We start from the raw sequence: 71,611 nt of genomic DNA, 5'->3' as shown, positions 1-71,611 counted from the left end.
CAGAAACCCCGGGAACAAAGCAAGAAAGGAAAGCAAGGAAAAGGAAGGAAGGGGAACAGGAGAAAAAGAGAGAAAAGGAATGGGACCCTCTGCAGTTTCTACCCCCTCCTTTTCAAAGCACGCCTGCATTGCCAGAGTCAGGACCCAGCGGGAGGTCTCCCTCGGCCCCAATGCCAGAGCTCGCCCCCGCCCCAGCGTACACCGCGGGTCCCGGCTTGTCGTGTGATCTCGCCCCGGCCCCCATCCCGGGCGCGGGTCCGCTTGGGGCGGCAGCCCCGATGGTACCGGGACCCCTCCCCCCCCCGGCCCCGGTAGCCGCTCCCTGTCTGCCTGGGGCAGCAGGAGCGGGCTTTCTGACCCCTTCCTCCATAGCCGTAAGTCCGCACGCCTTTTCACCTGCCACAGTGGCGGCGGCGGGAAATCTCTCCTCCCTTTCTCCACCGGTGGCGGCGGCGGGTTCGCCGGCCACGGTGGCGGCGGCGGGGAAGGTTTTCCCTTCCCTTTCTCCGCCAGTAATTGCGGCGGACCCTCTCCCGCTCGGGGCGGCCGCCCGTTTCTTGCCCCTTTCCCCCGCAACCCCAGGTCCCCAAGCTTTTCCGCCAGCCGCGGGAATAGTATCGCCAGAAACGGCGGCAGCGGCGGCCCGACCCTTGCACGCCTCTCCTGTGGCTATGAAATCACCAGTCCTCCCATCTGCCGCAGTGATGGCGCCGCAAGCAGCTGCGGCTCCTAGCCCTCCTGGGACGGCGAGTCCCTCGCTGCCAGTGTGTGGCGGGTCTCCGTCGGTCCTGTCCCCGATGATCTTGGCGGCAACCCCAGCCCCAGCGATGCCGGGCGCTGCTGCCGCGGCCCCGTTTGTCCCGGAGACGGCAGGCCCGGCCGCCATGGGCCGCGTGGGCAGCCCAACCACATGGAGTAGACAGGAAATGACTTCCCCTTCGGAAATTCCGGTGGCAGACCCCGCCCATGCCCCTCCTCTGGAGGACTCAAACTCTATAGTTACTTGGGAGGACCAAAACTCTATGATTAGTCCTCCAAGATCCTCGCTTCCGGTTATGAGAACTGTTTCTGTGAAAACCGCTGCCGCTACGGTTAAAAAGAATCCTTTGTCTCTGCCAGATGCCCCTTATAAAAATACTAGAAATGCAGTTAAGAAGCAACTTTCTCCTGATTATTACTCACCACATGAAAACAAAATAAAAGAAAAGGAATGGGAAAAAGAAATCGGGCTATTTCCCCTAAGAGAAGTACCCATGGGAGGGGGAGGAACAGAGTTCGTAAATGCTCCCCTGACCTCCTCTGAGGTCAGGAATTTTAAAAAAGAAATAAAAGGGATCCTGGAAGACCCCATAGGCACAGCTGAACAACTTGACCAATTCCTAGGACCAAATATATATACCTGGGAAGAAATGCAATCCATAATTAAGATATTATTTTCTCAGGAGGAAAGGGAGATGATTCGAACAGCAGGGGTAAAAATCTGGAATAGAGAACATCCCCAGGGACCCTCTGGGGAAGACATAATGCCAACAGAACCCCCAGAGTGGAGTCAGAATAGTGAGGAAGGGAGGAGACTTATGAATGATTATCGCAGTGCATTAATTAAGGGAATAAAAGAGGCGGCCCCTCGAGGAGTAAATGCTAAAAGGGCTTTTGAAATACAACAGGGAAAAGAAGAGACACCAACTGAATGGTTAGAAAGACTAAGAAGAAATATAAAACAATATTCTAGAATAGATCCTGAAACTGAAGTGAGGAAAGCTTTATTGAGAATAAATTTTGTTACAAATGCTTGGCCAGATATTAGGAAAAAATTAGAGAAAATGGAGGATTGGCATAAGAAGCCATTAGATGATTTATTGAAGGAAGCTCAGAAAGTCTATGTTCGAAGAGATGAAGAACAAACTAAACTACAGGCAAAAATTATGGCAGTTACTATGAGAGAATCCAATTTCCAAAGAAATCAGAGACATACAGGCACTGCTCCTAAATATGATGGTCATAGAGACAAGAGAATGGAAAAAAATCAAAACCCAACACAAACAAAGCCACAAAAGCATTCCAAAAATGTCTGTTTTTTCTGTCAAGGTGAAGGGCATTATAGAAAAGACTGCCCTAAACGAGCAAAAGATCTGAAAATCTTCAAAGAGATGAATACAGAAAGTGACTAGGGAAGTCTCAGGCTCTATTTTTTAGGGGACAAATACCATCTAGAGCCTGTGATAACCCTAAAAGTAGGTCCCCAAGGAGAGGAAGTGAAATTTGTAGCAGACACCGGCGCAGAAAAAACTTGTCTCATAGATATTCCCAAAAGTTATAAAGTAAGTAAAGAGACTGTAAAGGTAGTAGGTGCAAAAGGAGAAAGTTTTTCTGCTCCAGTCATCAAAAATGTATTAATAGAGAGAAAAACTAGATTTTGGGTAAGAGATGTTTTGCTGGTCCCAGGGGCAGGCAGTAATTTATTGGGACGAGATTTCCAAATAAAATTAAGAATAAGAGTTATACCAGAAAATGGGAAGATGACAGCTAAAATACTGAAACTAGAACAGGAGGATGAAAAGAAAATTAAAAAGGAGGTATGGGCTGCTGAAGGAAATAGAGGAGGGTTGAATATTGACCCCATAAAAGTTACAATTGAGAGAGAAGATTGTCCCATACGGGTGCGTCAGTATCCTATCTCATTAGAAGGACGGGAAGGGTTGAAGCCAGTAATAGAAGGACTGATAAGGGATGAGACATTAAAACCTTGTATGTCTCCTCATAATACCCCCATTCTTCCAGTAAAGAAACCTGATGGAAGTTACAGACTAGTACAAGACTTAAGGGAGGTAAACAAGAGAACTCGGACCAGATATCCAGTAGTTCCCAACCCCTATACTCTCCTAAGTAAGGTCCCTCCCCAGCATCAGTGGTTTAGTGTAGTAGATCTTAAAGACGCCTTCTGGGCTTGCCCATTAGCCGAAGAGAGCCGAGATATCTTTGCCTTTGAATGGGAGGACCCACAAACCGGGAGAAAGCAGCAATTAAGATGGACAAAATTGCCGCAGGGTTTTACTGAATCTCCAAACTTATTTAGACAAGCTTTAGAAACCATATTACAAACTTTCCCCACTCCTCCTGGGATACAAGTCATCCAATATGTAGATGATCTCTTACTATCAGGAGAAGTTGAAGCTGAAGTCAGAGAGGCTACTATAAAGCTTTTAAATTTTCTTGGAGAAAAAAGATTGAGGGTATCAAAAAGGAAACTGCAATTTGTAGAACCAGAGGTAAAATACCTTAGACACTTAATAAGTAAGAGAAATCGGAAGCTAAGCCCAAAAAGAATTGCAGGAATATTATCCCTTCCCTCTCCCTCTTCTAAAAAAGAGATCAGAAAACTACTTAGGCTATTAGGATATTGTAGATTATAGATTAAAAGATACACACAGGCAGTGAAATTTTTATATAAAAAATTGACAGAGGGAGATAATATAAGATGGAACAAAGAAAATGAAGATAAATTAGAGAAACTAAAATCAAAACTGGCCTCAATACCAGCTTTAAGCTTACCCTCACTAGCGAAACCCTTCCATCTATATGTAAATACAGAAAAAGGGGTAGCTCATGGAGTTTTAGCTCAGGAGTGGGGAGGAGTAAAGAAACCAGTGGCTTATCTATCGAAAATGTTAGATCCAGTGAGCCACGGCTGGCCCGTATGTATTCAATCTATAGCAGCTACAGCAATCCTAGTTGAAGAAAGCCGTAAACTGACTTTTGGAGAAAAACTAATAGTGTGCACACCTCATGCAGTTCGAAATGTGTTAAACCAAAAAGCTGAAAAATGGTTGACAGACTCTAAGATGTTAAAATATGAAGCAATCTTGATAGACAGTGATGATTTGACACTAGAAGTAAATAAAAGTTTAAACCCTGCTCAATTCCTATATGGGGAACCAACAGATAACTTAATACATGATTGTCTAGAAATTATCCAATACCAGACAAAGGTCCGAGAAGACCTTGAGGAACAAGCCCTTTCAGAAGGAGAAATAATTTATGTGGATAGTTCTTCCAGATGCCTACAAAGAAAAAGAATGTCAGGATATGCAATAGTTGATAAGAAGAACATGCAAACTATTGAAAAAGGGAAATTACCCTCAAACTGGTCAGCTCAAACCTGTGAATTATATGCTCTAAAAAGGGCATTGGAATATTTAGCACATAAAAAAGGTACAATCTATACTGACTCAATGTACTGTTTTGGAGTAGTACATACTTTTAGAAAAATTTGGGAAGAAAGAGGGTTGCTTAATTCAAGAGGAAAAAGATTAGTACATAAGGGACTCATTTTGGAAGTCTTAGAAGCATTAAGATTACCTGAAGAGATAGCTGTTGTACATATTAGGGGTCATCAAAAAGGAGTAACTCCAGAAATAAAGGAAAATAATTTGGCAGATCAAGAAGCAAGGGATGCAGCAGAGAATGAAGTAGAAAGAGTAATGTTGATATTAACTACAAATGAAGAGAAATTAGAAATTCCAAAATTTAGTGAAACAGAGGAAAAGGAATTGAAGGAAATAGGAGGTGAACTAGATGAATCCAGGAAATGAAAACTTCCTGATGGAAGGCAATTACTCAATAAAACACTTACTAGAAGAATATTAGAAGACATGCATCAGAAAACTCATTAGGGTACTCAGGCTTTATGTAATCATTTTTTGAGAAACTATGGGTGCATCGGAATTTATGGGGTAGCAAAGAAGGTAACGGAAAGATGTATAACTTGTCAAAGGGTAAACAGAAAGGTTATGAAGAAAACCACACGAAGAGGTCGGGAATTGGCTCTTAAGCCATTTCAAAGTATCCAAGTAGATTTTACTGAACTTCCTCAAGTTCAGAGATGGAAATATCTATTAGTGATAACAGATCATTTAACTCATTGGGTAAAAGCAATTCCCACTACCAAGGCTACAGCTAACGTAGTAAGTAAAACCCTTTTAGAACAAATTATTCCGAGATATGGAATGATTAATAAGATAGATTCAGACAGAAGAACACACTTTACCTCAAAGGTGTTACAACAATTAATTCAAGCTTTAGGAATAAAATAGGAACTACACACCCCATGGCACCCACAAAGTTCGGGCCGAGTAGAGAGGATGAACCAGACTTTAAAAAGAACTTTAACTAAGCTAATAGTTGAAACCCGAATGTCATGGGTACAATGCTTGCCTTTAGCATTACTGAAGATTCAAACACAACCCAGATCAGACCTGGGAGTGTCACCGTATGAAATGATGTTTGGGTTACCTTTTCTGACCACCCAACATGAAAATGCTACCTATGAGGTAGGGGAAAGGAGTGTTAAGGGATATATTAACACAATTGCAAAAACTCTTGAGAATTTGAGACTAAAAGGAATAATTCCTCAGACCACCCCTTTAAATTTTAAAATTCATAACATCCATCCAGGGGAGTGGGTGTTAGTTAAAATATAGAAAGAACAATCTTTAACTCCACAATAGGAAAGTCCTTTTCAGGTATTGCTGACGACTGAGGCTGCGATCCAGACCAGAAAACGAAGGTAGATCCACGCCAGCAGAATCAAAGGACCTGTAGAAAAGCCTAAGGAGTGGACAATATCCTCGGAACCGGGTGATACGAAATTAACTCTTAAACAGCAATGAGTGGTAATGAACTGGGGAGATCCAAATGACCTAAGAAACATACACAGAGTTGAACCGGACTGGGAAGTTAGACCGAGTTTGCATCAGTGGTTTCAAATACCACCTGGACAAACGTTGAGACACCTCCGGTACCCTCCCTGGGGAGGAGTACTGCCACCGCAGACAGGAAGATCGGGACTGTTTCAGACAAGAAACCCCTGTATTTTGGCCTTAGCCTGTGACTTATATAAAGAGGAGGGTGAATTGCAACTTCATTCATTACCACTCCAAATACCTTGTTTGATTCACCCAAATACTGGACATGCTAGTTGGTTTAAATGTAAGTGTTTGAGCTGTAGAAAAAATTAGTACTGTAGTTCACACAAACGACGCTCTCGTTGTATGAAGTGTAGAGTGTCACCTGAGCCCCCTATCCAAACAGAACTTGAAGAAACTGAAATAATAACTTGGTTGTGTAGTTGAGAGTTATTAGTGCCTGTTGAATGGGAGATAGCTGAGAAAAAGTGGGAGACCACCATTAAAAAGTGTCAGAAACGATTTGCCTAGAAATTAGCCAAGAGAAAGTGACAATAGAGGAGAGGGCAAGACCAGATTGGCCTCTATAATCGCCACCGAGAAGATCACATACACCTGCTGTGGGCTGCAACCCCATAGGCATGGGAGGTGGGAGTATAAGCCATACTAGACCTCTCCTAGTTCTGTCACTCATTTTCTGTCTCCTCCCTTTTGAGATATCGACCAGGCCATGCTACAGGTGTTACAAAAAACTGTATATAGAACGACACCGAGGCTCCTTCTTTATTTCTCATACTCATGTCAACAGTCACTGTTATAACCCTTCCAAATTGGGAAATTATATACACAATGGGAAAAAGTATTAGATTGCTGAAAATTTAAGGAGAAGTGAATGCGCAAAAGGGGATAAATAGATGTGTTTCACCCACATTACTGGGAGTAAAGCAAAAGATTTGGTAAAAGAGCAATTGATAAGCAAACAAGCTAAGCCAACACCACCACCTAAACCTGTACCAATCTCACTAGATAGTTTGTATAAGAAATTAAAACAACAACTAGAGAAAGAAATAAATATTTCACAGATGGGTAAAAATCTGTTTGTAGAATTGGGAGAAAGAATAAGTAAAGAACTTAACATAACCAATTGTTAGGTCTGTAGAAGAGCCTTGATGTCAGAAGAATGGCCATAGAAAAGCAGCAGCTTAGGCCCAATCGAGCTCCTTAAGTAGAACCAAACAAACATAAGGGGAGAAAATCGACCAGGGGGATGAATTTTGAGTTCAGTAGTTATAGAGGAAGAATGTCTTTAGCGTAAAAGAAAAAAGCTCCTCCATAAAGTAAGAAAAACTCCCTGTAAAAGATACAAAGTTAGTAATAGAACCTCTGTATGGTGAGTCCCAGAAGAACCTACCATGTACTAGACCCAGAAAGAAGAAAAAAAAAGAAATTGTAAATATAATTATAAAATCAGGCTTTTTCAGTGTAATGATACAAGAAAAAATCCCTATGTTAGCATCCCAGAGATTTCAAAATTTTGGGAGAATATAGATGAACAAAAACTAGATTATTAGAAAGCACCAGACAGTCTGTTCTAGATATGTAAAAAAAAGGCATACCCAAAACTTCCCCCCCAGTGGAAAGGGAGCTGTACTTTGAGTGTCATACAACCAAGATTTTTTCTTTTGCCTAGACCTGAAGGGGACCACTTAGAGATACCAGTTTATGAAGATCTAAAAAGAAACAAGAGAGACCTAATTAGAAAATTCCAAAAATGGGGAGATGATGAGTGGCCCCCTAAACAAATACTAGAAACGTATGGGCCAGCCACCTAGGCACAAGACGGGAGTTAGAGATATCGAACTCCCATTTATATGTTAAATCGTATCATAAAGCTTCAGGCAGTCGTAGAAATAATAACAAACAAAACTGGTCTAGCCATAGAATTAATATCCAGGCAACAAACTCAAATCAGAGCCGCAGTGTACCAAAACAGATTAGCACTAAATTACCTATTAGCTGAAGAAGGGGGCGTTTGTAGAAAATTCAATACATCAGATTGTTGTTTAAAAATAGATGATAATAGAGATGCTATCCTAGATATCGTCAATGATATCAGAAAAATCGCCCATGTACCAGTTCAAAGGCGGGAATCCATGCTCAGTTCCAGCTAGTGGGATAATGTGCTGGGAGTAGAGTAGTGAAAGAAACTAAGTTTTTTCCTCTTGTGTGCTACTGCTAGTTTAATATTCCTCCCTTGTCTAATTCCTTGTTTCATTCGTCTTATCACTAGTGTAGTTCAAAGTATGCAATTAGTGACGATAGACCAAAAGATAGATACGACAAAAACAGTGCAGAAGATTATAGTACTAAAGAAACAAAATAGAGTAGAAAGCTCCCTTCAAGAAGCTAGGCTGATTTATGAAGAAAATGAACGTAAACTAGAAGCAAGAACTCAGTAAATACTGCTCAAGCCACAGTTATTATAAAAAAAGAAAAAGAGAGAAATTGTGAAAAAGGCATATTGTATGTGTGGCTCTACGCAGATATTTACTATATGTAATCTGATAGAAAAGTTATACTATATTAACATTAGAATAATGTAAGTGAATGTAGTTTTGTAATTAACAATGTCATAGTACTATAGAAGCTGTGTATGTGTGTTATATTTTTTTTGCTCAAGAAGAGAAATTCCTCAGCACAGAGATAACATTCACAGAGGCCCCTAAATCTTACAGAGGCCCCTAAACCTTCTAGTGAAGAAGAATTTATGGCCTCTTATCCACAGAACCTAACTTTCTCAAGGACGTATGCTCTCATGCGTTCTTTTAATTAACAGAAAACTTTTGTGACAAGAAACAGCTGAGAATTACTCGTTTTACGTAAGATATGAATAGTCATAAACTGAAGGCTTAAAAAAAGAATACTTCTCTTTGTTCGGGGCCCTTCTCCTTCGGAGCCTTTGTCTGAGAGGGAGGGGAGACGGTAGACCCGGGCTACCTTCTTTGCTCTTGTTGTCTCATTATTTGTCCTGTCTCTGAAAACTTTTTTTTAAACTTTTATTATTGTATTAATATTTTTTGTAACCAATTTTTATTCTTTATTAAATATTCATAAATTTCAAAAACAACGAGTGATTGGCGTTTATCACAGAAGGGACCCACAGGGATCACTGAATCCAACTCTTAGGCCTGCACAGGACACCCCAAGAACCCCACCATGTGCCTGACATCATTGTCCATACACTCCTTGAACTCAGACAGACCTGGTGCTGTGACCACTGCCCTGGAGAGCCTGTTCCGGTGCTCAGCCACCCTCTGGGTGAAAAAGTTTTTCTTGATATCCAAGCTAGGAGTAGATGAGGGCAGTGGCATAAAACTGGATTGCATTGGGTCCCTAGATGTGATTTTTAGCTCTGTGGTTTCCTTAACCAACCATGTCATGCACTTTGTGCTTAGAAGTCACTGTTTTCCTGGTCTGCTACATTCACCCCCAATGCTTTTATACTTGCCCTATTCCAAAACTCAGTCCTCTTTCACTTAAAAATAATATATTTAAAACAAGTTGTCTCACAGTGGGTTAAGGACTAAGCTGCTTCTGATGCCCAGCATGCTTAATAAATGCATGGTCATGAGGTGTCTGCTAGATGACTTAGACTGTTTGGCACTTCCTTACCTTGATTTCCTATCTAGGTTTCTAAAGAAGTGTGCCTTCCCGTGCTAGCCAAGCCCTTCCAGACTAGCATTGTCTGTTCATTAGGAGCAGCAGAGAGGCAGAATCAAACCTTCTGCAGCAAGACAAAATGAGCTATACTGGATATCAGCTTGTTCAAACGAGTTTTTGGAGGGTAACTGCACAAAGTTAGATACTTTGCTACTACTGCAAGTGGAAGCCTGACCAAGGTAGCTAAATCTGCTGCGTGCCACATCCTTTTCTTGCATTGATTTGCAGTTTCATCTCCCTACCCCTTTTGCCACAGAGTGGCACCAAACTGGCTGATGCAATTTGATCTTGTGACTTCCAGCATGGCCGCAGAGCTTGTGAGGTGAGCAGGATTTCAACTGAGGTAGAGGACTGCTCACTGTGGCCATTTGTCACTGTTAAATAATATTGCCTCCTGCTTGCTTCCCAGGCAGTGACATCCTGGAAGCAATTAGAAGTTCAGTACTCCTGTCCCTCTCTTCCGTTTTCCTAATATTGTCTACATTCAGTGGGCTGGGATTTCCAGTGATTTTAGCTATGCTAACTCCATAGCATCCATCTGTGCTCCCTGTGCTTTGGACATGTTGCGGTTATTAGACCAAACCTGTCCCAGGCTGGAACAAAAAAGCTTTAAGTCCCTTCAAGAAGTCTCTTGGTCAAATGTTTCATTACGGGAAGAGTCAGACGTGATCTGCTGCCTCTGTTTTCCCCTACAAAGGCTGTAACAGAGGTGGACACAGCTCACAGAAGGGATACAATTGTCAGAGTTACTGTAGTCATGAAAAGGATGAGAGGGGCCACTGACACTCAGGGCACTTTCAGACAAATAATCCATATTCTTACTACCCTGAATACTGCCAGGACCACGATTGGTGAAAACTTGTGCCAGTCCAGGCAATGGCTTCTGGGCACCCAGGGTATGGAAAATTCAGAGTTTGATGCAGCACTCTCTCACAATCTTTCAGCCTGAATCTGCAGAGACTATCTGCACAGCCTGTCAGTCAACAGTGTGACTCAGCAGCATAGGGAAATTCAGTTTTGGATGGTGAAGGCAGAGCCTGGTGAAGCCCCAGGCTCTGAGTCACAGAAAGCAAATGCATTTGACATGTGCTGGACATGAATGAAAGTTCCCAAATTTGGATATTCCTCAGGACTCAAGAACAAGCACCCTCAAGACCTATACTGGCTTTCAGATTGTTTAAAGCGTTTGCTCACTGAGGTGGAATTAGTGTCCCTTCCAGATATTTCTGCCTTTTGCTGGTATTGTGCAATTGTAGCATTACTCTTCTGGATACATTTAGATTTAATGTCATTGTAGTTGTCCAAACAGGTTTTCATTCTGATTCCACAATGTTTGCAATGAAGTGATGGAAAATCCTTGGTGACTGAATGATGGGAGAGGGTGTGTGTATGGGAGGGTCTGTCCACTTGCTGTGGCCAGGCAGCTTGTAACTACTCTGATGCTACCACGTGTTGAACAAACCTGTTTTCAACCTGAAGAGTGTGCCTGGAAAAACAGCTGATTGCAGTAAGGCCAAATCTCTTCTACCTAACATCCTGAGTATCCTTTTTTCAGCCTACCTCTGCCTGCAGAGGAGCTCTGGAGAAAACTGGTGAGGAGTGAGTCTCAGCATCCTCACCAAAGGCTTTAATTGTAGCCACCTTCCATCCTGGCTGCCAAGCTGCAGAAGTCATTCTCTGTGAGTCTGCCTCTGTCACTATCTAAGAAGGAGACAGGGATGATGTAGTGAGGTTGATTTTAATATGCTGCCTCCTTGGCTTTCTTTGAAACAAATCTCCATCCCACCATTTATTTAGGAGGAAAATAAGAAGTGAATATCCTTCCCCCAGCTTTGCACAAAGTTGACCCTCTGTGCCTTCTGTGTTAGCAGTATTAATAATCATATCCATATCTATTAACGTAGTTCTTGGCAGCCAGTATGGCTTCATAGCATAGATCAGGTTGTAGAATTAGGCCAATGGTTTTTTTCTGTTAAAAAGCTAGTGACAGAGTGAACAATTACTTCCTTTCATGTTGGAGGTATTTTTAATATATGCCTTGGAGGTATATTTAATAATAATAATTGGTTTGCACAGGACTTCGTCTTTATACTGATTCCCAAAGATGAGCTAATTGGTCTGCACAACTTACCAGTGGGTGAGCCCTTACAATTTATCTTTGGGAATATTAAATAGAGGAAAGCCTCAACCCCTCATTCAGCAAAGCATTTGATATTGTGCTTAATTCTGAGTGTGTCTGGGAGTGAATTACCTGTTTAAGTGTGCTTAAGATCCCAGCTGCCTGGCTGGGGCAAAGTCTTCCTATTCATTCTGGACCAGGGTAGACTCATGCTGGAAGATAATAAATGTGTGATCATTGCTATGATTAGATGCCTCAGGTAATAACATCATTAGTAGTAATAATGAAGCCAAAGCACCCATGGTTCTAAGGCAGTTTGTATCAGCTTGTCACTGACCATAGATAACTATTTGAGTAACTTAGAGTGGTGAAATCACATCTTCATGGTTCCTGTTCCTTCTGCCAACTGCTGTAAATTGCACTTTACAGTTGCATCATAGATGTAAGGCCTGAGTCCCTCTGTATTTTTTTCTAAAAAGTTTCCTGTCTGTCTGTTCTTGAGCCTTATGAACTGGAGACCTGCAATTTTTAAATGCACTGAACAGAGCCATGGTGCTCTGAGAAAGACTTTCCATATTCTAGTAGTTTTATTTTAGTGAGTGTCTCAGGCTTATCTCCATTGAGAGATATCTCAGCATAATTTAAACTGTCAGTGTTGCTGGTGTTGCATAAATGGAGATAAATGGACAATAGAAATAAAATTATTTGCTACTCTCTCCCTTCCTACCTTGTTCCTGTCTAGACTTACAGAATCATAGGAACAGAGAATATGCTGAGTTGGAAGGGACGCTGAAGGATCAATGAATCTAACTCCTGGTCCTGCGCAGGACCATCCTGTAGAGTCCCACCATGTGTCTGAGAGCATTGTTCAAACGATTCTTGAACTCAGACAGCCTTGGTGCTATGATCATTCCCTTGGAGAGTGTGTTCCAGTGCTCAACCACCCTCTGTGTGAAAAGCTGTTTTTTGATATCCAACTTACACCTCCCCTGACTCAGAGTCATGTCATTTCCTTATGTCATGTGACTGGTCATGAGAGTGAAGAGATCAGTACCTGTCCCTCCACTTCTCCTCGGGAAGATAGTGAAAACCACAATGAGGTCTCCCCTCAATCTCCTCCAGGCTGAATAAACCAAGTAGCCTCAGTCAGCCTTCATAAGGCTTCCCCTCCAGACACTTCCCATCCTGTGGTCCTCCTTTGGATCCTCTCTAATAAATTAATGTATTTTTTATATTGTGATGCCCCAAACTGCACACAGTGTTCAGTATGGGGCCGTGCCAGTGCGGAGCAGAGCAGGACAATCTCTCCCATGCCCAGCTGGTGATGCTGTACCTGATGCCCCCCAGGACACTGTTGGCCTTCTTGGCTGCCAGGGCACTGCTGGATCAGATTCCACTTTCCGTTGTCCAGGATCCCCAGGTCCCTTTCTCATGGCATGGCTATCCAGCCTTTTGTTCCTCAGGCTGTACATACAGCCAAGGTTGCCCTATCCTGGTACAGAATCTGGCCCTTGTTAAACTTCATACAGTTGGTGATTGCTCACTTCTCTAATTTTACCAGGACTCTCTGCAGGGCCTCCCTGCCTTGGAGGGAGTCAACAGCTACTCAGAATTTAGTATTATTGGCAAGGTTACTTAGTATTGATTCAAGTCCAGCGTCCAACCTGTTAATGTTGAAGAGAGCTGGGCCAAGGAGGGAGTGCTGGGGAACCCCACCAGTGACAGGTCACCAGTCTGATGCTACCAAATTCACTCTAACTCCTTGTGCTCAACCTGTGAGCCAGCTGCTCACCCCTCTCATAACACAGTTACTCAGCTGTATGCTGGACATTTTATCCAGAAGGATATTGTGAGAGACAGCATCAAAAGCTTTGCTGAAGTCAGAAATATTACATCAGTTGTCTTTCCTAGATTAACTAAGTGGCCTACTCTGTCATAGAAGGAAACATGTTTTACAGTCTAAACTTCCCCCTCATGAACCCATGGTGGCTGTGACTGATGCCTGCATTGTCCTCCAGGTGTTTTTCAATACCTCCTAGAATAATATTTTCATTATTTTAATGGGCACTGAAGTGACGCCGATCAGCCTGCAGTTTCCAGGGTCATCCTTCTTGCCTCTCTTGCAAATCAGGACAATGTTTACCAGCTTCCAGTCAGCTGGGACCTCTCTGAATTCCCAAGACACTCAAAAATCATCGAGAGGGGCTTTGCAATGACATCAGCAGTTCTTTGAACATTCTTGATTGAATCCCATCAGGCCCCTTAGATTTGTGGAGATCCATCTGGAGCAGCAGATCCTGCACAGTTTCAGGGTCACCTGGGAGTTGATCATTCTTGCAATCATGGTCCCCCAACTCAGGGCACTGAGACCCCTGATATGTGCTACTTTTAGACATTTTCATTTATAAAAAACTTCTTCAATATTTGCGGTCTTTCTCATCTCAGACTTCCTTCCACACTGCTATAAATGAGACATCCTCCATAAGCTCCTGCAATGCTGATATCTGCTCTAGAATTAGCCCCTTTCCAGGTACTCCTTTAATGTTCCTCCAACTTGGAGCTACTTGTGTGCACTCTGCTAACCCAGTGCAATAGCAATGATCTACAAGTATATCACGGAGTCACAGAATATTCTGAGTTGGAGGGGACCCACAAGGATCATTATGTCCAACTCTTAAGTGAATGGCCCATTGGGAATCAAACACACAACCTTGATGTTGCTAGTACCACGCTCTGACAAACCGAGCTAATGCCAGGTTCCATATAGTCATGGAAACATGAACCACCCTGGAGCCAATTAGTCTGTTTTACTTCACTGGAATCCCTTGTCTTCTGGATCCCACCTTATATCTTCCTCCTTCTTACCTTTGTGTTAACAGGTTGGAAAGGACACAATGTCTAGCTTTCATATTGTGCATCACTGGTACAAGCAGGACCCGAACCCGAGCACCTTCACCCCTGAAACTGAAACTGAAAACTGATGTTTGCCACAGATTGTGGTATGGTCTCTGGGTAAAGTCACTTGCACCCTTGCTCTGACCCAAGCCCTGAAAATGTGGCTTTCTCCTCCTTGGAGTCCATCAACCCATGATTTATATTTTCAGATGTGCCTGTGCAGCAGGAAAATTCAAAGAAAACTTTGCCAGGGAGCTCTTTTCAGTGACTCATCTGTGCTAGGAGGGGAGGGTTTCTTTTTCATGTCTCAGCTGGGAGCGGTCCATCCTCCAGTTCCTCAGCAAGCCAGTTTCTGACGTGTTTCTGAGCCTCTGCACTAACGGAGTATGTGCGGGGCCAGAGAGGGAGGACTGTGCTCTCCGTCAGTGATTTGAGGGAATCATCCTTTTCAAAAATATGCCTTTCTGTCTCCCTCCCCCACTTTCCTTTTTCTCTTTCAGTGTTGCCACCTTGTAGTATTTTAATCAGAGGAAGCAGATACATCAAGGAAGTCAATGGCAGGGGCGAGGTGGGTGGGGGGGCAGAGAGGAAGAAGAGGAAAATCACATCACAGCCCGGTCTGCCAGTGTAAACACTTGATGATTTCCTGTTATTGTAGCCTAAAATGTACCATGACATCATTTGCAGGCCTCCCAGAATCACCCAGAAGGAGGAAAAGCCAGCATTCCCAGCCCGCCCCCAGCGTGAATCCAGGGGATTTAGACCCTATAAGGCAGTGAAGCTCTGCAAGCAGCAAAGATAGTGTTTCGAAAGCTTTCTTGTTCTTGGCAATGTGGAAATTTCACAAACAGGAAAAACTGCTTTTACTTTTCCTGAAGGGGAACCGTTTATGCCTCATGAAATATTAATGCCTTGAACAATAGTTACTTTAGAGGCAGAGCTGAAATACATGAAATGTTCTTAGCTGAGGACAAACACAGGGATCGCCCTCACCAAAATCACATCCGTTCATCATTACCAGGCATCTACTTTTTTATAATACCCACTTTCATTCCAGATCACTCTATGCACAAGGTATTTAAATCAAAAGCTGTGGATTATGTAAAAAAAAATAAATTAATCTGATAATTTTGAAAGGTGAAGCTAGCTCTCAACATAGCAGATATTGCCATTGAAATGTTCTTCCTCCATTTCTGAGCATTAAATCTCTGGAAAGTGAAGAGCCAAGGTCTGTGGAGCCTACATACACAAACTATCCTAGAGTTTGACTCAACAAGTCAGATTTCTATCTCAGTTACAGTAAATCAATTAGTCTTCCCCACTGTAACGAAGAACAGAATGAAGTTCAGAGAGATGGGCACTCGTAACATTTTTGAGAAGGATAAAGAACTAGGCTGATTTCACAGCACACCCTTCAGCTACAATCTCTTTGGGCAGATTTTCACATGACCACAGTAGGATATCTGCAAAACCTGGGTTTTTTTCCTAAACAAGGTAAAAAGCTTCATAAATACAGTACTGTATATGTAATCATTTGGACTCATACCCTCCTTTGCACACCTGCCAACTGCCTGGCAAACGTTAGTAACTACAATCTAACTTTTTGTTATTGAAACATGAAAAATCAGTGTTTTCATGTTATATGTAAGGAAAATGAGACACTGAGATTAAATGAACCTTTGTTCTACAGAATAAAATGAATTGTCTTAATCTGGGTTTAAGCCAATCCTATGCCTCCGGATAATATCAGAATATTAGATTTGTTTTACCATGAAGTAGACTTGAAGTTCTGAAGAGAGTCAGCCTTGAGAAGAATACAAGCAAGTATAATAAATAAAGCACACCTGAGACTGATATTAAAAGGAAACAGAATGGTCTTGCAGTTTATTGGACAAAAAGTAAAATCATGTATAAATTTTGCTGCATAAATTTTACTGTCACTTGGACTTAGCGGAATACAAAAGTGGGCTGTTCCCCATGTGCTATTTTTGGATAAGACAACCAAGCCATTCAATCTTCACCATGCTGAGCTCTTTTCAAAGCTATATACACGAGATGATTATCACTCATTAAGTAGTTTGCTCTTCATTCCCGATGCTGCAGGGTGCAGCATTAGGAATGAATTTATGCACAGCTGTGTCAGGACTGCATCCAAGGAAGTCAAGTTCTGGGTCCTAATGACAACATCAGGACTTTACACACTTACGCCCAGCTGTGCTGCAAGAAAGGCACCAGGACAACAAATTGCTCAGGCGCCACTGTGAGAGCTGTGGGGTGTCGAGGCCTTGAATTAACTTCTGTTATTCTGCGTCATTAAGCGGCTGAGGTAATCAAGTCGGCTTGGCAAGGCAGGAGAGGAGATTCTTCTTCTGAACACTGAACTTGCCAGGTTCTTTGTGCAGTTATCCTGTCTCTGGGATTTTTGCTGAGTCATGTGAAAGCTCGTGCCCTGCACACTGAGAGGGGAGATGGCAGCAGGGCTGTGTTCCTGGCAGAGGATGGGTGGCCACAGCTTTGGAGTTAAGGGACAGGTACCTGTGGATCTTTGTGAGGTGTGAATGTTTATCTAAGATACTGGTTTGTGTGTTTCTAGGATATTGATCCATGTTTGTGCAGGAGAAAATCTGGGTCATGTGCTGTGTCTGATTTCATTCCCACAGCACAGGGATGGCTTTTACATAAGACTGCTTTCACTAGATGCTTACACACTGCAGGCTCCTTCAGTGCTCTGCATAGCAGGTTTTTTTTTGAGGTGATTTTTGATACCAGGTAGTCTTTGCTTCTAAATGTTTGCCATTTTGGTTTTATGGCATGATGTGATGCCGTGTTTCCTGGGTCTGGGCGAGATAAAAATGACACAGTGCTGTGATGTAGTATGATTGGGATTTATGAGAATTCTTAATACCTTATGACAAATATGAAATGACGTAGAGAGAAGATCAGAAAACATGACAAAGTAGAACTGATGGAAGTTTAGGTTATGATATATTTGGGAAAGGAGCAAAGTGTGCTTGATTCCCACTGGTTTGTAGAGGATTATCTCTGCTTATAGCCAGGGTAAATCACTCAGGAAAGTTTGACTCCATTTATTGGGAAAAAACTAGGCGAAATCAAAATGAAAGAGAAAGTGGAAGAGCAATCATTCACCAGGTTAGTAAAACCAGATTTAGGATTCTGAATATCAGATGAGAAACAAAACACCAGTCTGGCGATACAAAGATCCAGACCACAGGTGACTCTTCCTTCCCAAATTATTAAAAAACATTACTGCGTTTGTTTGTTCCAGGAAGACAGATCAAATATCACCTGTCCACATACCTATAGACTTATGCCGGATCAAATCTCATCTCTGCTGAAGTGTTCTAGCATTAAAGATGAAGTCAGCAAAACTCAAAATGCCCTAGCTAATCAGACAGAAATGTCCTGTGTCAGACTAAAAGTTTACTGTCAGCGATACAGAACAGCATGAGTGTTCACAGAAACACAGCTTATGTGAAAAAAAATCTTCTAAAAGAAAATAAATATTATTTGTATTTCATTTGGTCTACTTCCTCTAAATTCTTTAAAATGGAAATTGCCAGAAAATTCAACTGAAGGGAAACTCACACAGTTCACACCTATGGTTTGGCATAGATTCAGGTAGTTTCGAACATACATTCTGTCCTCACACTTGGCCTTTTATGTTCCCTGAAGTCAATAGACAAGAATCACATGGCAAGTGGACAGAGATAAAATTAATGCCAGGCCCAAGAAATGGTCCATGGAAGTAACTTCCAAGGAACTTAGGGAATATGTGGACTTTTAAAGCTTTGTAGTTCATTGGTGTATTTTTGTTTTGGCCTGCTGTGAACATGCAGAGGCCTGGGGCAGGGACTGAACGAGTATGGCAGGGAGTGGCTGTGGCACTCGTGCAGTAGGTTAGTCTTAGTCCATGTAGGTTCTGAGGCAGGGGAAGGGGATTGTTAATGCTAATAAGCAGGGTATGTGATGTATCATGTAGTACAGGAATTCCTCCAAACTACATAATTTCAAAATCATCTGCATCTTCATGGGAAGGAGGAAAAAGCCTGAGGAAAACAGAGTTTTCTGTGCTTGTTTGTGGTAGATGAAACAGCTTCCTGATTTTATTCTGTTTGAAGTAGGTGTGAGCAGTCTGCACATGTCTTCCAGTCACTGGTTTTGTCTGCATCCACAGGAGAAGTAGGCCAAGTCACACAAGGCCAAGGAATACCTTGGGAGATCAACTGCTCAGCAACCCAGAAGAGTAGGTGGGCACTATGTTTTTGACATGTTTTGTATGTATCTAAGCTACAGGATCTTCTGTCTGGAATGAAAAAGACCAGAAAGTCAGGCTCAAGTCTTTTACGCAAGGAATGGAACTCATTCAGGGTAAGCATTGCATTTTTTTGAGATCTTCTTGTCCCTTTGTACGATATTGGTACTGGCCATCAGGCTTAGGTGGACTGGGCTCTGATAGTTAAAATAGCACCACTTGTGTTCTAAAATACAAGGAGCTACTCAGCACTTCTAAGCCAACCCCACAGAAATCAGCATCAGTTTTCTTCTTCTTGCCTTGTGTCTTTTACTTGTCCAGAGAATCTGGCTTTATATTCCCTGATTATTTACCGATAGTAGCAGTGCTGGAGCAAAGGGAGTGAATCAGCTCCCTCCATGCAAGCACTTGGGCAAAGATCTGGCATTTGAAATGTCTTCTTGTGATTCCTGCAGAGTCCTTAGCAGAGGTTTTAACAGTATTTTGAACACTTTCTTACTGTAAGATCTCCAGAGTTTCTCAGGGACCTGTGGTTTGTCCAATAAAATATAAGGGCAGATTCCCTGTCAGTCCCTCAGAATACTCATACCAAATGAATCCTGGGAAGCTAATGCCATAATATTTTTTGCTTTTGGGCCTCAGAGTGCACTGCAATAGTTAGTGAAGACTATCAGCATCCCAGGAATTAAGCATTAAATGGGGAAATAGAGGCAAGACAAAACAACTTGCAGGAATTCCTCTTGAGATAAATGAGCCATTCTTTCAAAGCAATCCATTTTCTCAGAGAGAAGGCATCAGCCTAGAGATTGATTAATGAAATACAGTGTGGTCTGGTGATGTGCTTCACCATTTTGTGATGTTGTAATGGGGCAGTACAGGGTTTAAATTTTGTTCCAAGAAAGCTCAAGTTAACCTGCAAGCTGTGTAGGTGGTGTCTGGCCATATATTGATTAACATAGAAGTGGATCTTGTTGTCTGTGTTGCTCAAATGAAATATTTACTGAATTGACATTGCCTGAAATCTCTGCTATAAATTGTTTTTACTATACAATACTGTATTTTACTGTATCTTTACTATAAATTATGTCATTGTAAACATTGAGTTGAGGACATGATGACCAATGATAAGAACAAATTTGCTTCTGTGCTATGCTCTACCTTGCTATTCTGTCCTACCTTAAACCATCCTGTTCCTATACTTATTATGCTTTGGAAACATTCAGCTCCTACAAATACATCAAGTAATTGCATTAGTAAAAAATAGGAATGGACTTTCAAGAAACCACCTAGTATGTATTCCTGTCTTTAAAGCAAAGTTAACTCTCCAACTTCCTACTTTCTGACAGTGCCAACCACACTGCAGGAAATTAAATACTAATGTCAGCCAGTGGAAGCCCTTGGAGCTCTATGGCAAAGTGGTTTCTAAATCTGTCCTCCACTGTTTTTTGTGGTAGCGACAGGGTCTGCATGCCAAGTCCAGGACACGGCCTGTCTCAGTTTCTCTGTATGACTGAAAACCTCTCCGGAGCAAATTGGCTCCAAACTCAAGCAAAATCATTGTGGTGAGGCCCTATCATCAGGGAAATGCAGGGAATATGTATGGTGGGGAGGGGGAACTCCTTGGCTTGGAGATCTCAAAATATGTTTGGACTTTAAAAACTAACTTTGACATTAGAGGTTTTTATCCTTGTCAATTTAATTAAGGGGATTTTGTTTTCTTACAAATGAAGCAACAAAAATTAGTTAAGTGAGAGAAAAAAAGTGTAAGACAAAGAAAAGAAAAAACCATGGCTGTGTTTTAAAGGTAGAAGTCTTTGTTCCTTATGAAGACAGAAGAATTCTCCTGAAACAGAACAGGCATAATTGGGACTGAGTGCCTACTTCTTTGTGTCTGTTGGTGAAGACAGGAAGTTCTGTGACACAGAACAGCCAAGAACACAGGATGTATCTATATGTTTATATATGTGCTACCTGTCAATCTGTGGTCTATCTACCTATCCACCTGTAATTTCTCTTATCCACTTGCTCTGCTTGTACAAATATTCTAAATGCCTCGATTCTCTGCCTTTTTTGATCAGAAATACCATGTGTTTAGCAAAAACCTAAGAAAAGTAAATGATGTCATGTCTCATGCCTTCATCTATCTGGGCTGGGCGGTGTGTTCTGTGTAGTGCATCATCATGTTTCACCATAGGGAAAAAAATGCTGGGTGCAGAGTGTGCGCATAGAGTTAGGCTTGCCCAGGCGTGCACATCTCTCTCACTCATGTAACCCTGACTGCATATCACACCCTCTGATGTTAACAGCGTGGGAGGGAATTCCCTTCACTTGTGAGTGTGTCAGCTGAGTGGGAGAGGTAGCATCAGCAGTCCCAGATTAGACTCCTCCTCTAGGCAGCTTCTGCACAGTGAAGTTCTGGGTTTGGGTCCACTTCACGTTCTAGCACAGAAACAGATGCAATACTTACCTAGACAACATTGCTGCGGGCCAGGGCTGGGTGTTCACTTTGAAAAAAACTTGCTATTTGAGCAAGAGCCAGGACCAATGCCTTCAGTATAAAATGTTCCTGCATTGGAATAAAAATGGCTGGCAACTGTCTGTATATTTTTAAGGTTTCCAAAAATAGGTCTAAATCACAGGCAAAAATGAATGGAGCTGACGCTTAAATGGAAAGAACTGGTAAAGGGTCATTTGTCTGAAATGGTTAGTGCTGAGATCATCTTCCACAGTACATGCCACTACCTGGAAACATGGGCCAGTTTTCTTTTCCATTTTTATGACTTTTCTGAGCCCTATTTTCCAATGAATTGATTCACTTGACCAAGCTTCAGTACAGTGGGGTGAACTGACTTAGTGTTGAGACTGAGAACCCCACCCCTGCTCTGATTCTGCTCTGTAGCAGCTGAAATTCCTGGAGCACAGAGTCAGTTTGGCAGCCCTGGAGAAGCAGAAGAAAGTTAGATTATAAGCAGTTGCTCTGTGTGTGAGGGAGAGAAGGTTTTTAAATCACGGTGTCAGGTGAGAGAGAAGGTTAGGGATAGCTGAGTGGGAGTAGGAGCAGACTGGAGGGTTAAACCTCTAGGAAGGTGCACTCCTCTGTTCCAGGAGCAATTTGATGTTAATCAGTGAAGCCTTAATGCATGGGTGAACCTGGGGCATTTTGTAGAGGGCAGAAGAGAATTTTAAAGCCAGCTCCAAACTGCAGATTGGTGCTAAACCCACCCATATCTCCCAGGCACGGCCTTGGGCTGAAGGTGCTGTTCTGACTGCATTTGAGACCACCTTCCTTGGAGGTTACTGTCCCCACAGAGGTGCCAGTAAATCTGCATGTCTCCTGGCTTCCTAACTTACTTCTGTCACCCTGATTAAAAATCTATCTTGCTAAAAATGTTGGAAAAGGTTCTAAAGGCACACAGGCAAGTCTGGATCATTTTGACAGACAAACATGCCTACATTAAGAAGTAGTGTGGTGTAATAAGAGCAGATATGGAAAACAAGAGAGCTGCTGCTGACTATTTAACATTACATCTCAATACGCTTCACAGTGAGATTATTTTGGAGTTGTTCTGTTCTGGTCCAATTAACTGAATGCTTGCCAACAGCTGGACCATGATACATACACATCCATAAGGAATTCAGTTCACCAGGTTTGAGACTGCACCATGATGAAAAACAAAATGCATCGAATTAGGAAATTACCTTCAAAACCAAACTCCTGGTCTGAATTAAAAAGCTAGTGTAAAGGTGACTCGGTTGCTGAGAAACTGATAATCCCCAGGAGACCTAGGGAGTAGTGATGATGGGGCTATGTGAAAACTTTTTAACAATTATTTGTATGCTGGTACAGGGTGTATTTCTATGTGTGCAGAGTGAAAATTTCAAATACGTGATCCTGACTTTCCAGATGTTCTTGACGCCTATGCAACATGAGCATGTGGACAATGTTAAAGTAGAGGGGAATATTTTAGATCATTACTGTGAATATTTGAGACCATTACTTTAGACCATTTGTGCCTGAGGACACAAAGTATTAAGGTATGGAGAATAAGACTCCGTATTAATCTGCATCTGTTCTACAGCTTCGCAGTCAGTGGGATTTAGATCAGACTGTTGTGCAGTTTTTCCCCTTTTATGCATCATAGAGCATGGACAAGGAAAACAGCTGTTGTTCTTGTCCTGCTATCTGTTTCTCTACCTCTTGATGCTAGCAGTGCTCTGAAGTACTTAGACTGTCATACCACAAAAGACTTTAAAAATAAACTCTTTGCATTGATAGCTCTAAAAAAAATATCCAGGAAACTAGTCTCTTAAATTAAGAATTGAGATACTATGTAGAGGTATTTATTTATAAAGTAGTAACATAAAATACAGAATTTTCACTGTTGCCTAAAGCCTTAAGATGAGAACTTTGTCAGCCCCCTCTGAGATATAATTTTATTCTATTATTTGATAGCTAGTCAGAAGGAATATATAACCATCCAGTTATATATTCCACTGACAGTTTGTAGGAACAAGGAGAGCTATCTGTTAGTCTCTGTTTCTAATTGAGAGGACATTACTGCCTCCACTACCTCCTGTCATAACTGGATTTTGTTTGCAGCTGGAGGTTCTTGCTATTACAGCTCATTGTAAGTGTTGGTGACACACATGCCTTTGGACTGGTTTAATTTTAGATAGTGAAACTGCATGACCTGAAAATCCCTCTCAGAAGTGGCTTTTCCCTGCTTCTTGCTCAGTAACACTCAGTTTGGTCCTTCTTTGGCCCTTTTCACCATTCTGGAATGATTTGATATACAATTACTCCTGATTATTAAATGTTGATACCTTCAGAAATCCCCAGTGTAAATGGATGCCTTTCATATAGACTCCTATGCAGTGGTCACCTGTCTCAGAACCATCTGGAGCCTGGTACTCAGCCTCAGAGGTTGGACTGGCCACTCCCATCTCTGGCAGGCATGGAAGGAAACGCCTGGTGGCCTTTGTTACAGCCTCAGAGTTCCCAATCTCTGAGTCAGAAAGGCAGTGGCCCTACATGGTCATCACACCAGTACCATCATCTTGGCTCCACACCAGCCATCTGAGGAGGCAGAGCAGGAGAGAAGGGGAAGAGACGAGAACACTACCACAGAGCCTGTTTCTTTGGGGTACTGAAACTATGAATATCTTGGCTGAAGACTACAAATCACATCCCTTTCTGCAGCAAAGCCTACTAGTACTGGATTGTAAACTCTTGATGGTCTGAGCCCTATTGAATAAAAAAATGGTGAGATTTTATGTCGACAAACTTTGAATTGTCCTGTTAAGAAAGTAAGATGGGTGAAGAGCAGAGCATCAGATTTTGTTAGAATTTGCAGATTTAATTTTTTTCCTATCGTGGTTTGTTACAGTGAGGCTTTTCTGGTCCAGACAGGTCTGGTGGATGTCCCCAGGTTTTGTGGAGTGCCTGTTGAGGAACACATTTGGTGCGGGTAGCTCAGTGTGCAGACTCCAGTGCAGCCAGAGGATTGAGCTCTACGACAGGAGGTCATGGACAGGCACCAGCCCTTTGCACAATGACACGAGGACCTGTGGTGCCAGCCAGGAGACTGGACACTCAGAGACACAGCAGGAGCCAGTGACTCAGAAGATCCCAGGCTATCGCCAGCACGCTGTGAGGATGTAAAAACGCAGGGAGTCCTTTGTTCACAATCCCTCCCTGGAGGCACCAGGACAAACTGTGATTCTCTTACTGCACCGTGATAAAATTACTTAAAAGAACCTGAGACTCTGCTATGGGAAACCTGGGGTCAAGCTGGTAGGGAAAACCTGTCTGATTGTCTGAGAGTGGGGTGAGTAGGGAGTCAAGTGGGGCCCGTACCAGGTCACTGGAGCTGCCTGTTGAGAAGGGGCTTTGATCCTGGCATTAAAGTCTCTGCTGGTGGGAGTGTAACTGCCAGAGTGGCTGCTGGATGGTCAGATAGGGAAGTTTCCTTGACATGCCTCAGGGGGATAAAATGCAGTGGGTAATGTAGGTTTTTTACCTTTAGCTTGCAGTACGGTTTTAGCTCACCATGATGATTGTAAATGCTTAATGGCCTCTGAGAAATACATATGACTAAGCATATGCATACTCGTTGCATACTCATACATATGAGTAACACATGTAAGAAATAGATATGTTTCCTTTTGGATACACATCACACCATCAAACCTATCAGAATAATTACCAGTGGAGTTACTTTTTAGATTAGATACATGTTTCTAAAACTGAAAGCCCTACCTTGATTCTTCCCATCACCCACAGGAATAATTTTTCTTCACTGACTTGAAGTGGAACAGAGCAGTGGAATTTACTCTTTGCTCTAGGTGAAGGTGCCAGTATCAGTCTCCAAACCTCACATTGTTCCAATTCTGCACAGATTTAAGAGCATTTCCACATCAGTACCTTTCACACAAACTGGCAAAACATATTCCCATTAATTGTTTTGTCCTTCCTAGTGATGTTATCTGTTATTTGGGTTGTAAATATTTGCAGTAAAGTTCCAGTATATCCATTAGATTTCTCTTTCCTCCCCACATTGCTGCAAGCAGTACAAGATGTTGAAGGCATGATCCTTTTCTCCCATATGGTGCAAACAAAGAAAAAATGAAGATGAGACAATTCTAGCAGATGAGCTGTTCTTACATTTTTTTTTCATATGATCATTGCATTCATTGCACACCTTTTGTCTGATTTGAAATCCTCCTCTTTAGTCCCCCCTTCACAAACAGCATATTCCCGGCACATCCCCAGACATACAGGAAGAGATGAGTGGTGTGGGCCATACAGTGAGTCATTGTTCCTAGTAAAGCTCTCTCCATGTTCCTTGCAGGGCTCTCACTGCCAGTGGGGGATTTATATGCTGGAGGGAATGAGGAACTAGGGCTTTACAAAGCATCCGGCAGACACAAATCCTTAGGATTTCCCGGCAGTTTCAGCTATTTCTGCCCTGGTGAATGGACAAGACATATACTGTAATGAGTTCCTTTTCTTGAGGTGGAAAGGGGATCAGATAAATGGGTTCACAAATCCAGTGGCCCCATCAGCTTCTCCCCTGCCACTGTAGCTGCATGTGAATGGAATTATTTCTGGCCTTTTCAAATGCTGCCTTCCTGAATTGGTATGTTGTGCCCTTTACCCCTCTCATCCTTCCAGCTTGAAAGGCCCTGCAAAAGATTATCCCATTCTCAAGACATAAAGATGTGATTGGAGTGATAGTATTTGTTTGGGAGGAAAGAAGCTTTTTACCCCTAAATACAATTAAATGCTGAAAAGATCCAAGATCATCACTGACAGCAAGTCATTGTGAACCTATAGGCATTAATGTCTGGGCAGAAGGAAAGCAGTAAGAACAGGAGAAAGAAGTTTAGGTGCTATTCAAAGTAGACCACCTCACAACCAGACTGGTTAATTTTAAATAGAGTCAGTCCAGGACAACTGTGTGTTGAAGGTGCACTTCTCATACTATGATAACAATTTCATTTTGTGCCTTCCTTTACTTACGTGAATCAAACTAAATTTAGGCCCTCTGAAATACACGTCTATCTTTGGCTTGTATCCTCTGTCAAAGCCATGCAAAGGGGAGCTCAAATTACTCCTCATTAGTCAAAAAATCTGTATGCTGATAAAACAGCCCCTTGTTTAGTGCCCACGCTAAATAATTCTGGTATGTCAGACCAAATAATTTACGTGTCCTTTCTGCTTAAAAGAAGCTCCTACAAAAGGCTTGATGAAAATAGAACCAAGACAATAAATCTCCAGTGAAATATCAGACCTCTTCCCAGGAGGATGCTTAATGTGATCCTGGTCTAATCTAATTCTGAAATGCTGTAATATTATTTGGGATCTGAGCAGTCTGGAAGTAACAGAATTTTTGAGGCCCTGGGTAATGTTACTCATTTCTCCAGTCTCCAGCGAGGAGAACTTCTATTTGGCTGATACTTTTACCTGGAATTTCATCCTGAAGTTAGAGGGAGATGTAACCTCTGCTTGCAGTTCTCAAGGAATCCACTGATATGGTTGTTCTCACACATGGGCAGGCAAAAGGCTGCTGGATGACACCATCACTCCTCAGCAGCTGGTAAAGGAGAGGTTTGTGGGAAAGGTCAGGTCTTGGTGCAGCACATCCACCGCAGGAATTCAGCATGGAACTGTGGGTGGAGCACCACGAGGTTCCAATTTCAGATGGCTTGTTCTCCACCTCAACAGTGAAGGGGAAAAGAAGAACCAAGAGAGGAAGTGTAGAGACTCATGTGCCAGTCACAGGATACACTTGGCTTTCAAAGTGGCATGAATGGTATTTTGTTTGGGTATTGATATGAATAATAGGGAAGAAGGACAAGAGAATTGGCTGGGATCAGAAACAAGTGTGTGTAATGCTGAAACATTGTCTCATCCTTTCAGACTGTTTGGGACTGTTTGACATGGGGTTTATGACTTTCTGTGGACACAGCCAATACCTGGCACACTGTAAGTGGCAATACAGTTACTTTGGATCCGATTGTTTCACTTGGTGTGGGGATTCATTTGCCTCATGAGCACTCCTGTCATTAGCACTGTGAAGAAAATCTTAGGTCCCTGGATGTTAAACTACGTCGCCTTAAATTTGGCAAGGAAATATCTAGACTTCTATCATCTAAAGTTTTATTACTATTGCAAGAAAGATAAATGCAATTGTCTGAAGAGTTACCTAGTGTTATGGAGAAATGTTGGTATAGAAGTTTCAATAGAAGCTGAACTGGGCTCTCCCCATCAAATATGTTGCTAGCATATAAGAAGTCTCCACAGAGTCTCTTTAATTTAGGAAGAAAGTTCACACCTAGTATTTCTGGATCCAAACCTGGCAAAAAATCACAAGCAAGTGATTTATTATTCTGTATGTCTTCTGTCAGTATCTATTTCTGTAGGAAGTAAGTGTAACTCTCTCATGGGCTCGTGTTGTTTGACCGAGTCTAAGAAAGTCTGAATGTAAAAAGGAGACAGAAAAGGAAGAAAACTTTGTAAAGCAGCCTCTTAAGGATGCTGTGACTTTGTGTGCAGAAGTCACACCAGTTTACATCAATCCAATTATACTCATGTTTTTTCCTATGTAGGCACAGCATAGAGATTCTAGTAAAGTCAAACCCGCACATTCAGCTGAAGCAAACAAAGCACCTGGACCCTGTTTTCCATCTCCTACTAGACAAAAATGTTTAACAGCTTTGACAAGAAGACACAAAGTCAAGAAAAAAATATTTTATGTTCCTATGTTCTTTAAAAATAAGACATTACATTTATTTAATTTCCTTCTTCTGGACACTGTTAACTTTAAAGAGAATGACTTCTAATTTCCTGGGGAAAAAAAATAAGACTTAGCTTGCTGTATGAAAGTTATGTTCAAAGCCCCTGATGAGATGACATGGCTTCTTTAAATCCCCATGAAAATGCTGAACTTTGATTCCCTCCATCAGGGGTTGCAAAACAGAGACAGCAGGAGAAGCTTTGGTGGATAGTCTGCCGCTGGTCCTCTGCTATTTTCAGCCTTGAATTTGATTGCTCATTTAAATTGTGTGATCATGGGCGTGGCCTTGGAGAAACCTTGAAGAGCAGACGTGACCTGCCAAGCTTCAGGGAGCTACAGTTCTTTGGGTTTTTGAAGCACCTGGAACTTGAGAGGGAAGGTGTATGGTAATTTCTTTGCAAACAATTCGATGGGTGAAGGTATGGGTTTTAAAGTCTTTGAAATGGGTCTTAATGCCTCTGCTAACTTTGGGAAGTAGGTTTGCTGCAGATCCCAGACAGCTTGGCTTCTGAAACAGCCAACTGGGTCTGCACAAGCCTGAGTTACTGAACTTTGGGGTAAAATGTCCGGTTCATAAAGGGAATACACAGTAGGTGGTTCGGGAAGGCTGTACCTTCCTAGTACCTCAGCCAGTGGGGAAAGGAAGAGGGAAACGTGTGGCCGGGAGTTTAGGATAAAAGGAGACCGTGCCCTCTAAAACTTCAAGAGAAAAAAAAAACCGGCGATGCATGTGTGTGTGCCAGTGGACTCTCTCCCTTTATTCAAATAAAGTTGCAGGACCCCTCTGTCTCCTTTATAGACTTTGGCTTTTCTTAGTATGGTTCTTCTTACACGCTGGAAGTGTTCTTTTTAGTCAAACAGGTGGCTGTGAAAAGCTTGCACAGAACAGAACACTGACCGGCCACACCACGGGCCGAGGAGCCTGGGCTGAGCAGCGCGCTGAGCTGCACCTGTGTGCCCACGGCTCTGGCTGCACCAGGTCAGTGCTGAGGTCTTACTTTGAACAGTACAATCGCCGACTAAATAGCATCATTTTCTTAAATAATGTTTTTATCAAGGATCAGAAGTCCCAATGACACTGATCCGCGCATAAACTTCTGCGACCGAGGCTGCCCAGGCACGAGTTGATGGGCGCTGGAAGCCCTCGGCTCTAGCCCCGGTGGGAGTGTGCCGCAGCCGCCGAGGCCGCGCCCTCCCGGGCCGCTCACGGGGCCCGCCCGGCTCGGCCTTCCCGGGGCGGGGGCGCCGCGGCTCCAGCCCTGCACGGAGGCGGCCGGGCGGGGCCGGGCGGGGCCTGGCCGGGCGGAGGGGCGCGGCGCGGAGTCCCGTTAGAAGCAGCGCGGAGCCCGTGCGGATCCCCACCGGCTCAGGAGGAGCGACGGCCGTGCCCAGCCCGCCGGGAAGATGCCGAAAACGGTGCGTGCCGCCGGCGCGGGGCAGCAGGGAGGCCCCGCCGCGGGGTCCGGGCGGGTGCGCGGGGTCGGGCGGGCGCGGCCTGGGGGCTCCTCCCGCCTGGGCTCGGCTGCGCCCCGGCCGGCGGCGGCCGCCCCAGAGGGAGCGGCGAGGGGCACGAAGGAGTCCCGGGCAGCGGCGCCCCCGCCCGCCCCTCCATCTTGTGCTTCCCCTGCCCGGGCGCCGCGGCTCCCCCGCCCGAGGGGCCGGGCCGGGGCCGCGCCTGGACCGCGGGGTCTCGGCGCGGCGGGGCCGCCTCTCCGCCCTAAGATGTCCGGCGAAGCGCGGCGGCGGCGCCGCCCGCCCGCGTGTGCGCCCGGACGGCGGAGGGGGGAGCGGGGCGAGGCTTCCGAGAGCCCGGTGGGAGCGGGTGGCTGCTATGGCCGCCTCGTGCGCTCCCCGAAGAGGAGAAGTCGGAGTTTTCACAACTTGGAGTTAGTCGGTTTGGGTTGCCAGGGAACCTTGTCCCAGCTTGACTCGAGGTATTTCTCGGCTAAAGAGGTTTTAGTACTTTAGAAAGTCTAGTCAAGTCTGTACTTGACTCTCCTCGCAGCAGGAGTTTGGTGACTAATGAGGAGCATGGGGTTTTTCCATTTAATTTCTCCTGGTTGGAGTAAAAGAATTGGTCCCAGCCCTTCATTGATAAAACAGGAAGGAGCAGGCTGGAAGTCTCTGGATGTTTCCGTACTGGAGTGATCTGAAATGGCCTAAGAAAATCTAATCTGTAAGCTAAGAGTCTGTGGTTTACATAAAGGAGAGAAAAAAAAATCCAAACAAAACCTCATCTCTGTGCAAGGAGAAGCTGAAATGAAATCCACCGTGATTTTCTTTTCTTTTAATAGTTTAATTTTTTTATTTTAGGTGTATTAAATAACTATTTGATTGACAACTACTTTTCCTGATGTCTTAAACGCCATCTCTGATAACTTGGATAACTAGATGATGGTTATTATTATTTAAGTATCAACATCTTAAAGGATATCAAACTTTAAGGTTAAGACAATATTTTCTTAAGCTTTAGAAATGCCTTCCATCAAATATTAGTGATGATTAGTGAAAACTTACTTACTAAAAAAGCTAAAATACAGGCAACAAGTTCAGTAAGATTAACAGAAATAGCACAAGTTAGGGGACTTCTGTGTAAAATGCAGTCGAAACCTTTTAGCCAGAGAGTTTACAGTCGTGATTAGTGACTTTCTTTAGTGTGGATGGGCCAAGAAATCCTGAACAAGAGAGGCTTGTGGGGCGGTGTTCTCAGCACCAGGCTGAATCTGAATGCTGGCTTGGAGGTGCTCATTGCAGCCTCCGCAGACACACCCTAGGCTTGATTCACCTTCTCAGTCTGTTGCTTTCTGGTTTTGACAGAGCAGTTCTGGTTTTGACAGAGCAGTTCTGCTTTCGGAGCTTTTAAAAACTGGAGCAGATAGAGAAAATTCAAGTGTTTTGGTGTAATGCTTTGTATTGCACAGTGAAGATTCTACAGAAAGCAGTTCCAGTGTCTGTGCCTGTTGCAGTACAGAGCTGCAGGCCTGCTGCTGTATCAGCCTTTGGTTTCCTGCCCCATCTGCTCTAGTTACAGACCCAACTGAAATAATATTTGAAACATTATTTCTTGATCCTTGGTTTGCAGGAACAGGATATGCTGGCATAACTGTGTAATCAGTTCTTCATGTGAAATAAACATGACTACTAGTGTGCTAGCTTAAGATTTGTTAATAGCTGCTTAGTTAACAAAACAGTAAAACGCAAGATACTTTCATCAATCAAGGAAAATGTCAAGGTCAAATGTAGGTGAAACCTGGGCAGTTAGATGTAGGTTTATGTGGGCTTCATCACAAAAATAAATCCATTGTGAAGAAGACAGATGGAGGAAATGTTCTAGGGAACAGTTCTGGCTGGGCAGGAAAAGCATTTGTGTCAAAACTACTTGGTTGGTAGCTCTTATCATTCATCTCACCAGGCTTACAGAAACATGCTGCTGCATGGCTTAAGCAGCAAAACCTGTTGAGTTCTGGGTCTCTACACCTCCTCAAGCTAGGCTAAATGTTAGTACATGTAGCTGGAGGTTTCCATTTTCTTATGTGAGGTTTGCTGTGAGTGACACCAGGCTGTGTAGCACTATTAATAAGAATCCAAGATTAACTCTGGTAACCTTTGAACTAGTGCACATGATTTGCTGTTGTGACATATAATGGGGGGGTTTGGTTGCTGGAGGCTTTGTAGGCTGTGTAGAAAGTCCATTATGCATCAGCTTGCTGATCCTGCCATATTCTCAACAGGAAACCTTCACTGCTTTATCTAATTATACAACTCTGGTTTAAATATTTTGTGTTCTGGAAAGTTTGTGAAGTATGAACAGTCAAAGCAGACACCTGAAAGGGCATATACTTCACCCCCATGGTTTGTATTTCAGAGACTGGAAGAAGTTGAGTGCTAAAAGTGAGCCGTTGTCAAGCTCTGAAAAGTCTCTCCTCTGGTTGTCAGCAGTCTGTTTATTTGCCATGATCTCTCCCTGACTGATGGGTGCAAGGCACCTGTATCAGGATTCATTGACTATTTTGCCTGTGCATATGCTTGCTCTGTGGCTTTGTGAACGGATTGGCCACCGGACTGGCCACTGAACGTGAAATACGAGCATTCATCACGTGTGAGATGAGCACTCAACAGTCCTGTCACTAGGACTTGGGCAGTTCTGTTTTAGGTAACATAGGCTTCACTTATTGTAGGTAACGGGTTTTAATTCAAGCTCTTCTTGTGAATACAGAAGGTTTTAGGAAATAATACCGGAAAAGGTAACAGCCCAAGCTTCATTACAACTTAGTTTGAAACTAAGTGTAGCAAAAGTTATTAGGATTCTTAGGGACTCTGTCTGTAGTTTAAATTGATGGTCCTAATTCACAGTAGGACTCTAAAGCTTTTTTCCGTTGTTCTTTGGAACTTGAAGAAATAACTGAGAGATTGAGGTGTCTATCAGGAGAACTCTCTGGTTACTTAGTTTCTTGTGTGTAGCTACTTGCTACCAAATGCTGCAACAAGATGGCAACTATGAGCAGAATGCTACACTTGTTTTGCACCAGAGTTTTTCCTGGTGTTTGTTTGTTTGTTTGTTTTCCTCTTGTAGAATTTGGTTGATGTCTTGAAGGGGGAAGGGATAGTCATGAAAACTGTGACCTTAATAGATGAGCACTTTTCTCTTGATCCTATTGTTCTATGAAGGAACTCTAGAAGCATTCTAGATGCCATCTCTCTTCTTTCATGAGTGACCCATTGGTGCTGTGTCTTCCTTTCCTCACTCAGTATAACTTGGGAAGCTTGGTGATACCGCTCCAAGTTTGACATGTGTGCTAACTTGTTAGGTGAACTCCTTCCATTATATGTTCCTTCTAATCAGATATATGACTTGCTGTAAAGAGGTGTGTTTGCTCCCAAAGACCTTTCTTTATACATAAGTGTTTGCCCTGTTGGTGATTTTCAGATGCCTTTGTACTTCAGAAACAACAACAATAGCTAAAACATGCTGCATTTACAGTGGAACCAGGTAAACTATTGAAACTGGTAAACAGTGAATTATCTGTAGCTTTATACCTACCATGGGATTTTGCAAAACAGGAAAGGTCTTTACACCCTAGCTTGTATTGTATTCAACAGCTTAGCTGGGTTCTGCAAGAATAGCAAGGTTTTACTTCATGTCAGATGAAGCAACTAAGCTTGACATGAGCAAAAGCTTCTGTTTGGTACTTTTATGTCTTCTGTATTAAAGTTAAACAGGGATTTTAAAGTACACCATTGACGATAAACAAACATTCACTTTGGTTTACATACTGGTGAAATCTTCCTTTCTTTTCTTATGGCAAGCCCTGAGCCTGACTGGGCAAAAGCCATCATTTACATACAGGTATAACTGTGTGGGCAAGAGCTGTTCCAAGGGTCTGATCTGAGCTGGTAGTCGTGATCCAGTTTACAAAACTTCAAGGTGACACTGTTACATCTAAGAGTGCCTATCATACAAGAGGTTTTAGAAGATTAAACATCTTAGTTGATTAAACGTATTTTATTTAATTTTTGCCCTTTTGATTTCTTGCCTGATGCAGCTGAGCAAGAAGCAGGTTGGTGAGGTGCACCCAATAAAAGGGGCCCAAGGAGAGGTTTAGGTCTGCTGCTTCTGCTCTAAGACAGGGGTGCCTCCTATCAGGGGTTCACCACCACTCACTTCTTGCAAATATCCTGTCATCATAACAAGCAGCATCTTTTTATAAACCTTCAGGGCATTGCAGCCCTTTCTTTGGGGTGATTCTACCTTGTCTGATTAGTCACTCCTGAAGTTTAATTACAATTCTTGCTTTTCTTATGAGGATGATGCATAAGATGTCTTAATATGGACTCCTTTATTTTGAAAGGAAATCGCTTCTCTGCCTCTAGAGGAAACTTGTTTCAGTTGTTTTATATATAATGTCTAGTCTGAAGCCGAATTCTCCTCAAAAAGATCACTAAGTCCCTAGTAGATGCTTGAAAGACAACTGATGAACTGAAACCGAAGGATTCAAATACCTTCTGCTTGTGACACTGGGTGTGCCGGGGGACAGCACTCTCCTGGGGCTGCTGGCCTGGCCACGTCCCTGCTGATCAATGGCTACTCCACAGAGAAGCCCCTCTTCCTCCACAGAGGTGGCTCTGGCTCTGCTCCAGGGTATGAAGGAAACTGACTAAAAGCTTCCTCTGGCTGCGTCATCTCCTGGACTCTTTCCTGGCTCGGTGCAGCTCAAGCAACCTTATTTGGCTGACTTTTTTTTTTCTTTTCCCCTCCCCTTCTGTGCAGCGAGAGGGCCTCCCTGAATTTGCACAATAAAGCTGTTATCTGTGCTTAATCACTCTTCTGAGAACTACAATGGAGTTGGTTGGAAAAGAGCTGCAAGATTTCAACTCCTTGGATCTCTATCATTCCCGTGTCCTGTTTCCCTTTTCTCTGTTTGCTAAGTGATTCTACTAGAAACAAATTCCAGCGAGGAGTCTCTGCTGTTGTAGTTAGACTATTGGAAAAGAGGAAATCTCTCTACCCAGGGGTAATCCAGGACAATTAACTGATGTAAATTAAGAGCAGTAGTAAGCAGCCAGTTAATTGCTTGCATTTCCCTAGGGATATCTGGGAACAGCAAGTATTTGCATAGTGCAGCCATAGTACTGGATTAAGAGTTTGTATTTATCTCATTTGAATTTCCAAACTAGGCTGAAGTCTCTGGGTTGATGGAAGACTACTCTTTCGAGCACATCTCTTTGTAACATTCCTGTGGCTGTTTCTAGGTGGAGCATTCAAGTGTTTTGAAGTTGTGGACATAAACCCCACCCTTCTGAGTCCAGTAGCTAATGCTGACTCTTAGGGTGATGTTTAAAGCAAGTACTTGGTGGGGGGGGTAGGAAGAGACAGTCACTGGCAGGCTTGTGATTATAAGACCACAGGATCATCTACAACTCTTTGGCGGTTTAGAACCTGAAATTGCAGAGGTTTGGCCTTTATATTGACAAGAGAGAATTATGGCTGCAGCAACTGTGGCTATCAATAGGTAGATGATCTGTGCTGCTTCCTTCCGGTGCAGCTGTGAAAGGATATATTCACTTCTATGAATGTGTGGTCCTCTAGTGCTGTAGTAGGGCAGTCAGAAACTCCTCACCATTGTATAGCAGCTTGTTGAATTTAAATGGGGAAAAAATACCCTTTGAAGATGTTTTTAAAGGCATGACTCCTGCAGAATGCTTTTACCTAGTTGCTGTAACACTCTGAAGCTGCACTAGTTGTTCTGAGGAACCTACTGAAAAACACAAACTATGGATGAAAGAATGTTGACCAGTTCTCATCCTAAGGAAGAGGAGTACTTGGCCATGCTAGGCCTCTTTTCCTTTGGCTGTTGCTGGTTAATGAGTAGCTATGGATGAGAGCACAGGATTGCCCTAAAGGAGGGATGAATGAGAAGCTCTGAATCTTATCAGCTCTGTAGAGAAACCTGTAATTAGGCAAGAATTAGGTGATGGACTAGAAGGGGGAAGAGACACTAATTTCTCGGCCAGCTAGTATTCTGTGTAGAGTAAAATGAAATCTCAGAAGAGTTCAGAAAGAATACCTGAAAAAGTGAATCAAGTGCCATGATATTCATGGTCCAGACTGAGCTGTATTCTTGTGAATTTCTGGTTCTCTTTGCCAGCTTGTTTCTTAGAGGAAGGCTTCTCCAGAGACAGAATTTTACTGTCCTGGAGTGTGAATAGTGTAAAAATTTGCTTCGTGTATTTTTTGTTGTCTTTTTTTTGGTGGGGACAGTGGGGTTGTTAAGTTGATATTAGAGAATTTTGCATGCAACATATTGAGAACAGTTACTCTGCCACTGTATGCCTTCCTATGTTCTTCAGGTGGAATCATAGAATGAGTTTGGTTGAAAAAGACTTGAGTCCAGCTGTAAACTGATGACTTTCTGCAGCCATGAACTATTCTTGTCTGTATGTATATCACTGATTTGTAATATTCTCTTTATAGGCCCTTATCAGAGCATTTTTTCCTCTCTTGACTGGGAATCTAGTTCTGGTGGTGAAGTGACGTAGTACAGGAAAAACCTGCCATTGCAATCTGATCAATCAATGTGTTTTGCCTTCTTGTCTACAAGAGCACAGTGCTGGCTCCTCTTGGGCTTGCTGCTGACTGGCACTCTCAGATCCCTTTCTGCAGGGCTGCTCTCCTGCCACTCCTCTCCCAGTCTGGACTTGTGCCTGCTCCATGTGCAGAATCTGGCATTTGTTATTTTTAAATTTTATGCCACTGATCAATTGTGCTTTGATTTATCTAGATTCCTTTGAAAGACCTTGTGCCCCTTGAGAGGGTCAAGAGCACACCCAGTGCTGGTATTGTCAGTTCCTTTGCTAATGGTGCATTCAGCTCCTGCAGTCCAAATCATTGATAAAAATACTGAGCCACACTGGCCCTATCATGGAGACCTGGGGAACATCTCTGGTGACTGGTTGCCAGCCAGACAGCCCCATTCCCTGCAGCCCTCTGAGCCCTGCTGCCACTGGTTCTTCATCCAGCATACTTTGAACTTCCTTATCTAGCCACTGAACAACTTGTCCAGAAGGATGCTGTGAGAGACAGTATTGAAAGCTTTACTAAAATACTGCAAACCTTCATCACCTTTCCTTCATCCATTGAGTGGGTGACCTTATTGTAGAAGGATACGGAATTAGTTATGGCTTTCCATTCAAGAGCCCATGTTGGCTGTGTTTGATCACTGCATTGTCTTTTAAATATTTTAATATCCTTTAAATGCCTTTCAGTAGCACCCAGTAACTTGGTTAATCTAATTACTCTTTGATGGCTAAAACAAATCTTCAAGAAAGCAAAATTGCCCAGAAAGCTGGAAGGATTGAAAGAAACTTGCTTACATTGTAGCTTATAGCTCAGCTGAGACAATAGAATACTCTGTGTCTAAAGCAATAAAAACATGCAATATTGTGACATGTTTGGTTTGGTGTATGGTTTGTGTGTGTTTTGTTTTGTTTTTAAAATCAGCAGAGTTATCCATTAGGATGTCACTAGGTTACATTACTTGTATTCATATGTTCCTCTAAGTTTTGACGGCAGTCATTAATGGAGACACTGCACAGCAGGCAGGGTGTGGCTTCTCCAGTGTGTTGTTTGTTACTACTGTAAGTTACATCCAAATGTTAAGAAATGTCTGTGATCTGTGAAATGAGATTGAAAGCTTAAGCGTCAATAACTGTTTTGCTGACATCTTGTCATTTGTTCCTATTTGCATCTTAATATTAAGGAACCATAAAACTGCTTTTGCAAAAGTGACTGAGTAGCTTTGTTTGGTCTTTTGGATAGACAATGAAAGCTCTGGCCGAAGTGTATTGAATCCAGGGTCTGTCCATATTCAGTGTTCTGTGGCTGCAGTTATCCTCCTACAGTGAAAAATCAGGATCTGAGCTTGCCTGAAGTTGAGAAACCTGTCTTCTTCTGTTGCTGAAAACGTCCTGTTGGAGCAACTGGATTTTTGTTGCAGCATCTGTAATTTTCACTAAGGCACATTCAACATGTGAATTTGTTTGCACTGGTGAAATACTGGAAGTAGAGAACAGTAAAATGATGGTTCTGTCACTTCACTATTCACAGTCCCCTAGACAACCAGAAGCTGCTGTATGAACATGACAACTCATTTTGTGAGCTGCCTCAAAAACTCTTAAGGTTACTAGTAATTTGAACAATGGCGCCAGAAAAGACTAGTATTACTGAAAATGTCAGGAAGCTTTAAGTCCATGGTTGGGACTGTGGAAGGCTTGAACAGTGGTATTATTCAAACCATGAAATGCTTTATCACTAAGCCAAGAAAACATTTTGATAAGTAATGTCTTAGTCCTCCAGCCTGCAGCTCCATTGTGCTGATTTTGTTACAGAAGCTGGACTGTAACTTATTATTTGCTGTAATGCTGAGGTGACATACTTTCTTTGTTGCTATGCTAGTCCTTCACTTCAAAAACTATCAAGGAGCCCCTCTTACCTGAAAAAGTTGGTATTGAAAAAACCTGAGCATTGACTTAATATTTTTTGATTTGCTTTAAACACTAAACTGCACCTGAAATTGATAGTATCCTGACCCAGCCACGACAAACTAGGAAGCAGCAAATTCCTGAAAATTAATTTTCTTACTTGTAATGGCTTGCTGCTGCATGTGTCTTGGGCTTTGTGAATTCTATAGACACCAATGTCTTCTGCACTGTATACCTGGGGTTCTGTGTTGAAACCATGTGTGCAGAAGTGCCAATTTTAAAAAACCCCAACTTAGGATTTTTTTTCCTTCATCTTGCTCTGTGGTTTATTACTAACATCTCAAATTGAAGGGTAACTGCAAGAGGCAATGCAATGTATTATGCTCAGTTTGAATTCCTTTTTGCACATCCAGCAGTTCAAGGTAGAGATCTTTTTTTGAAAGAGGGTCCATGTCAGCATTTTCAGCTGTAAGAATATATCAGTATAATTGTGTTGTCTTGAATCTACCAAAAGACAGAGCAAAATAGAAGGGCTAAGTAACTTCCAAATCACTGAAAGATCAGACCAGTCTGAGCAGTACTTTCTTCAACATCATGCACAGGAAATACAATGCTATCTTAATGTTTGTTCTGACAAATGATAAATAATCAAGTAAAAATCTGACAGAAGACTGTCCTGCTCCTTTGCTGCTTCAAATTCTGACAGATTTAATACACAGGCTTTTTTTCTTGCTCTATACTTGATTCAGCAGCTCAAACATCAGCTCTGTGCAAAGTCTCTTCTGCCCCTAAGCACCAAACGTATCTTAGTCAGAGGCGACCGACCACTTCCCCCTTCATAATACTTGGTGAGTGTCTCTTTTTTTTTCTCCATAGAGCATTTTGGACCATGTGCTGCATTGCTCTGTGCTTTCAGGTTTTTGTCTTTTTACAAATAGTTTTATCCAAATGCTCTGGACTCAGAAAAGTTTGGCATAGAGGACTTTCCCATTAAATGCTTTTACCATATTCTAATGACAGCATTGATTTGGCAGTGTTTGGAAGGATTTGAATTTAATTGTGATCTGAGAGGGTTCAGGCTGTCTTATAAACCAAGTGATTTTGCTGGTCTGCCATTCCCTTAGAGAAAGATGGGTGATTAGAGGCGTTAATGTGGATCTATCCATTTCCATAACATTTCCATAACTCCTGTCTGAGCAGGAGTAGTTAGCTGTTCTTGCTGCTCCCAGCGTTCTGGAGAAGTGCAGTTAGGGTAAGGTATCTGCATGCAGGAACACTAAAGGAGCCCTTGACTTTGATCACAGTTGAACTCATATCTGCCAACCCTATGCTGCTGTACCTTAGCATTGAGAAAAACTGGAAAACATAAAGCAGGTCTGGGTAAGAGCTAAACTCTCAAGTTGACTTCTGAATGTTCTTTGTAGAAGGCTGGTTTTCAGGCTCCCTGCCTCTCCTTAGTCCAGTGAGTTTTACTGTTTGCTTTTTTAGGTTATATCTGCATGTATGTTGACCTATTCAAGAGATGTACTTAGCATCTGGCTATTTCTTGTCCTACTACCCAGCTGAGTTTCTCAGTTTTGACCTGCAGCTTTAGCAAGACCACTAACAGTTTGGCTAACCTGCATGTTTGGCTGCATAAAGATGGTCCATAACATCTCTGTAGAGGAGAATCAAGGATCTAGATATTGAAACTGCAATTTGTGTAAGAAAATTACTCTTGCTCACTTGATACAAGAAGTCTGTGTATGTTAATAGGTCTTAATTGACCACTGACGTTCCTGGGTGTTCAGTGATGTCTTCATCAATGCATCTAGGTCTCAGGTGTTAGCTGAAGTTAATCAGGCTTTCTTTCTAAAATAGCCCCATTTCAAACAGTGTATTTCAAGAAGTGTATGAATGAGAAGCCAAGAGTGTGGATTTAATTGCAGCTTTGGGTGAACTAAATCAACTTGGTTGCTTGCTTGATAGCTTTGATGGTTTGCTGCCACTGTAAAGTTTTGCATCAGTTCTGTTCTGAAGTTCCACAGCAAATGGGGTTAATGGCACGTATATGTGGCTTGATGGTGAATCTCACCAAGGGGTTCTGTATCAGAGCTGCTGCAAAGGATAAAGTAGGTGTGTCTGGGAGTGAGGAATAAGAGTGGTTCAATAGCTTGGTCCATTTTTTTCCATTTGTACCCAAAAAGTCATCTTGCCCTTCCTTTTCTGTGGCCTGTAGCAGTGCCCCTGTGTAAATGTAGTGAACAGAACCAATAAAATTATTCTTCTGGAGAAAACAACAGAAGAATTATTCCCACCCTGATTCATCCTCTTGAATTCCTACTTGTGGTGTAGTTGTGGAGTACAAGAACAAACCCAGAGAAGTGATTGGGAGGGCGATTGTTCAGGATGGCTTCCTGTGGTGGTGGATACAGGCACTGCATGTGCTGTGTCACTGCTCTCCTCAGCTCCTGTGCCCCTTTAGGAACCTTTTGGAACATGGAGTTCTGTCATGGTGGTGTAGCTACTCTCCTCTGTATTAGGAAAGCTCAAATTCTTGAACTAGATGGAGTTTAAAATAGCAAAGAATACTTCAGCAATTCAGAAGCTGATCTTTTATGAACTGTGGACAGTCCCAACAGGACTATTTAAAAATCTAAAATAAGTCAGTGAGGGAAGCAAATATGGGTGGGGAAACTGAATATTAGAAAGAAGTGTAGAACTGAGCCATTTAGGGGAAATCCTGTGTTTTAGGGAACTATGACCTAAATAGACATGAAAATGCAGCCAGCCTAAATGAGACCCTGTACTGAAAGGAAGTTGCAGGATTTGTCTAGCATGCTGGAAATGATAAAGCTGAAAATCACAGGATGATGAAACAGCTTTAGCTCATACTTGACTGTGCATGTAGTTAAATTTGGAGGGATGGCTCATAGTCTGGGCAGTCAGATCCCACAGTAAGACTGTGTTCTAGCTCCTAGAAGTCTGGCCATTGTTCAGAGGTTCAGTGAGGGCTGTGAGCTGGCCAAGAACTTTATGTGCCACACCCAGGCCGTGCTCTGGATGTCTAGAACAGGCAGCCCTGTGTTCAACTCCCCTCTCTGTAAGAGCTGAACTGCTAGGAATCTCTTAGTTGAAGGACAGAGAGAAGCACGTGAAACAGATAAGCTGATTTTTTATCTAAACATGAGTCCTTTAGAAGAAGAATGTGCCTATAGCAGTTATCTTCATGCTGTCTTCCCTGTGGAAGGTGTCTTTTGCCCTCAATTCCAAGTTACCTCTGAAACAATTCTTAACTGCAGGTGAATTTAGAGACCTTTATATAGGGACTGAGTGTGTAGTCTATTAGCTCATGAACCTCAAGTACTTGCTGTACATGTGATGCCTCAATGCCGGTCACACTTGTCTTGTTAGCATCCTGTCTTGATCTTGTTTTGAGCTCCTTCCAGCAAAGTAGGTGCTTGTGATTTTGGCAGACATTCACTGGATGCTATGTTTGGAAAGCTCGTTGGCTTTTTGAGAAGGTATCTTGGCTCCCAGTCTTGACTGCTCAGCCTCTTGAACTGAGTCTTTGCAACCGTTAAACGGTTCTGGGAAATTCCCTGCCCTTGGCCTGAGGTGGGAGGGGAAGAACTGGACTAAGGGGAGGTTGGGGTGGGGGAAAACTCGCCTTCTAAGAGCCTTCTCAGAAAATCTGAGGTGCCTCTGATGGTGGTAGGGAGTGCAGAGACTGTTTTGCTGATGGAATGATGCAGTCACAACCGAGATCATAACACCTTTGTATGGTGTACGACATGAGGAGGGTGGCACAAAACAACACTTTTTGTAACCTGTGAGTAGGATTGCCTGGGAGGAGCACACAGTAGTGTGAGGAATGTCACCCATACCACTGCTGGCATTCAAATGTGCCCACTGCCTGCTAACTGCCCTTGGGTTGAAGAGCTTTAGCAAGGAGTGTGGTTAAGCTCTGACATGAGAAGTACAACTACCAACCCTACTATTAGTGTGCAGAGCCCATAATAGGTGTGTATATTTCTCCAGAGAAAAGCTCTTCTACCAGGCACAAAAAAAAGGTGTTTACAAAACAAGAAACCTCACCAAAACAAAACCCAAGGCTGCACAGTTTGTGAAAGCTGAATGATGGCAACTGCATGTTGCTGGATTCTGCTTCAAGTTTTACCTCCTGATCCAGATGTTGCGGAAAAGGGGTCGGGGATTTGCCCCATGGTATTTTAATTTCCTTCTGGGTTTTGACTAGTAAAGGATGTTCCCTCTAAGCAGCTCAAACAACAGGTACAAAAATAGTTATTCCAAGGGCTTCTTCAAACTGACTCTAAAGAAACAGAAAATGGCAATGTTAATTACTTGGAACAGCTACAGGAAAGCAAAGGGAGGTGCATGCAGAATCTATTTATGGAAAAGGAAATGGCAAAAATAGAGGAATTGATCCATTGCGCAAGGTTGAGAGTAAGCAGTGTAATAAGTGGCATACAAGTATCTTGTCTTGACTGTAAATGTGGGGATCCACCCATGGCTGCTTCTAGTGGCGTAGTACTCTCCATCTTGCAACTCCTTTCCTCTAAGTGAAACTTGTTTGCCCTCTGGAGAGGATGGCAAGCTGCTAGCAGCCACACTGTTGAAACACCATTGGTGGGATGTGACTGGTTGAAAAGTAAGACATTACATTAAAGTAGCTGCAACCTGGAAACATAAGTGATTTTGGAAGCCATGCTGTGTAGGCAGTAGGGGAATTTTAATAATAGTTTTGAATTAATAACTTTGTAGTAGTCTTTGTAAAGTATAACCTTCGTTCCTGAAAAGTTTGCCTGCCCAAATCAGATCACTGATTAAATTGGGTAAATGATACCTCTAGAGTTCAAAAATGTGGAGTTCTCCAACCCTATGGAACCAGCACTGGCATAGCCCTGGCTTTGAGTGTTTTTGGAGTGCACTTATGAGTGTGTGCTCACTGGTGCTAATGAAGGAAAGTGCCTTTAGAGCAGTGAAAGCTGCAATGATGGGACAAGGTGAGTGAAGACATATGAAGTAAGGCAACTGCAAACAACACACTCCTTGCATGAGGAGTAGGCTTTTGTGAAGTTTTCTTGTGAACTCAGTGAATGTGGTTTGAAGGAGACTTCATTTTTCAGAGAAACCGTCCTTGAGGGTAATAAATCTGATTCTCCACCATCCATAGTTTATATAAGGGTGTCTGAAGTAGACTCCCTGACTTGATATGAATAATTGATCTCTGGACTGATAAGCATGTCCTGCAAGGATGATCCCCTTCAACTCCACTTAGTAATCCTCTGCTCAGCCCTCTCTGCGTACCAGGTATTAATCATGTGCAAAGAAGGACTTTAACAGGAAGGCAGCTGGGGCTTCTCACACTTGGTCTTGAGAACCAGATAAGCAACAAAATATTGCTGTCTTGCTGTGCTCTATAGGCACTGCCTTTCCAATGGCAGCAGCTACCTTCAATGAAACTGATTTTTTTAAAATTATTTTTTAAATGGGAGCATTCCTGATTACCACTTGCTGTATGGAAGAATTTTATTTTCTGTCTCATCACTGTGAGGTAAGCAGTACAAATTAACACAGGAATATTTTGAGACTAACAGTCAAACAAATACACCAGGGCTCTGACACTACAGTATGACAGGGTTTATATTAGAATAAATCACTTGGTTTCCTTCTTTGAAACTGACTACTTTAGCATTACCCTTTCCAAGAACAGGGATAGCGTTTCAACCACTGGATGGAACGACTGCTGTAAACCTTGTCAGAAAACTCTTATGGAAAGGCAGTTGGAATGGGCACAGAATTGACTTATTTTGAACTCCTTTGTTAGGTAAAGCAGAAATCCTCTGCTCTTCCAAGCTCCACATAGGAAAACTTATCTTTTTATGGCTAATGTGATGTAACTACATTTCCCCCCTACCCAGTGTTTGTAATCTCCCCTCTATGAAGGCGAGTTTTGCTCAAAGCTATGGGCAAGCAGTGGCAGCATCCCTCGGTGTCTCTGCTGCGTGAGGTATTAAATGCCACAGACACTGCTGCTTCTACCCTTTCTCAGGTGCTGGTGCCACCAGCATTTCTCCATCCAGTTTTTGCAAGCAGACTTCTCAAAGCTGTGAACTTTCTTGGTCTTGCAGGCTGGTGCTCTGGCCTGCTTCCTCTTCCTGTTGTCAGCAGTGTGGCTCCTGAAGCTGTGTGGGTGCTGTGGTTTGTTGCCCACACGAGCCATCTTTGCTGGGGACAAAGAGCAGGTGCTGGTAGTGGGGATACAGCTCTGGTGTGACTGTGCTCAGGTGTGGCTCCACAGCAGCTTCTGAATCCAAGCTGGCTTGCTGCTCCTCCACAAGGAAGAAATAAGACCATGTGAGCACAAATTTAGTTAGATTTAGCCTGAATGCTTCCTCGACTAGGCTTGCTGTTGCTCACCAGAGAGGTTTGTGAAGCTGGGTAGTAGCAGCTGCTGCCCCTTCACTGCTCTCTGTCTTCAGGCTCCATGCTAAAGTCATTAGGGATGCTCTAAAAGGTGCATTCCTGCTATAGGCTGTACTTAGGTACCAAATGAAAGCCACATACTCTATAGGATGTAGGTACTACTTCTGGGTCACTGGTACCAGAAGTACCTTGAGAAGCTTTGTCCTTGGGCGGCAGCTTTATTCAAATAGTGGGGTAGGATGGGGTGCCTTCTGTGGCCTTACTGTACTGTACTCCAGTCAAATGAGAAGTTCTGTGTCCCCAGCAAGCAGGATGGGGCTGGTGGAGAGATCTGGGAAGCTCCCAGAAGCTGCTGGGAGGGTTAACCTCTCTCTGGTGTCTGCAGTGTGGTGCCTAGGGTGTCCCTGCTGCTGTTCTGTTCCCTGATGGGCTTAGAGATATGAAAAGGCCCTTTAAAACTGCTGGAAGGGGGCTTGGTTAATTAAGCGTAATCCTTTGAGAAATTGCAAGCGCTTTCACATGACCTGATCCCAGCCTCACCCTGACACAGAGGACCCAGGGCTGTTTCGGCAGGGTGCTGGCACTCGGGAAGGAGCCAGATGTCTGTGAGTATGGCTGGTGCTGGAGGTGTGGGGCATCACCTCTGATTGCCCTCCAAGGCAGTGCAAAGCTCTGCTGTCCTCACAGTGGGCTCGTGTTGGCTGACCAGTGTGGTGGGAAGGGAAGTGCAGCACTGTAGAGCACTCATACTCCAGAATCCACTTGCACATTCCGAGAACAGGGGGACACTTCTTGTTAAACTTACTGTATTGCTGCTACTCTTGCTAAAAGCCAAAACTGGGCAGGTTTTTAGATTATTTAGGTGCCTTATGAGATCTTAGTTAGTACAGCTCCAGCTGGATTTGATGTACTTCCCAGGTCAGACCTGTTGGAACTGGTGCATGGTAGTGGTCTAGTATTTTTATGTGGAGTAACTGTTGGGTAAACCGGTGCCTTTTAGTGCAGAGGCTATAAAGGTTGGTCTTTAAAGGAAATTCTTTTTAATTGAGCTTGCTTCTGTTCTGTACCAGTCAAATTTGCAATAAAGTACAAGTTTTCCCTATGTTACATTCTCCAGAAATAATCCACTTGGAGGCTTGAACCTGGGAAACAGGGAATATCTAAAGCTTGAAGCCTCCAGCCCAGCAGGGTATAACAGCTTCCTTGCATACAGGAAATGCAGGGAGGAAAGAAGCTTTAGCTCAGGGTCAGGGTTTTGTAGAGGTTGATACTCTGTTGTGCTGACTCCACTCATTGTTCTGACATGAATTTCCTAGTACTCTATTACGGTCTCAACTTATGACAAACAGAATTGTCTTTTCTACCTCTCGTGCTGCTCAGTGCACTGGGGCATTAGCACAAGCAGCACATCCGTTACTGAGCGTGACAGTATCAGTCTTTCCTGTTTGTCCTGCCATATGCAGCTACACATTTTCATCTCAGGAAGCTGTTACAGCACACTATTAGGAGGACTTATTCAGAGACATGGAAGATACCTGACAATTACTGCTGCTAGTAGAATTTAATTGGAATCACAGTGGGGCAGAAAGTGAGACTTGAAGATATACGGGCAATATTGAAATACCTGGAAAGATGCTGTAGATGGGTGCCTGGTACCACTGTCTATGAAGCGTGTCTCTTGTAGACTGCTGAACACCATGGAAGGGAGGGGTAATGGTGGCATGTGCCCTCAGAAAGCTTTTGCTGGTCAAAGGGAGCTTTCTTTGGTCTCGGGCTGGAAGAGTATCTCTTCCATGCAAGAGGTTCTGTCTGTGCAGGAGGTATCACGCTTGACAATACTGTCCTTGGCAGCAGGAAGCTCTTCAATGTGCTCTGGCAGTGGCAAGCTTTAGCAGTGCTTAGACTGGTGGAACTATGGTAATTCCCCAAATAGAGAAGAGGAAGGGTTGTTAGTTTTCTATTTCTTTCCTGTAGCTGTTATGAAAGGAATCAGTTAAATATGGGCACTTTTTTTTGGCATGTTTTTTTACATTTAGTGAGTATAAATTTGCCTGCTGAAATGTGATAGTTCAATGTTCTTACAAGGTGCAAAATGGTGTCTGGAAGCATTTCATATGGTGTTACTAGCTGTTTGTATGAGAGGATATTAAATGATGATGGAAAGACAAAAGACTATTTAGAGACCACCTACTAGAATTAATTTCTGTTACTTTAAGATACAAGTAGAATTTAGAGAGTTGCAAGTATTTGCATGCTGCAGCGGGTATATTACAAATGATGAATAAATTCAATTAATTGCTTTAAACAGAGTTTGAGTGTAAATTACTGCCTTAGGATAGTATTTTTGATAAATCTGTTGAAGAAATCCAGTAAACCTTCTTAAAACACCTCCTGAGTGTTGAAAGGTTGGTAGATGTTTAGTAACAGAAGATTTGGAATGGGAGGGTAGTATACCTGGGCATGGGTGCTGCCACTAGACTTTGTGATTGAATCACTGGTGTGCAGTGTCTTTCTCTTGCACATCCCTCAGCAGTGTGCACCTTACCTGTCTGGACTGACAGAGCTAAATTTGTAGGTGCTCAGCAGTCTAAGTTGGATACCTTATTGACATTTTTTTCTGTTTGGAACCCAAATTATAAGCATGGCAAGGCTTATGCCAGCCCTCAAACCTAGCAAAACCTTATTATATGGTTTAGAAATACAAAGTCGAATAGCTTAATGCTGATGACTCTTGAGGCTTTTCTTAGAATAATCACTGGTAGTAAACTAGATAGAGAAATGGTTTAAAAGTGCTTTGGCAGGGTAGCTCTCAAGGAACAAAGTAAATGAGTCTAAATTATGATGGGACTGCAAGGTGTTGGCTTTATTTTGCTGTAGCATTTTTATTCTTATCTGTAACATTTGTGTTGGTCAGTACGCAGCTATGAATACCTCAGTGAAGTGGTTTTACCTAAAGTGAGGCTTTAATGATGAGGAGAAAGAAGATAAGCATGCAGTGCCTAGCACGTACTAGTGCGGTAGAGATTATAGCAGTCCGTAGATCTCTCCTTGTAGCTTGTTTGAGCTGCAGGCAGAATGCATTAAGATCAGTGCCTCCCACTACCTGAAATGGTAAAAACCTCCCTCTGAGCCAGTTGTTGTGAACTGGAAAAACAAAACCACTCTGGCTTGGTAGCGTATGGGGAAAAAATGTCTTTGTGTGTTCTTTTCACACCAATGAGCCTTAACAAAGCTCAATTTTATAGCAAACTAGCTTCTCAGCCAAGTATTAAATTACCACCGATGGTTCAAACTAATGTTTAAAATGTCACTGGCACAGCCCAGGATGTGCTCTCTCCCCAGCTCGTTCTGCTGACAGCTCACGGCAGTGCGCTGCTGAATGTGTTAAAACCGTGTTCAGCCTGGGGAAGCAGCACTACCGGGGTGTGGTTCTCCAAAGCACAAGCTCGTTTCCTGTGGTATCTCAGCTTCTGCTCTCTTAGATCAGGCTGAAGTTGCAAGTGCAGACCCATTCAAGACTTTGCTGCTCTTAAACTTTAGGTTGATACTCATCTTGCGTGTAGGGGGCTTCTGGGGGTGGGGGGCAGGGGATATGTGCAAATCTTCCTATTGTATGTACTAATGGAAGAATAATATTGGGTTAGATAGCTTAGGGGCGTTTAAGTGACTGACATTGAAGGAATTTTGCTGGTTACAGCATGGGAACTTCTTTTACTCTGCTAACAAAGATGAGAGTCTTAATAAGTATTCTCCGTGAATTGTGGGGTTGCTGAAGCAACTCTATTTTAAATGTTAGGGTGTGATTTGTTCTAAATAGCTCTAAGAGCTATTTAGGCACAAGTTGCAAAGAAATGCCACAGATGTTTCACTTCTGTTTTCTGGTGCTCAGATATTTGGCTCTTAATAACCTATGCACATGATATCAGATAAAAGTAGCTACTGTGCTTTGTCCATAAGCAGTGGAGCAAAGACTATTTTCTTTCATGGTAGCTGATAAATTAATGCTTTAGGTGAACAGAAAATACTTCAAAGCTAAAAAAATGTAAGGTGTAACTTAATGGTTCATTTAATGTAACCCTTCTTAGGCTTGAATGTAGCTTATGGACAGCTTTGGTCTCACTGGTGGCTGTGCTGGGTCAGTCAGGCTCACAAGCCAATACTCTTTCTGCTAGAAGACTCTGCTTCCAAGTGTAAGTAGCTAAGCTGTTTTGGGGAACATTCAGCCTTCTAAGAAGTGGCCAGATTCTTGTTGCACTGAAGCACCATGAAATTAGCCCATTGTCAAGGTCTAGGATTCGAAGAGAATAATTTTGGGAAGGTGTACACTGAGAACTTAGGACATCTGCTTGACATTGAAAGATCCTAATTAAAAAAAAAGGGGGAAAAAAAAAGCGCCTTGTTCTTACGAGTTTAGGCCATTTGTGCTTTCCTTGCTACTTCTGTGGGATGGTTTTGCCTTAGTTTGACTTGTGTCAGAAGATTTAGTGGGCTTCAAAACCAAGTTAATCCTGATATACTTGTTCATGATATCTTTGTTCTAGTAATGTCTAAATAGCATTCCTTTTGCATGAAACAGCTAGAACTTCAACTTAGGTGTGCTTTTCAGCTTAGCTATGCTAAGCCTACCTTTAACCTTACTGAATTTTTAGCTCAACTTAAAACAAGAAAACATTTAAGTTTGCCTCGAGAGGATCTCAAGGTCAAAATAGTGGTGTGCCTAGTCTGAAGCAGGCTTTCTGGGAAACCTCAAAAAGTATTTGTTATAGTTAGTAGTCTCTTTTTGGTACTTACCTAGATTGAACTAGCAGAACATTTCTTGCTTGTTGGGAAAAAAACCTAGTTCTAGTTCTCTTGCAGTCTGGTTTCTTAGTAAACAAGATGTGAAATCTGTACATATTTTTGGTAGAGATACAGGAATCAGAACTGTGATCATATTTGCATTATGTGGTTCCTTGAATATTTCTCTGCTTACTCTTGCTTTTTTGGTCTCCTGTGTCATGCAGTTAGTTTATAGTCCAAATATGACTTTTGAGTTTTCTTAGAGCTGTTCACAGTGTAATTCCCTCCACCCCTCACGACTGGAAGCCTGGAGGAGTGTACTAATAAGATTGATTGCACTGAAATTAGAAAAAAAAATAAAAAAAATTAGGATTTGTTGATCTGAGGTAAATGACTTGTCAAGAGAGAGAACTGTTAATGCAAGGCCTGTGTGCTGGGGTTTGGTGCATTGTGAGTATCTTGTACAATTTCAAGCCTTTGACCTTTGCTTTGATGGAAAAATATTTTAAATAAAGCTGTTTTAATGTGTGCCACTTGTGTTGATAAATTATGAAATATCTTTACCTTTTTCAGTTGACAGTCATGCAGATAGAATTGGTTTCTCAGGCAGCTTGGTGTACTTGCAGACCTCACTTTCCCTGGCCTAAAATTAAGGCATCTCCTTTCAGGCCAGGACTGTTTCTGTCTAGCCCCAAGCATCTAAATCATGTTTCCCAGTAATAATCAGGAGTTTTGAATGGGATCAGCAGTGTTTTACACTAGCATCTGAGGTGAAATGCCTCTGCTGTTTAACTTGCTTCATGAGAAGTGAAAGGTGTGTGTGTCTTCCTGCTTCTGTGGGATGAAGCTGCTAACTCCCTTGCTGCGGGTCCTTGCCACTTTCATGCCACAAGTGAAAATGTGACGGTGAGACATTCCTGTCAAAATAGTGCATCGTATAACATTTCTTCTGGAAAACCATTCATGATCTTGCATCCGAGGCTAGTATAGTCATGAAATCTTGATTGCAATTTTAAATAACACCTAAACAATTTCTGCAGTTTTTAGAAGTCTTTCATTCCACTGAAAGAATTGGAAAGCAGTATTGGCAGCTCTACTGCTATGGGAAGTGTTCTCATGTTCAGCACGCAGCCTTTTTGTCTTAGAGTGTGAGGGCATCCTTACATCTTGTCTGCTTCGTACCCACAGCCCCTGAAGCATGCCAGGGATTTTGCCTTATAACTTCTTCAAATACTCACAAAGACTGGAAATGTATTGTTATTATTGACCAGCCTTCTGTGGCAGACTGAGTTGTTAATGTGTATGGGAACTGCCCTGATGTTCACCCTTCAACCAAAAGGGTTGGATGTCTTCTTGTGTGCACCAAGTTTTGGAACACCTCTGCTTTTGTGAAAGACACCAGAATGTTCTACTCTGGAAATAAAATTTTGTAAGATGTAAATGGCTCTCAAGTATGTCAGTACACGGGAATATTTGTAGGACCAGAGAGGATAAAAACACTGCAAAAGTGTGCAAAAATATAACTAGGGAAGTTATATTCTACAGCAAAACTATGAGTACCATGCTGGCAGAGCAGATGACTTTGTGACTGCTGGCAGTGAAGTTCCTGGAGACTTGAGAGCTGCTTCCTAGTTCTGGGCAGGTGTTTGTTTTCATTATTGGGTAGCATCACTTTGAGCGCGTGTTGTAATGATGCATTTTTCTGTCTTCCAGATCAGTGTGCGTGTTACCACCATGGATGCTGAGCTGGAGTTTGCCATCCAGCCCAACACCACAGGGAAGCAGCTCTTTGATCAGGTAAGCGATGGAGCTGCAGAAGATGTGAAGTTGATAAAGACATTGTAGTTCTATTGAGGCAACAGCAAATAATTTCTAAAGGACTTCAAAGAGTGTCACTATATGTAATAGCTTCAAGAGAACTCAGCACAGTAAGACATTGTGCTTTTTTTCCAAAACTAATGCATCTTTTAATCTCCAAGGCTGCGTTAGGAGCTATTACTTCTAGTGAACTGAATTGTGCTATGGCTTATAGTAATTGGAAAGCAGTAGATATCTGCAGCCTTAGTTTGTAAGAAAAGTCTTATGGGGGACCTAGTAAACTATTTCTGCTTGACTTACCTGCAAGCATTATGTAATTGATTCCAAAGGGAAGTTGGTCTCTAAACCAGGGGAGGCTTAGCTGGGTTTCAAAGGCTGCTGCAACCTTTAAGTTCAGGTAAAGTGATATTCTGTGCTCCCATCAAGCTCTGAGGGAGACCTTAAGAGCAGTGAATGAGTGATACTACATTGGGCTGTCTACATAGGGTGCTTCAGCCCTCCTCTGCTTTCACTGGGTAAGCAGATTTCCTGCTGCTTTGGCCCAAACAGAAGCAGGAGGCATGTGCAGCCCAGAGTTGGAGCAGCAGAAGACAGACATCGTCAGCTGCAGCGGGTGAAACTTTGAGAGGCTCCACTGTGTTTCTCAGCTATAATTTGCCATAGATTTGCTCCTTGGAAAAAAATGGGAACAGTAAATTCATAGCTCAAAGATGTGCAAATTGAATCTTGCAGTAATGACAAGATGAGGGAACTGCCAGACCAGATATGTCAGAGATTTGGGTATGGTTCAATAGAGTTAAGCATTCTGGGGCCAGCTCTACATAGCACCTATCATAAGGAGGAGAGAAAATTGAGGGCTGATTCACCCATTGAAGTCAGCTATTTCACTTGGGGCCAGAAAATATAATTTAAATTTTCGTATTTTTTTTAGATCTTTTACCACAAACTACTGTTTTCTCTTGTACTCAGCTGGATGATTCAAAATTAGATGATATATTACTCTTTGCAGCCCAGCCCTGAAATGGAGTTAGATCCAAAGCTTTAGTGAAAGAGCATCCTTTCATAATGGGAAAAATAAAAAGGCTTTCAAAAAAGTTCTGAATTGCAGTGTAGTTCTCAGCTGTCTGTCTTACTATGTAGTAGCTCCTGCATATTTTAGCCCTGTGTGGTCTCAGATCTGACAGGTGTGGATTGATAAAAGTGAAAGCCAAGTTCTGTCCAGAATCCATGTGTACACAACATGGAACTCTGCCACAGCTGGTTCATGAGAGTGGTTACTAATGAAGCTGAGGTGACATGTCCCCAAATTTATCAAAAAATGAACTGGTTTTGTTTTTTGGGTTTGTTTTTTTTTTGGAATGGGGTGTTCTTTATGTGGATAGTTCCCATGCTTTTTTTTTTCAATATCTGCCTTCTGCTATTATCTAAGCAAAGCACCAAGTGCTGAGAAACAATACTACTCGCATCAGTAATATTTTAATCTGCACATGATATTTTCAGTCCCCTCTATGTCATCTGTGGCTTCTGCTGCAAACTGACATTGCTGGCAGACTCGGGCTTCATCAGTTTGTCTCTGAGAAACATCCAGTCATGTTTCCAATATAGCAGCTCTTCATGTCTAGTAATTGATTTCACTCCTTTGTCATGCTCTTGGACAGCTGCATGTTTTCCTCCTTTCAGTGTATTTCACGCAGCACCTGTCTAAACAGAAGTTTTGTTTTGCTTTTTCCACAGTAAACACTTTGCCAAGGGAGAAACAAATGGTGTTGCAGAACTGGGTTTCGAAGTCGAGGCAGTGCTTACTTCACCTAAATTGGATTGTAGGTGAAGTTGGAAATGGAGAGGGGAAAAAAGGTGTCTGAAGCAAGTTTTAAACATCTGTTATTTCTAAAAGGTCTGGTTGACATAAAACTTGCTCTCTTTAGGAAAGGGATGGACCTTTAAATGTATTGTCAGCTGTTACATATCCAGTATCTTTCACATGACTGAACTGTTTGTCTGTATTGGTTCCTGTAAAGGGATAGTCCAGTGCTGTTGTCCCTGCTGACATTATGACTGCTCTCTGGCTGGTCATTGTTCATTCTGCCTCATTTTCTATCCTTAGGTTGTGTCTGAGTTCCTATGATGGGATGCATAAGAACAAAGTTACTTCTATTTATTTTCTGTCTCCCTTAAGCCATATTGTGCCCCTGGTCATGATAATCTAGTATTTTCTGCATGATGCTGGTTCTGGAAAAAGATCTGCTTTCATAAGTGCTTTTTTTGAGAGAAGGGAGAGCTCCTCTGCAAAGCAGATGTATGGTTTTGCTGTTGCAGGACTTTGACTTCTGGTGTGAAACCTGATTTTTGACTCTTGCACAGAAAAATTTTAAGATATCCAGCATCTTTTTGCCCTGGGGTGCCCTTTTGCTTTGAACTGTCAGTTCTGAGTTAATCAAGAAGGAAGCTGCTAAGCATTACCAAGCTTTTTAGCTGCATGGCTACCTCAGTGCAATCTGCTGGCTTTGCTCAGTAACATTAAGGCAGTATTTATCTTCACCTGTTGTGTATAAAGGTAGATAAACGTATTTCTTATGCCACACATGATTCTGGTCCACTCTGAATAGGATTCAGAAGATTTTGGAAAACTTGTAGCTAGGTTTTAGCTTAATGAGGAGAAAAGCATTTGAAAGCTCCATAGTAATAATATTTGAATGGGCGTGAGGTAGAAATGATCCTGTCTTCCTCTTTTCTGCTTGGTTAAATTTCAAAGTGATTTTCTTCAGTGACAGAACAATGCCAATGCTTCACTGCTTTGTAGGAAGCGGTTTCCGCCCCAAAGTAGCTGGCTGTAGAAGTACCACTGGACTGATATACATGTGCAGTAACATCATGATTTATACTAGAGCTCTTCCTATTCCCTAATCTTGTAACTGTACGGCTTTAGCTTAAGTATCTTAGGCTTGTGTGCATGGACAAAACCTGGATTAAATGAGACAGCACTGCACTGTCTTCTGCAGCTTTGCTGATGTGCCTCTTAACATCAGCTGCTGAACTCCAGCACTTGCTAGCAAGAACTGTAACTTTGCTCCCATTCCTCAGCTGCCAGCGATGGATTAAAAGAAGAGCTCAGGGATGGGCTATGCATGCCAGGGGTGCTGCTTATCCCATAGGCCTAATTATTTCCCAGGTACCTTGAAATACTGCTTTCCTGGGGATGCAGAGCACAGGCACTGAAACAGTGATAGCTGCTTGTTTTCCTCCTTTGACCCTTTTCTGTATTGGACTGAAGTGCAGCTGGTCTGGAGAGTAGTCAGTAAACCAAAGCAGTGCTTTGCATTGCATGTCTTCTGCACATGAAAAATTAAGCTGCTGTCTGATGAAACTTCTTAGATACTTGTTGCTGTGCACGGCTTTAAAATTGTGTCCCTCCACTCTTTTGCCTCTCAAACTTCTTCTTTTTTTTGGTAAATTGATTCTAGCTTGAATCACTGAGCATCAAATCTCCTTAAAGGTGATTTCTGTCCAATTAAGAGCCATGAAGACAAGTCACAGGTGAAAGAACCAGTTTTTGGGCCCAAAACTAAGCATGTAGTAAAAACATGCACTTATATATGGATTAAAATGATAACAATAAGCATCTCTCTGCACACTTTAAACCTGATCACTGATGCTGTTTTTTGTGTTCAGCATTGAGTCTTACACGTAATGGAATGTGTGTTGAGGGGTATTTTTGTTTCATCTTATTTTTAATTCTTAATGTTCTTTCCGATTTCACGAAGAGCCAGATCTCCTAAGATTCTGAGTTTTTGTACCCTGGCTTGTCTCGTTGTCTTGCTTTTCTATCTGCATGGCTGCTGAGGTAGTTGTGCAGCTATAAACCTTAGCAGCTTCCTTCTTATCTGCTGCAGTAAGTTTAGTGGTTTTGTACAGTACCAGTTTGTCAGATTTCTTTCATGTTTGCTTAACCTTCAGCACAGGCTGATCAAACCCCTCTTGAATTTTGAGTAACTCCATCTGGGTTGAGCTGTGTTTGGAATAAAGTTGGTTGGTGTCTCATGGCCTGCAAACTAGGCTTTTTGAGAAGGGAGAGTGTAGGAGAAATCTTTAGCCTTGGTAAGGTCCTACTCAGTAGTGTTTAAACACATAGGAAATGGCTCTGGAACACTTAATCCACTAGGTGAAAGCACCAAAACTCACTAAGGTAGTTTCATGGAAGAAAGCAGTGAGTCCCAGGATAGTGGCTGGTTGCCCCACCAAACCCCAGAACTCTTGTTCCTGTAATGAAGGCTTGTGATTGAGTGGAAAATGTGTCTCAAATTTCATAGGAACATGTGGAAACTTTCTGACTTTTAGAAAAGCAGTATTTCCAACCAAAAATGAACTGCTTGGTTGCTAAAGATGTCAATGGCAAACTGCAGTAAGTACAAAAAACATGAAGATCCTGTAGTTTAGCACACTGGTATTTTAACACTTTGGAAGGGAAAATTAGAAGTACATCCACCAGCTAAATGGAGGGAGAACAGTTGAATATTTGTGGCTGTAGATGGAGCCTACCTGGAAGACCACGTTCCAAGTTGGTTTTGACTGGCATATGAAAGTGCAGGTGTGGCACCCGTTCAGAGCTCCTCCAGCAATAAGGTTAGGTGTCAGTTTTCTCTCAGATGTACTTGACGTCGCTGTTGTAGAAAGGGAGACAGACCTACCTCACCTTTAACTAGGGCAGCATTCAAGGCACTTGTACCATGACACAGCCTGAGATGATTTGGCTTTTAATGCAGGAACGTGATCCAAGTGGAATGCCTTTTCCTCTGCTTGCATGCTTTGGTCTTGCCTGTGTGTAAATAGTGCTTTAATCAGAATCTGTACTTGTTTGCCAGTATGGTGGTGTGTTTCCTAGGCTGGGAATGACAAGCATTTTCAGTCATCATCTTGATGCTAAAATGTACATTTTAAGAGGCTGCTTATGGCTCCCTCTTCTGCTGTGGAGCAGCACCCAATGGCAGGAACATAGTTCAGAGGGAGCTGGGTGAGTGCTGAAGGGAAGGGCAGGAATTGTCATGCAGACCTAGAAAACATGGAACAAGGAGTGAGAGAAAAGGTTACCTGGAACATCTTCTGTTTCTTCTCTGAACATAAGTAAAAAAACCCTACTATTTGTGCTTAGACTTGCTGCAGAGGATGAAGTGAGTCACCAGAAAGGCACTTTTTCCCTGTATCAGTATGGCTTACTGAGTAGAATTTTAAGCTATTACTCAGTTAAGAGTTTTGTAGAGCTGGTCAAGGTATTGCGGGACAGCTGGATTTTAAGGCTGCATCCAACCTGTTCCTCATTGTAAAGCAAGCTGTATCCAGCAGGCTAAACAAGACCCAGGGACTGACTTAATGCTCCCCCTGGCATAAAGGAAAAGATGCTGCTCTCCAGATGAGAGTGGAGATCTTAGGTATTTAAGTATTGTGGTCTGTGTTAAACAGTACTCTCTATTCTCCTATCCTTTGCGCCAGCCCCTCTCCATCTGTAGCCACTGCCAGTAGCTGTTTGCTTTTTGGAACATCTCACAGTTCATTAGGGCTCTGAATGCTGTACACCCCCAGACATAATTATGCTGCTGCCAGCCAGATTCCTTGCAGCTGTAGAAAGCTGTTTCTTCTTCATGCTTTTACCCTTGCTAAATGGAACTAAATAGCCTGCTAAAGCTGAGGAGGGAGGAGGACTATCCCCACTGCCTTAGTTTAGTGGGAGCTTGGGAGTGTGATGGTGAGTGCTGTGCTGTCTCCCCTCTTCTCTGCCCCCAGCTTGTGTTTGTCTCTGCTATTGCTGTGCAGGCTTCTGCTGTGGAATAAAAGTCCTTTTGTGTGGGACCACAGTGTGGAGCCTTTCAGCTGCTTGCTGGCAGTCCAGCCTGTTGAATTCCCAGGCATAAGCTGCTGTCAAGTGGAAGTGGGGAAGGCAGACCCATGCAGTCCAGTGAGGACCTTCCATCCCATTCATATGTTAATGCTTCCAAGAACAGAGCTGTCCTTGGGCTCTAGGATAGTCTTTCTTTCCCTCCTTGAACCATCTGCTTCCAGTCACAGAATCACAGAATATGCTGGGTTGGAAGGGACTTACAAGGATCATTACATCCAACTCCTGGCCCTGCACAGGACCATCCTCAACAATTACACCACGTGTCTGAGAGCATTGTCCAAATGTTTCTTGAACTCTGTCAAGTGGTACTGTGACCAGTTCTATGGGGAACCAGCCCAACCACCTTCTGGGTGAAGAATCTTCTCTTCTGGTATCCAGCCTAAACCTTCCCTGATAACTTCAAGCCATTCCCTTGTGTTTGGTCACTGGTCACCACAGGAAAGTGATCAGTGTCTGCCCCTCCTCTTCCCTCATGAGGAAGTTGTAGACAGTGTGAGGTCCCCTCTCAGTCTTCTCCAGGCTGAACAGACCAAGTGCCCTCAGCTGCTTCTCATATGGCTTCCCCTCAAGTCCCTTCAACTTAATTGCCCCCTTTGGACCTTCTCTAATATCTTAATATTAGAGATAATTATCTTTCTTATATTACAGTGTCCAAAACTGCATGTACATAGCAAACCCTGATTCTTCTCCGAAAGCCTCCTTGACTGTGTTCATCCTGCTGCATGATGCACAAGGGACCTGCAATCCTCTAAATCTGCAGGGTCTCTAGCCCAGCTCTCCATTCATGTTCGAGCAGTGATAGGCTGAATAATTTCAGGAACCCCAGTGGGATGATTGTACATGGACTGCATGACCTAGTGTAGGTTTTGTCTGTGTGTGCCACCAATGGCATACCTCTGCTGAAAACTGCATTTGGTTTTTCTGCCTGAAAGGAACAAAGGCCCTAATGCTGCTTTAGGAAGCTCAGAAGAAATGTCTGATCCAGGCCCTAAACAATCTAATTAGTGATGTGTTTGTGGGGAACCTATGTCTTTGGTGTTGTATCTTACCAAAGTAAAGACCACATCTGAAGGGAACAGAGTGCACCTTCAGGCAAAAATTATACAAAATTGTATCAAATGACCTGGCAGCTGGTTTTCACAGGGCAAGTCTCAGTCTCTTGCATCTCTATTAACCCCTTTGAAAGGGGGAAGCTCTGAGCAAGCTCGAGTTGAACGGTATGTGAAAACAGCTGACAGTGTTGTACTTTAGGAACTGTGCCAGCCTGAAGACAGATGTCTTCTTCCTTCCCCTTTTTTGTCCAGTAATGGAGGTGGGCAGTAGGTGCCTTGTTTGCCAGTATGAGACTAACTCCTGGGTCTTCAGGAGGGATGTTGGGGAGCTTCACTGTGTAGACTTGCTGCACTCCATGGCATGTCCCAGGCTTTTCAGGGCACAAAGGGGGATGCCTTGATAACAATCAGGCTTTGGAGGAACTTCCCCCTCCTCTTAATCAACAGTGGCACTGTACTGCAGTAGTCTTGCTGCCCCACGATGAGGCTCTTGTCACAACACGTCTTTAAAGCCTTTTTAATTCTTATTTACATAGCATGCCTGGTGTGCTAGGGAGGTAACTACAGAGAGAGCTTGCATAGTGGTGTAGTTAATGTCTGTGGTGGCTCTTTGTCCTGGCACAAGGGATAGCATATGGATTTAGCCTCTGCACTTCCTCTTAATGCTGCTGCTCAGTAAATAGCTGTATGAAAGGCCTGTCTATCAGTGGAGTAGAAACAAACCTTAAAGTAGCACAGCCTAGCAGGATAATTCATGACTTGCCCAGGAATAGTACATTTGCATGGTAAGTGTGGGGTGTACCTGAAAGTGGAGCTGTGTTCCTCATTCCTGGCAGTTACTAAACCTGTCAGAGCTGTTGCATTGTGTTTTGGCTATACATGTTGGCTTATAAGTAGCTGAAAAAATAATGTCCCAGCTGTTTATAAATACCAACAAGCCTTAAAGAGCTGAAGGAAAAGAAAGGATATTACACACATCTATTTAAGACCTCTTACATGCCCAATCATCTTTCTGTGCACTGCAGCAGGAGAGGCAGGTGGTCAGGGCACCCTCTGTCTTTGTCTGAACTTACCTCTAACACGTTCTCAGCCACTGGTAAGTTCAGTCCATCTGAGGATCTTGCTAATAAAAATCTTTCTTTCAGGTTGTCAAGACAATTGGTTTGCGAGAGGTCTGGTTTTTTGGACTTCAGTATCAAGACACCAAGGGTTTCTCAACGTGGCTAAAATTGAACAAAAAGGTATGTTTGCTCCAAGATTTTGCTTGTCCTTGTTCCCTTCTCTATGTATGCAGGAGCAAATTCAGTCTCCATGCTTCTGTCAGGGATCTGTTCTTTCCTACCCACGCACCTCAAGTACTGCAAGATCAGTGTGGTGTCCACACACTCCCTCCCCAGGGTGTGAGGAATTGTGGTATCTGACCTGTTCCTGCATCTAGCTCTGTTTGTTACCAGGCCAGATCTGTTACCCTTCCTGGCAAAACACTGATGTCATGCTCATGTGAGCATCTTGGCTGGGGAGAAACCTGGAAAGTAACTTAGCTACCACTGGTCATAACTGCTGGCTTGTGTAAGTCCAGTGGGGAGAAGTGATGAGGTATTTAGCAGTAAGTAATTGAAAATCATTGCTTTTCTGCATTGGAAAAGAGAAATTTTTTTCTAGTCCAAGCTTATCTTCCTGTTTGTAAACTGCTCCCCTTCACTTGGTATATAGGCTCTAAAATCTGCTAACTCTGTTCCAGGTAACAGCACAGGATGTACGTAAAGAAAGCCCCCTGCTTTTCAAATTCCGTGCCAAGTTCTACCCAGAAGATGTGGCAGAAGAGCTGATCCAGGACATCACACAGCGCCTTTTCTTTCTCCAAGTGAAGGAGGCAATTCTGAATGATGACATTTACTGTCCTCCAGAAACAGCTGTCCTTCTGGCTTCTTATGCTGTCCAGTCCAAATACGGAGACTTCAACAAAGATGTGCACAAATCTGGCTACCTTGCTAGTGATAAACTGCTCCCACAAAGGCAAGTGAACTTGGATAGTCTTAGACATTTTCTGTCTTAAAGAGTTTGTGATTTTTTCATCTTTTTTTAACGTAGGGGGTGTTTTGATTGCAATGCTCAGAATAAAATATAGCCTTGTGCCATTTTGAGCATTTAGATTAGTGTTCAATTAATTAAGAGCTTAAACTTCTTACTGCTATTCTGAAACTCTTATCAGAAGTAGTGTGAGAAACTCCAAAACACAATATGCTTACAAGGAGAAGCAAAACTGAATAAAATTTGTCATTTGTTAGAAGTCTGAATGCTGACCATTGTGTCTCTATCTAGCCTTTTAATAAAACTATATTTCTTGGAATATTTTTGTGGGGGAACTCTGATGCCAATGGAGTATTTAATGAAGCATTATTACTGAGTGATGTGATTGTGTGTGTGCATATATGTAGTGCTTGGTTTTAAACATCCCATGTATACTCGTTCCAGGGTTTTGGAGCAGCACAAGCTTAACAAGGACCAGTGGGAAGAGAGGATCCAGGTGTGGCATGAGGAACATCGAGGAATGATTAGGTGACTGATGCAGTGTGAAATTGCTGTATTTGAAGTAGTGTTAGTGTGTAATGTACAAATGCATACAAAAATCTGTGACTTGCTTCAGGTAAAGTTAGCATTCTTCACATTATTTTGCTCAGAGTAACCAGGTTCACGTGCCTCTGCTCTTGCTGGTCCACATCAGCTGGCTGTTCTTAGTAAAACAAGACTGAGTTTGCAGAGTTTGTAATGATCTTCTAGGATGATGCTTAGAACATTTGCCAGCTTGTTGCTTCTCTGTCCACGTGGGAAGAGAGCACCTTCTTGCTCTAAGGGCTTAAAGACTCAAAAAAGAATATCTGCTTTCTTCTTATATGCTGCAGAGAAGATGCTGTCTTGGAGTACCTGAAAATTGCACAGGATCTGGAAATGTATGGTGTGAACTACTTCAGCATTAAGAACAAGAAAGGCTCTGAGCTCTGGCTAGGTGTAGATGCTCTTGGACTCAACATTTATGAGCAGAATGATAGGTAATAAACCCTTCTCTCTTCATCATTGCCTTCAGCTCCTTTCTAATATAAACTCACTCAAAATCAATCTCTCCTGGAATTCAAGTCTTAAACTAAACTTCACAATTGCTGTATCATTCTTGGCTGTGTTTTTGATGTTGCCAAAATAATCCATACAATGTGCTTCTTTGGACCAACCAAAGAAATACAAGAAATTGGCAAATCTTTTCAAGATAGTTTTACTTATGTCCCTGGTCTTCCTGCTACAGATGCATTCTCCAGTTCTATTTTTCATTTTAAAAAACCAAAAAAGTGGTACTGAAAACCTGCTTCTTATGTTTGTATTTCATCTGCTTGACTAATTTTGTCTGCTGATTTCAAGTACCATAAGACTACAGAAATATGAGGATGGATTTGGTGTAATTTTGAGCTTTATATTCTAAGTCAAGAATTTGGAATGACCTTGGGCTTTCTTATTTCTTTTTGCTTCCAATTTCTGCAGGCTAACACCGAAAATTGGATTCCCTTGGAGTGAGATCAGAAATATCTCATTCAATGACAAGAAATTTGTTATTAAGCCTATTGACAAGAAAGCACCAGTAAGAAGCAAGATTCATGTTAAGCTATTAACCTTTAAGCTTCTTGGTAGAATGATTTCTGTGGGTTTGGTTTTGGGTGTTTTTTGGGGTTTTTTTTGCTTAGAATCCTTTCATCAGAAGCATTAACACTGATGTAAGCATGGAGACCTGTTCAGGGCAGACAAGTGATAGTTGTTTTTTTTCTGGCTAAGAGGGTAGAAATTTAGGATAAGCTTAAGCTTTTAAGGGAGTAGCTCTTGCTTAGGGTTTCTGATTTTCCTAAGACTGTTCAGATTCTCTGATAATACAGTTAGGGGTCTAAGCTACTTCTGTTAGTTGTGGATGGATCATTTGCAACCTGTTGCCTTTAATAGTGTGTGGGACGATCTTTTGAAGGTTTTCACCTTACTTAATGCAGAAGCTTTAGGTCATTTTGTAGGGTAGACTGGTTTTTTCCTTGCAAATTTATATTGAATGTAATTGCTTTCATCTTTAAGGTCTAATAATTTCCTGTGCTAGCTAGTACCTTCTGTTCTTCTGGTCATTCTTGTTCCATTGCTCCTTGAAAGCATTTCCCTGTTGCTGTTGCTCCTTCTTAACAGAACAAAGTTATTTATCCATTGATTGTAACATTTAACACCCTTTCTGGCATAAGCCAAGACATTACATTCAATGTGGCTGGCCAGGCTATTGTACAGATTATTGAAATGGGAGAAGCCAGGGACATGGTGTGCCTAGTAAACCAGCTCTGCTGGTGTTTGTAATGAAATGGTGATGCTAAAACGCTGTGTGCTTGGTGCTAGGTATATGTTACAGTGAAACCCAGAACACTGGAATGGCACACTGGGTGCTCCTGCCCCGGGTGTGTTTGTCAGGTTGAAATCCGTTCCAGAAAGAAGTGTCTAAGTGCCACCAGTAATGAATTAGACATTTTTAAGAAAATCTGGCAGGCAACTCTAAAAAGCTTGGGGTCTTGGGAGCATAGTGCATACACAAGGGGCTTCTTATGCTGAAAGAACAGGTCTAAAGCTGCCTTTTTCTCATCCCAAGGACTTTGTATTCTATGCCCCTCGGTTACGGATTAACAAACGAATCTTGGCACTTTGCATGGGGAACCACGAGCTCTACATGCGCAGGCGTAAACCAGACACCATTGAGGTGCAGCAGATGAAGGCACAGGCTCGGGAAGAGAAACATCAGAAACAGATGGAGAGGTTGGTGGGGTTCTGAGTAACCTGGGTGTGACTAATCACTGCATAAATAACATCATGTGCTAGATAAATGGCTGGCAGCACCTTAATCTGCTCGAGCCGAAAACAGAGCAGGTTGCTTTCTGCTTCAGTAGGTCTAATGAGTTGGTAATAATAGTACTCATCAGAAATGTGACCCCCATTACTTTCTTGGACCTCAAGATTTGTCTGTCCATTTGATGGGACTAATACAGACCTTGAAATGTGGAGATTTCCCTTATAACATTGCTATTATGAACTTATCATTGAGATGAATGTCAGCAAGGCTTTTTATTTTTGCACTTCTATAAAGGGGTACATCTGGAGTAAAGCTCATTATCTGAGTGCTTTAGGGCACATCTTGTGTGTGCTCTCCTTGTGTGTTTACTAGGAAGTGCTCCAGTCTGGGTGATAGTTGGTTTGAAATTACTTTGTGACTTCCTTCCTTCAGAGCCCTGCTGGAGAATGAGAAGAAGAAGAGGGAGTTGGCAGAAAAGGAGAAGGAGAAGATTGAGCGTGAGAAAGAGGAGTTGATGGAGAGACTCAAGCAAATTGAGGAGCAAACCAAGAAAGCTCAGCAAGGTAATAGGAAATCTTTCAGTGTTTCCATTGATGATGAATAGTCTGAGTGAGAAGGGTTCAAATAGTAAAGTGAAGAGCATCTCTGAGTAATTTCTCTCCAGAGTTCTGTGCTGACTGGTGTTAGGGCCCTGGTTTAGCCTCCTGAAGCTGAATGTAAGCTCTCCATATGCAGTTGCTGAAAAAAGATCTTCATTAAAGAAATGATTAACAGCCAAGATGTCTCTCTTGGCAGCAGAAGTACTTTGCCATTGTTTCTGTGTTGGCTGGAAGCTTTATCCCAGAATATCTGTAGAGGAAGGAGTCAGAAAGTGTAGCAGGGGTCACACCAGCCATTGCTGCGGTGATTTACTAATTGCTTGGCTAGAGTTAGTGTGGTATTGCCCAAACAAAATACTGAATGCTTCTCTGCCCTTAGGTATGTGATTTTGGGATGGGGCTTCCCCACAAATCCATTCAGGGTGGGCCTGACTTTTAGTCTTACTGCTCCAGGTAAAATGTAAAGGAGAGGAAAGGGGACAGTTGTTTGTGTCTCTCCTTTACCTTTCCCTCTGAAGAAAAACCCTTACCCAGACAGACTTTCCTCTTCTACTGCTGTTCCTTACTTATCTGTCCTGAAATGTGCTCCTCTGTTTTCCAGAATTGGAAGAACAGACCCGCAGAGCTCTGGAGCTGGAACAGGAGAGAAAACGAGCTCAGGAGGAAGCCGAGAAACTGGCTAAGGAACGTAGAGAAGCAGAAGAAGCAAAGGAGGCCCTATTGAGAGCATCCCATGATCAACAGAAGACCCAGGAACAGTTGGTAAGCTGGTGAACTGAAAGTCAAGTAGAGAAATTAGTGAAAGGGGAAGCATCTAAGTTTTGAAGCCAACCAGGCTATGAATATAGTGAGGAAGCACTATATTCATAGATTCTTTAATTTTTATCCTCAAGTAGATGAAAATATACATAAATACAAGCGTATTTGCACAGTAGATTTGTATTACTTTTTGCTTTTTTTTGCATGTGATAATGATAAAGTGTTGCTTTCCCTGGTTTGGATTCAAAGAACTGAGTTTTGTAGCTCTGTTTTGGGGAGAAGGAAAAAGAACCTTCAACAACCAAATAAAACCCCAACTCACAATGAAAGTCAAAACTTTTTTGTTTTGGGACTTTTTTGGCTTCCTTTCCTCTTTCATCATGGAGGTATTGGTAGAACTGAAGTTAACAGGAAGGCTTTCTTCTTACTGAAAGATGTGTTCTCACTCAGGACTTGAAGTAAATGATTCATTTAGCTAATATCTTGGGTTTTGTTTCCACTAAAAGACTTTCTTCTACAGGCTGCTGAGATGGCAGAACTCACAGCTAGGATCACACAGCTGGAGCTGGCCCGGCAGAAGAAGGAGAGCGAGGCACAGGAGTGGCAGCATAAGGTAAAGCTGAATCTGAGCAAATGGCATGCTTTTTGTGGAATTGCTCTTTGTTCTGGGCTGTAACGTGGACTACTGCACTGGATTCCACACTAGACTCAATGCTTGCAAGCTTGAGGCTCTTGTAAATATGCAGCTTTGGTTTTCTCCATGAAAAGGATGACTTATTCTAAATCCATGTAGCAATTTTTGACAAATTAGACCTGTAGCCCAATTTCCATTAACAGTAACCATTCTTCAGATCTCTGAAGTGTTATCCAGCAGAAAATTTTGCAAATGATGGTGGCTGAGTATCTTTGGAATATACCCCTTCAGAGGTGCAAGGTTTCCTGTAACAAGCACTAAGTGGTGCTTCTGTGAGAAGTTGTCAGGCGCTCAGGATTATTCTGACTCACTCACTGTGGCATATCCTACTGCAGGCACAGAGGGTGCAGGAGGACCTAGAGAAGACCAAAGAGGAGCTGAAGACTGCCATGAGCACCCCTCATGTCACTGAACCCATGCACTCTGAGAACGAGCATGATGATGAGCAGGATGAGAATGCAGCAGAAGCCAGTGCTGAGTTACGGTCAGAGGCCACCATCAAGGACCGCAGTGAGGAGGAGCGCACCACTGAAGCAGAGAAGAATGAGCGGGTCCAGAAACACTTGAAGGTAAGAAGCTCGTAGCAGAGTGTGTGTGTGGGTGCTGCTTCTACTTTTCTCAACATTTCTTGCAGCTGGAAGGTATTACTGTTATTTAGAAAATGAGGGGAGAAGCAGGGAAGAGAGATGATCATGATCTTGCCAGATTGCTGCTTAGCCGTTGAGTAGAGAGGCAGATCTTGTCTTCTGGCTCTTCTATTTTACTGGAAGCAGGGAAGTATTTTGAAGCAGTGCCAACAAGCAGCATCTGTCAGATTTAGTGTGCTTTCTGTGAGCATTTCCAACCACCTGACAGCTGTTCATAGCCCTGGCTGCAACAAATTGAAGAACTTAGTCTGATTCCTACCCAGAAACTACCTCTAACTGTCGAGTCCGGGTTGCATTGCAAAACTCTACATTGCAAAACCCTGGAGTAGCCCACTAGGGCTCAGCACAGAGACAGCACTACTGCACCATCTTATTTGCTGCCTGACTGGCACCAGGGTTTGCTCATTCTGCATTCTACTGTGGTGGTTACACACAGAATGGTAGAGGTGCATTTTATCTTCTGCAGCAAGTTTCTTTTCTGGTGGAAAGCTAGTAATTCCTCAAATTCTACAAAATGCTCCTGCTTCAGGTCTTCAGGGATGCCTCAACATGGCCGTTCTTTTAAAGTATAGACATTGGAGACAATCTTTCTTAACTGTGCTAGATGAAGTAAAATAGGTGGCAGATTGCCTGATGTTTTCTATCTTAAAGTGTTAGGGAGAAATATTAACAACTTCCACAAAATCATAGATCTGTTTAGATTGGAGGGGCATACATGAGATCATCTTATCCCACTTCCTTGTTCAGGCAACATCAGCTAGAGCAGCTTGCCCAGAAGAATACACCAGGGCTGGTCTGTTTCCTGTCTCTATAGATAGATACTGAATCTTTAGGAGGATCCGGAGAAAATCTTTGTCCAGCTTTGAGTCTCTGGCATGTACTGACCTGTTGCTGTCTTTTTCTCCTCCTCTAAAGGCTCTTTCCTCAGAGCTGGCAAACGCTCGAGATGAAACCAAGAAGACAGCCAATGATATGATCCACGCTGAGAACATGCGCCTAGGCCGAGACAAGTACAAGACCCTCCGTCAGATTCGGCAGGGTAACACCAAGCAGCGCATTGATGAGTTTGAGTCCATGTAAACTCTCCCCTGCACCTGCTGCCCTGCACTCTCTTCTCCCCTCTTTCCCATCTTCTCCCGTCATTCGCTCATAATCGTGCTATGCTGGAACCACTACAGAAGAGTGACCATGGTCTTATTTATCAAGTTTTGGGCAAATGCTGGAGTTAAGTGACAGAAGAAAGAATAGTAATTATGTCTGCCTGGTGTGGCTTGGGAGAGCAAACACGTGTTGGGGTAAAGCTGTTTGGCTTGGGGTGAAGTCTTAGTGTGCTGGGTTTGCCCAGTGAGGTGGCTGTGTTGCTGTCTTCTCCCGTTGTGTGGGGAGACCAGCAGATACTTGTACTGCGTTTTATACAGTCAAGAGCTGACAGTCTGATACTCTACCTTTCTACTAACCTGTGCAAGCTTCAGGATTAAGTTTAGTAGCCAGGGTCTGAATTTCTGGCTTAACCCAGAGTCTGAATCATGCAGTTAAAAAGGGGAGACTGGAGCTTAAGAAGAAGGATTGAACATAAGATATGGACTTTCTCTCTAAAAGACCAAAGTTTTTGTCCTACAAAAATAAGCAGACCAAACAGATGCTGTGGTGTTCCTGCTGGTTGTTACCTTTTGTTGTTTAATGATGGAGCTTTGAATTTCCTAATCATGAGGAGGCTTTTGGAGTATTTCAACTGATAGTGTGGTTTGAAGCCTCCAATTCCCTGCTTTCTAGAGGTTTTGTCTCTGATCAATGGCTTTGTTCACTATCATTTGTCTGAGTTCAATGTAACCAGTGAGACAGAGATAGCTAAAGTACACTGCCTTCCTTTTTGGTTTTGCCAATGGAAACCTAAAGTGGGAAGTAGAAATGTAAAAGACTAAAAATCACTGTAGCTGTATTTTCCCGTGCTGAACAGATACTTTTCCAGTTACGTGAACAAGATTTCAGGTTTTTCCATAAGAGGCCTTTATAGCACGTAGTCATTGGTGCCTTATGACTGTGTATAAATCTACTGTAGCTCAGATGCCTTTAGTTTAAACTCAATGCAATCATAAAAGGTGATCAGCAGCTGGGGACCGAAAACTGCTCTCATATCTGGGTCATATACAAGACTGCATCTGTTTTCCTGGCTTCAAGCAGCATTTGAGGGGAGAGGATCCTGAGACACTTGTCCAATTATTTTCTTAATCCTCACTAGCAGTCTGCCACATCCGTGGCTCAAGTGCTTTTCCTTCCCCAGAAGGATGCTTTGGCCTTTTGTAGCTTTGAGAACAGAAAGGTTTCTCTTAGAAATGGGATACAAATTGTTGTGAGACTGGTCCTGAGAGCTGCTTGTGCCAGTTATTATAATAACCATCACCTCCTGTCATCCAAGCTGCTCATGCTGTAGCTACCCAGAATCATCCCTGCCATTTTTGTGGAGGAAATAGCCATGTATGCTCAGGGTTGAATTGGATGTTGCCTTGATCCCTCATAACTGTTAACCTTCAGGAGAGTCATCTTAAAAATGGGTTTCACCTAAACTGAAGTCCTCCTTTGTTTTGCCCACCTTGGATTAGCCTGTCTCTATAGGAAGTTATTGGGGTAGCCTGGGATTTATTTTCTTGCCTAGCATAATCCCAGATTTTGTGACTTGCTCAGTTTTGTTGATTCTCCCTTTGTATGATGTTACTGGTAGTGGTGATAGAAGGAAAACATCTGAAAACTGGAGCATTTTCAGCTCACTGGTGGATGAAAAAGGGCAAAGGGGGACTGTGCCAAAAAAGAAATGTTTATGATAGTGTTAACAAACTGCAGTATTTCCCCAAGAATTCCTTGGGTGGCTGGAAACAACCTCACCAGTTCTGTGTTACTTTATTTTCTGTAAGCAATGCAAGTCTGTGTGGAGATGGATACAAATACCAGCCAACCTGTGTTAGAAGCAACATGCCAATCCATGCTCTTAAACACCCTGGTGTGTCATGTGGGAGCCCCCTTCCCTCCCCTGGACACAGAGTGCTTTTGGGGGGCACATGACATGGCAAGCTTTTTGTTGGCCAAGAAAAATACACCTCAGTACCATGAAAGTCATAAATGAAAGATTGCAGTTAAATTTGTCAGAATGTTTTTGCATATTTCTGTACTGAAGGTGGTTGGCATTGGCTCTGGGTGAGTCTCATTACTGGGGAACAGACAACCTTTAAACTTCTGTTTTGGTGCTTTAAAACTGGTTCTCAGCATTTCTGCTCTGTCCATGGCAACTGTTGATGCATTTGAGGGGAGAAAAGCCTATCTAATATTTTAATAATTTCCTAACAAGCTGACGTATGGTGCCTGGAATATGTGTTCAAATAATAAACCAGTAAACCTTTTCTGCTTTGATGGATCACACAACACTGCTGAGCTCTTATGTATTATGATGTTGGCATGACTTCTGTTTATAGGGTTTTTTAAACGTTCTAATTCCACATGGTCCAATAAAGGAATAGAACGGCTTGTGCCAGTGAGTCCACTTTACTCTTTGTAGTTGTTTCAGCCCTGCCTTCTTTTTAACCAGTATTATATTCCAGTGGTATCTAATGATATTTGATTTCAATATTTTTAGCTATGCACAACTAGAAAATATTAGTCAAGGGATGGAGGGTGTGTTTATGGTCCTCCTTCCCTTGGAAATGTATACTGTATTATAAAGATGATATTTTGCAAGAAAACTAATGTAAGAAGCTTTCAGTATTACGGTGAGATTTTAGACACACACATTTTTTATTTGTTAGAATACAGTGAATTGTTTTTCCTCTTCATGTTTCAGTTTAATTGGATAACTACTCCTCTTGGGGGTGGGGGGAGGGAAGTACTTTATCACATGTTGCCTGGCTTTTTTTTTCTTGTTTTATTTTTTGTTGCTGTAAATTATGTTGAAGGTTTTTGACCAGTTGTTTTAGTGGATTATAATAAAACATCAATTCCTTAAGACTGTGGAGTAATTCATGGGTCCATATGCTTATCTGCAGAGAGAACCTTGATTAAGACATGTTTTTCCCGTTCAGAGGAGTTGTTAAAATCCATACCTTGTTCTTCCTGAAGTGCCAATAAAGTTCAGAGAAATTCAGCATATTGTGTCTGGCTGGTTACTTAAGATTTGCTTTAAGTTCAGTGCTGTCTCTTGTAGCTGAGCAGATCTGCCTTGTGGTGCCCAGAGGTCAGCCTGGGAACTCCCTCGTAAATAAGGAGATCTTACTTGCACTCTGAAAAGGAACTGCCTCAGTAACAGCCCTTTCCCTCTAACCAGCACTGCCAGCTGCTCAGCTGGAGCCAGTACTGGAATTGACACTTCTTTGTGGAGGCACTGAGTATAAATATTCAACTTGCAAATGGACTGGCCAGACGGAGAGTATGGAGCTGCTGTGGGTGAGCTCCTGCTGTGCCAAGCCCAGGCCCGTGTGCATCCAGGTTATCCTGGAGAGGGTGGCTGGGCCTTGGTGCTGCTGCTTTCATGGACACCTAGCCAAGTCTGTGCTGCCATCAGCCTGCACTGGGGATTCTGGCACAATTTGCTTCTCAGCTGCCTTGCTGTGGCTGTCTCTACCTGTTTCCCAGTGTCTCAGGATGGGTTCCAGAATGGAAGAGTGGCTGCTGCCACCTTTCTGCTAATGAACTGTGTGATCTTTATTTGCAGCTGCTTTCTTTGTGGTTGTGAAGAGGGGCCTCATGGAACCTCTGCCTAATCATTGTTGAATTGGAGATTTCATTGGAACATGTTAGTGCTCAGAGATCTGGTGCTGCGGAAAAGACGGGAACTTTTCTATAAACAAAATACGAAGCATGGAGCAATAGAGGCTTCTGCAATCTCCCACTAGCCATGGCTTGGCTTCAGTTTCTACAGGTGAGTCTTTTTTTGTTTGTTTGTTTCTTCCTGCCACGATTCAAAAAACTTGAGCACTGGAGGAATTGCGTATCTTTAACGCTACAGCAGCCTTCAGCTGAAGATTGCACTGGTCTGGAAAGGTTGATCTTGTTCTTGCTTTTTCTAGTGCCCTTGCTTCTCAGTGGACATTATCTTCGAGGCTTGAGGCTCAGTAATTCTCCTTCTAGGTTTATCTATATTCAGTTTGTCTTTGAAGAAATGGAAATGTAAAACATTAAAGTCTGAAAGCTGCTTCTGCACAGGACCATATTAAAAAAGTCCACCACCACCTTATTTTTCTAGTTGGTTGTAAGGCAGTCTGTAGTTTAGGATCAGAAATTTGCATTTAACCTCTAATTTTTGTAGACAGCTTCTGTTGGATTTGTTACAAGTTTGTCTGGGATGTTTCAGATCCAGTTTAGGCTATATCTACATATGTTTGGAGCCCAGCTGCTTTTGTCTGTGGGACAGGGGCAGACTAGAGCGTAAAAGGCTCTCAGAAGGTTGGGGACTAGAAACACTGTCTTTTTGCAGGTTCTGCAATGTTGCTTTATTAAGCAGTGCAATTTATTAAGAACTCTAAACAAGAACCAAAGCAACTCTGTAGAGCAGAATATTTGAGATCAATCTCTTTGGTAGAGTAATGCATTCGGCCTGAGTAATGCACTGACTCCAAGCAGGACAAAGTAACTGCAGAAATAAGACTGATTTCTTCCTCCTTCTCATTTGCTCTTTTTAAAGCAAGGAATTGCAAGGGCATGGTCTCCAAATTCTGATTTGTTTTGATGTAGACAAGCCCTGTTGGAATTTGTCTAGGTAGATGAACAGCTTATTAGTTTCTTGCTGAGGATAGTATTTTTGGAGGGAAGCACGAGCATTTTTCCAGTATCCTAAGCTTGGTAATGCAATGTATGGGGTAAGGTATGATGATTGTAGGCACTCGTATGGGAGCTGCTTGAGCACCTACAGATAGACTGCAATGAGAAAGCAGAGAGCACCCAAGGCACGGCTTGTGTGCCCATGGCTTGTTTGTAACATCAGGATGACTGGTCTGTTCCCTGCCAGCTTTGCAGCTGTGCACAGCTCAGTCTCGACTATATAGTCTAAATGTCTTATACCAGGGCATACAATCCCAGAGCATGTGACCACTGGCAGAGAACAGAATGCTTCTGTGATTGATGTCAACCCATAACTGTG

The 71,611-nt window shown here is 42.7% G+C and overlaps 1 protein-coding gene across 3 annotated transcripts; it reads left to right on the top strand.

The window, feature by feature from the left end:
- The first annotated feature begins 29,247 nt into the window (after positions 1 to 29,247).
- LOC134563837 (moesin-like) lies at positions 29,248 to 69,619 on the top strand. 3 transcript variants are annotated; one of them, XM_063422179.1, is made up of 13 exons: positions 29,248 to 29,406; positions 50,890 to 50,973; positions 59,082 to 59,177; positions 59,678 to 59,952; positions 60,412 to 60,495; positions 60,840 to 60,986; positions 61,468 to 61,564; positions 62,594 to 62,757; positions 63,224 to 63,354; positions 63,992 to 64,152; positions 64,670 to 64,762; positions 65,179 to 65,412; positions 66,406 to 69,619. In XM_063422179.1, exons 1-13 carry the CDS (start codon positions 29,395 to 29,397, stop codon positions 66,568 to 66,570), a joined length of 1,743 nt encoding a protein of 580 aa, XP_063278249.1. In that variant the 5' UTR covers positions 29,248 to 29,394; the 3' UTR covers positions 66,571 to 69,619. The 3 variants fall into 3 exon arrangements, with proteins under 3 accessions (XP_063278249.1, XP_063278250.1, XP_063278251.1); XM_063422180.1 differs by lacking the exon at positions 29,248 to 29,406 and adding an exon at positions 29,880 to 29,924; XM_063422181.1 differs by lacking the exons at positions 29,248 to 29,406; positions 59,082 to 59,177; positions 59,678 to 59,952 and having other exon boundaries at positions 50,915 to 50,973.
- Positions 69,620 to 71,611: the final 1,992 nt, after the last annotated feature.

Source organism: Prinia subflava, chromosome Z (assembly GCF_021018805.1).
Source record: "Prinia subflava isolate CZ2003 ecotype Zambia chromosome Z, Cam_Psub_1.2, whole genome shotgun sequence".
NCBI lineage: Eukaryota > Metazoa > Chordata > Aves > Passeriformes > Cisticolidae > Prinia > Prinia subflava.
The sequence above is the reverse complement of the archived record's forward strand: the minus strand, read 5'-3'. Positions and strand labels throughout refer to the sequence as shown.

Coding starts and splice junctions, on each gene's coding strand:
- LOC134563837 (XM_063422179.1), top strand. Junction 60,987..61,467: donor ATTTATGAGCAGAATGATAG/GTAATAAACCCT, acceptor CAATTTCTGCAG/GCTAACACCGAAAATTGGAT. Junction 65,413..66,405: donor GGGTCCAGAAACACTTGAAG/GTAAGAAGCTCG, acceptor CCTCCTCTAAAG/GCTCTTTCCTCAGAGCTGGC.